Source organism: Conger conger, chromosome 7 (genome assembly GCF_963514075.1).
Source record: "Conger conger chromosome 7, fConCon1.1, whole genome shotgun sequence".
In the NCBI taxonomy this organism is placed as follows: Eukaryota; Metazoa; Chordata; class Actinopteri; order Anguilliformes; family Congridae; genus Conger; species Conger conger.
The window spans coordinates 15,303,017-15,366,546 of NC_083766.1; the positions used below are offsets into that span (position 1 = coordinate 15,303,017).

Consider the following 63,530-nt stretch of genomic DNA (forward strand, 5'->3'; position numbering starts at 1 on the left):
TGAAAAAAATTGCCGTTGTCCAGAGGGGCTGTCAAGGAGAAGCAGCATGCGTCTAGGAAGTCACTCGGAATGTCAGCCTTGTCTACGTTTCCTCAGCATTCCCGGTGGATAAGATGTTGGGCATTGTTTGAATCCTTTCAAGTCTGCCACTGATATCAATTACCTGTAGAATTTGTTCACACTGGGATTGTTTACCATAGTTTCTCCTTTATTTTGACCTGTCAAATGCTTGGCCTTATCTACATCCGAGGTGGGGGCATTTCCCTCATATAGGCTTCAGTTGGCCCTCTTGTATAGTGCAACTACATCCTCCATGGGCTCAAGCATGCTGATTCCTAAATTAATAACATGGAGGCCTGTAATACTTTCATATCTAAGACCAGTCTTAGCACGCAGAAATAAAGTACACCACTGCACATAAATCTACCTGCAGGATTATTATGTGAGTGAGACAAGGATATTGGCTTCATCACTGGCAGCAATTATGGAAATGGTACCTTTTTAAGCACAACTTACCTGTGAGGCTCTCCAGGACCTGTTGAATCTTGTTTGCAAGTTTAATATGCCTTTGTCTCATTTTGATGTTGCTGCAGGAAATTCCTTGCTGTACTGAATCATTATAATTTATAAGACGTCCTTATCTTTTCATAAGAAATAACATGCAGGTCCTGTCTTTTTGTTGTATGTGTTAGTGAGTGACTGGTGGTGAATGTGTGAAGCAATGCCTGTATAGATGCAGTTCTCAAACCTCAAGGTTAAATCCAGTGTGATAGGGCTTAATCTATCCTAACATTCAGTATTTACAGGACCAAAGTCAGATTCACTATGTCCTCAGCAGACAGGAGAGTGTTAACAGCTTTACAGGAAGGGTACTGAACGGTGAGATGTATAATAAGGAAATTCTTGTTGATGTTCTCCACAAAAGCCTCAGTTTCCTCTTTTTTAAATATAATTATTTTGGACATTTTCCAAGGATAATTTAGAGTAATGAACAGAAACAAAATAGTTAATGCAGAAGGTACATCCTCACACAAATGCATTCTGACAGTTGATGTTTAGAGATGTAAAACGCTTTGCGTAGACTAACAGAGACCTCCAAATGGTGAGCTTGGCTAAATATACTTTGGAGCTATATTTTCTAATTAACACTCCTCACCCATGGGTAATTATCTTGAAATTGGCTGGATGGCTAAGGGGGTCTAGGCAGCTGTTCCTTGTGAAAATTTCCATCATCCTCAATCAGCATGCATCATGCTCTCTGAGAATCACAGCAGGGCTGATGCAGTAATATGCCATTCGCACCATCGTTCACATTAACTCTGCAGCCTCTCCAGGGTGTCTGATTGGTCACAATGCTAATGTTTCTTTGGAAGTCAAGCTTACCCTCCGGTTACCACTTTAGAAATGCTGTCTCTATCATTTGACACAAGACAATGGGCAATTAGTCTTGCTGCTGCCACCAAACTAGTCATACCTTAGCCATGTGGAGCTAGAGTCTGGCATGTCTGCGATGACTTGTTGCATTTTTGCATGAGGTTACGGATGACAACTGAATGACAGCCAAGAGCTACGGCATCATGGTCTAACGTCGTAGATGTTTGGTAAGGGGGTGCTGAAAGCGGATAGCGCAGCATTAAAGGGTGCCAGGGATCTAGTCATCTAAAAATAGCATCGCTGCAAGAGCAGGGGTAGGAAGGTATTTCCACGGGTCAGGGCGGGCAGCATGTTTGATATGCAGGGCGTGCGTGCTGCTCGCCGCGTTTTCTTTTTTCCACTGTGCAGCAGGAGCATGCCTATGAAAGCACAACACACCACACATGGACATTAGGAGTGTGTTGTCATTGCTCACATGGTAGTTTCCATCCCAAATCAGTGTTTAATCAGTCCTTTCCTCTCCTGTGACCATCACCTTCCAGGGTCTCATTTTATAGCTGAGTAAGTTCCATGTGAACATTAACATTTGTACATATTTGACAGGACTGTCCAACTGCAAACATTTTTTCAGTTATTCTCCTTGGGTGTTCTAATTCTGGTTTTTTTTTTTTCATCTTTTACTCATATTGATGTTACATTTGGTGTTATGTTCATTCAGCTGACATCCAGTTTATTCTGACATATTACCTGACCTAATTCCACTTTTTTTGCCTGCTGACATACTGTATAATCCCAGTACCTGAGGAAAGCAGGTGTTATAGCTTGCATAGTTTCATAGTTCATTGGGCCAGTCTGACACCAACTTGATCTACCTTTCACCCAGGACATTTTGGTTGTATACTTTGGAAGGAACATTTTGGGGCTCAGGGTAGAATATTATCCAGCATGATGACATGTTATGTGTTCTCAGCCTCTAAAACTGAGTGGGTGGGTTCTACTTGGCTCTAGGGGACCCTGTTAGAGACAAAAAATAAAAATGGGGGAAACGGGGAATTTGACCAAGAGCCGAATGAGAGCAGGTTGGGTACAGGGTTGCCCTTATTGTGCAAGGGCAAACTGGGTCATGACTCTAATGCTGCCCTTGAAGGATGTCAGAGGAGAAAAGAATAACTTCCCAGCTTAGTCAGCAGCTCACTTATAGCAAAAGCTCCAGAGCTGTATTGTCGAAGGCTATCAGGTCAGATTAAGTTGCATGTAAATCCCCAGCCAAGCCTATTACAGGTCCTTGAATGCATAGATGGAAGCTGTCCAATGCCACTAGTCTGATGCCTAACATACTCTGGTTTATGCAGTATGCAGATTCCCTCTGGCATCAAACATTAAAATGGCATCAAACTGTTCTTCGGCTAACTTTCTTTTGCATATGATATTTATTTATTTTCACATATAATCACTTCCATTTAAACAATGCATTAACATTACCAATATCCATCCAGGTTCTACTTGTCTGTGAATTAATCAATTATCCTGGATTAGGATTTATGGAAGCACGGGGAATTAATGTCCAACTCAACAACATTCACCTCTAATGAATCTCAGGGAGTCCCCTTAGCCATCAGAGGAGATCTACATGATTAGTCACACGACAAAGTGCGTGGATTTGGGTTTGAACAGCTGACCGTTGACAGAGGCCAGGGGGATGGCAGTGGAATTCCTCAGCGACAAGTAACATCCTATACCACTAATGCGTAAAAGGAATTCCAGAAAATTCCAAATTAAGAAGCCCAAAAATAGCCAACCGTGGACAAACAAAGAGCCACATGCGCTCACCAGGAGACAGGATGCCACTGTAGATCAGTGATGACAAAACAATTAGAGCAAGTCCCCAGTCAGGGAAACGGAGCAGGCAGATAGGAAACAGGGGATTGCACACAGGAGTGTGGCCCTGTCCCTATGCAGCAAGCCCCTGCACTCAAACCCCCCTTTACTCCAGGTATTTTCCTGTTTCCCAACTTCCTCTCTCTCCAGTCTGGATGCTTTTCTTCGCTCCCCTTACCCAATATCCTCCTGGCAGGCTTGCTTTCGGATGTTTGCCTGCCTTAAACCCTCTTTTTTTTGAGGTCCGGATGCCATTTAAAAAAGCAGTCCGCTCATACTCCCGGGAAGTGGGACGGGGCTGAGCTCAGCTTTGCATTGTTGTGACACTACTGCGTCTTCGCGCCCTGCTATTTTGGGAGCCCTCGTTATTCTCCCTTGCTGGGGCTCCGCTCAGCTGCGTAAGGCGGTTATTTTACGCCCACATCTGCGATTCAAAACAAAACAATGGCACTTCCAATGACCACTCCGTGAATAGCCTAAATTTCCTTTTCCTAATGGCCGCTCACCGTCTGGCACGTTATAACAGCATTGGATTTGAATTCGACCTTGAATTAGAATTCCAATTTGAATTATTGACCTTGGTTTCCATGTGGGAAATGAACATGCTATAATAATTGGCAAGGCATAAAAGGCTTTCAAGTGGGATTTTGAGTGGGAAATATTAAACAATACAGTTTTTCACAGAAAATAAATGGCAGAACTTCAAGTTGGGCAACTGGGAGCTTTACTTTACGTTTCTGATCTAACTTTGAATAATGTATTGTGCAGGCAGCCACCCAGGCGCAACAGGACCTTCTCACATCCGCTCTGCCTCCAGACAAGGCTCTGAAATGCCCTGGTCAAAGCTTGGCCTTCAGTATTGCAGGAACTCAGCACAGTCCAGTCTGTTCCACAACCAGGGTGAAACTCACCTTACTATCAGGCCCCATGGCTTGCTACCAGCCTTATCTCACTATCGCACTGAAACAGAGTGTTGAGAGGTGCTTGTGCTCCTTGATCCCAGGTAACTAAAACAAGTCTAGCCAGCTCATGTCCTCACACCACCTCCCTGTTGACTTGAAGGGTATACCAGCTGTGCATTGATCTTGATCGGCTTGCCCTAATGGCTGCAGAAAGAATGGTTTGATCTGTATAATGTAGAGGAAGCAGCCAAGCCTTGTGAGTGCTTGTCACTCTCACCCAGCAGATAGTGTAGTGATGTTTGTGCCTATAGGATCTTCAGAGTGGGTGTACCTGTCAAAACCCATGCATGTTACTGACACATACAGTACTGTCACAAAGGAGGGAAACACTGTGTTTTAGAAGTTTAGTACTCTGAACTTTTATCTGTGCCCTTTTGTTTGTTGTTTCTCAGAGCCTTTAACATTGTATTGGAAACTGTTATATTCGCGACCATGAGTGGCAATGGCATTATGTGACCTATTGAAAATGGGGAAGACGGGATGATTGTAACACTTTTTGCTCCACTGCTACATGTAGTATAACTCAAGTGTTTATGCTATAGCACTCAAACATTGACATAAACTTTCCATATTTGTCTTCTACAAATACCACTGAACACCGAAGACACCTATATCATATGGCTGAAAGCCATTAAAAGATCCAATTGGATGAGGATTGGATCAGAAATTATAGTGAGCACTCACTATATGTTTGTGTTGGTTCGCACTTCAATTCAAAACAGCACATTTTGAACCTCTATATCTCAATATCCTGTTTCAAAAGCAATCTCTATGCCATTTCGCAGGGCTATTACAATGGCAACGGGCCCACCAACTACCGATTTTGGTATTGTTCCCCCATTTCTGTGTTATTGATACCCTTTGAAAAATAGCATAAAACATTACGATTCTTTGCTCAAGAAAAACTCTATTTAAATCCAACAGATCCCAACACAAGGTCACTCATTCTGTGGGAAATTCAGAAAAATACATGCTTTTTCTCATTTCATGACTGTACATTTTATGAAATTGAATTCTAAATTTTGACCCATCGACTTAACATAGGAAAGACGCAAACGCAAATTAAGCGACGTGAACATTCTATTATTAAACAGACATGAGAATCAGTATTGCGAGCCGGCAGTAGATGACACCGACATTAGGCTAGTACTGACCAATTTAGACAGTCTCACAGATTGTAGCTCTAGTGTAAAGTTACCTAAATGTATGATGTTTTACCTAGCTCCAACATTAGCTATACAGACTCTGCCAGTTTACAGACTGACACTCTATGCTACCACTTTCTGTACAAATTAGCTAACTAGCTGACTGGCTGATGTGGGACATTTCTCATTAACTTTACACATGAGAGAATATACAATCTCCCTAGGAAAGGTAACTTAATATGCAAATATCATGTTGATAGCAGACATTTGGCTTCTCCTTACCATTTGAAGAAATGCATTTCAGACTGCAGAATTATCGTTGAAATTGAAAAGAATGCCTCTAACTATAATATACTTTTAAATCATGTATCTCTATGGTTCATGGGAGCCATGCTTCATTTCTTCAGCCCTCCAGCCAGTGATAAGGTATTCTTCCAGCTGTGGCAGCATTGGAGGAATGGCTACATTTTCTGTGTCCTCTCTCAAGCAAATACACTGGAGCGAGTTATAGGACAGTGACATTTTTATACAACTAAATGCTGGCTTTCACACACCTTTACGCTTGTGTGTGTTTGTCCCTTAATTACATGGAAGGCTTTTCAAGTGCTGTAACTGAGAGATTTTTTCTCCAGTCTATTCTGACTTTGAGATCAATAGAGCAAAGTTACCCATGCTAATGCTCTATAAACAGCCATGTCAAATCACATGTGGGCGTGTGAGAGATTTCTATAAGCTGTCAGATATGATTGCCGGGTACATGTCTGGAGCGTGGGGTTGGCTCAACACCACTGCCCTACTGACCCCCAGGAGATCTGACTGGTGGGTGTTCCACCTGCTCCAACAGTCTAACGGCTGATGCTAATGTATAGGCTCTTTTGCCTTTGGAGTCTATCTGGTTTTAATACTGCACCAGCTGTCTTGTGACAGGCCCTCTCTCAGGGCTTTTGAAAGGGTCATTACCTTTTCCAATGAATCATCTGAACTTGTCCATTGTATGCAGGAGGAAAGAGGGATATGAATTCATTTCTGTTCGGGAATCGGTGCTGTGCGCTGTAATGCCTTCAAGATGTCAGAATTAGGTGTACGAGTTATAGTGGATGAAAAGCAAATGCAGTAATTGCTTTATTTTTTCCGCCAATGCTCCACAGTCCAAGCCGTCCAGACCTGAATCGGATCAAACGAATAGTGCGAGGAAATGAATGTGTACGGTTGTATAGTGTGCATTGTGCGTTTATTATGCCGTTCATTTATATTTTATTTTGATTTTGAGTGGCAAAATAATTTTAATAAGCCAATTAAATATTAGAATTGTTCATATGATATAAAAACGCAACAGGATTCAACAGCAGAATGGGTGACGTTTCATTCGGGTAATCCTGATTAATTAATGCTTAAGTGGTGTGTAATATAAATTACATAAAACACGTTAAAAGTTTGCTATAAATAGGGCGTAGCCTACAAGTCTAAAAGTTTGCTATAAATAGGGCGTAACCTGCTTAGACCGTTCATGTCTTGCCTCTCTTAACATTACATGTAAATGTATTGCTTTAGCCTATTAGAAGATTTGGGGCATGGCGTAGCCTACTTCGGAAAGAGTGCATATTCAAAGAGTGAGCCAATTTCTTTGGTGATGCTTACAGAAGAAACAACGAACAATAACGGCAAATTCAAGGTCAAACATCATAGTATAGAGGTTGTATGGCATATGGCTGATGAAGTGCTCGGTGAGTGTTTGTTTGCCAGATTTTAAGGTGAGTAAGCCATTCCACCATTTTCTGATTGCCTGTTCTGTGTCCTGACCTGTTTCGTCTACCTCGACCTCCGCTTTTTGGATTTCGACCACCCTTGTCTCTGATTGGATTTTCTGTTACTCTTGCGAAATGCTTACTGTATCATATTCTGTACCTTCACCTATTCGGATTGTCTAGCTGTGTTTGAACCTTTGCCAGTGAGCACAACCAGGTTTTGGATTGTCCCTGCTGTGACTAGTGACCCTGACTGCAATTGTGATTATCCTTTCTGTATCTGTCTGTCAATGATTGATCCCTGCCTGTCTGACTTCGCTAAATAGAGTACCTAGTATAGTCTGACGTGAAAACCACACCCCCTGGGTCAAATACATTTTCCCATTCAAAAATCCCATTGATTTTTTAAATTCATTTAATATAAGAACTGTGTCCAAAAGAAAAGAAAAGAAAATGTCAGGGAGGTGGCTCTGTATCATTTTTTAAAAAATTATATTTGATATTTAGTTATATTTGATACAGTCTGCAATTTCAGAAAATGTAATTGAATGGACAAATCATGCATGGTGTGTGCAATACAGAATTATCATTAAGCTCTTGTTCTAACAAATTGTACTTCCTTCAACATAAATGAAACTGGAAAATACACCAATTTATGCTACTGAGGCAGTTAGAATATCCTTTTGAATCAACAAAAACGAAACTTGCAGAAGTGGTAGAACATATTTGTCGGATTTATATTTGTTTTCTAGGCTAAATGATTTGTCCTCGATCATAGCATACAAATGAATTTAACATGGAACACACAGTACTTTGTGTATCTTTGAAACATGTAAAGTGAGAACCAATGTAAAATATAGATGCATTTCAGTTTTGAGAGTCAAACTATAGAATGGTCTTTCATTCATTCATTCATTCATTCATTCATTATCCTGACCCGCTTATCCTGAACAGGGTCGCAGGGGGGCTGGAGCCTATCCCAGCATACATTGGGCGAAAGGCAGGAATACACCCTGGACAGGTCGCCAGTCCATCGCAGGGCACACACCATTCACTCACAAACTCATACCTATGGGCAATTTAGACTCTCCAATCAGCCTAACCTGCATGTATTTGGACTGTGGGAGGAAACCGGAGTACCCGGAGGAAACCCACGCAGACACGGGGAGAACATGCAAACTCCGCACAGAGAGGCCCCGGCAGACAGGGATTTGAACTCAGGACCTCCTTGCTGTGAGGCGGCAGTGCTAACCACGGCAGTGCTAACCACTGAAAAATAATTAAGGATTACAATTTAGAGTAATTTGTTTTTGTACTACTGATATTCTGGGTTATTTTATGGATTGTTAAGCCTTTGGCTTCAGCCTATTCCTTTTTTCGGTCACTGATTGTGTGAACTTTATTGTGTGTAATGGAATGCTGAAAACATGTATGATGATATTGTTGTCTGTTGTATATTCACAGTTTGTTAAGTTTGTTCCTATAAAGTTTGACCAAAATAAACCATTCATTAATTTATACTTGGAATCTCATGACTAGTTCCAGGATGTCGTTGAAAAAATGACACGTACTTCTTGAGTAACATCATGTTTCGGGAATGAGCGAAAGACTTGCAGAGATACTTCAAGATATTCTTACCGCTACGACATGCGTCGGGAAACCCCAGTACAGTCATAGGGAGGGTCATCACTGTATTTACTGCTGGGTGATTTGTGTATTATCACTTAATTCAGTATTCAAGACTCTCATTGTTAGTTGGTCACTTTTGGTTGCGTCGATAACAAATGATTGTTTAATTCAGTTGACTGAATGGCAGAGGAAGGCTGATGCCATCTCACCTCGCTGACCAGGGTGTGGCCTCTTACTTCTCCCCTCTGCTTGACTCGAGCCACTACAGCTCACAGCAGCTCTGTTGCCAGGGCTACCATTTATTCACTTCCATCCCTAATTTGGATGGATACAGCTCTGATTGTGTCTGTGGAAAAAGCTCACTGTGACATAAAATCTACCACAACTAGATGGAACACACTCTGTACTCCAGGTCCCTTTTGCTGTGTGCATGTGTGTGCCTGTGTGTTTGTGTGCGTGCATGGGTAGGGCAGAGACTGTGTATGTGTTTCTATGTGTGCAATGCACATACATTCATATGCGCATGTGTGAGTTTATGTTTATGTTGAAAAGAGAGTGCATGTGTATATGAGTATTATTTGCGTATGTGTATGTACGTATATACACATATTGTGTGATAGCTTGTGCCATGTATAAATAAGGGAGGAATTGGAAGTGCATTTTTGTGTGCACGTGTGTGCACACTATGTTTGTGCGTGTGTACGTGTGTGTGTGTGTGTGTGCACACGCACATGTTTATGCAATTGTATGTATTACAGCTAATGGCATCTGGCAGGATTTGACATTAAAAGACAATGAAGATTGGTGTCACTATGGCAGCTACAGCCTCTGTTATAATATCTTGTGTGGTGGCTCCCTCTCTTGTTTCGGTGTACACATTACAGTTTCTAACATTTTACATTTTTGTCATTGTTTGATGCAAAGAAAGCTAAAAGCATATATATTTCGTATTCTACATAAAAATGCACAATATTAAAAATAACAGGATGACTAATAGTTGTAATTAAAACAGCAATTCCTCCAGTTATAGTTTGTTATAGTACAGTTACATAGAAGCCAAAACACCATGACCTCACCAATCTAAGGGCTTCCTGCACTGTCCAAATATTGTAGGAGATGAGCAAAGCAGCTTCAAACTCTCATCTCATCCCTCATACGCTCAGCAACTACTTTAATAGGTATTTATTATACTTATTTCTTTTGACTTATTGGTCTTCTGCTGCTATAGCCCATCCACTTCAAGGTTTGACATGTTGTGTATTCAGACATGCCCTTCTGCGTATTGTAGTCCTGTTGTATTGGTCATTTGAGTTTTTTTTCACCTTCCTGTCAGCTTGAACCAGTCTGGACATTCTCCTCTCACCTCTCTCATTAACAAGGAGTTTTTGCCCACAGAACTGCTGCTCACTGGATGTTTATTGTTTTTCACACCATTCTCTGTAAGCTTTAGAGATTGTTGTGCATGAAAATTACAAGAGATCAACAGTGTCTGCGATACGCAATCCACCCAGCCTGGGGCCATCATTCCACAGTCGAATTTGAAGACTTCCAAGTTTGGAGCTACTTCACTCGTCTCCTCTAATACTGGAACAGAGGAGAGAGGGAAGACACAAAAATCAGTTTCTGAGGCATGGAGGAGATGAGGTGGCGTAGTCAAAAAATGCGTCTATGCGCTCTCCAGTTGTGTCCTCCCCCCATCGTTCCAGAAAGGAGGATACATTTTTCAACTATTGGGACGCACCCCAGGAGTGCTGCTGGTTTTAATTCCTGGAATACTTCTGGCCTCAAGTGCTAGTTTTGAGAATCTCAGCGCGACAGAAAAGTCCATGTGCTAAAACGCAGCCCCATTCCAACCATAAGAGGGCAGTCTTTACCTCTTATCCCCAATACTCTGTTTCTTCATAACGATGTTCCAGTTTGTTTTTTTCGGTAAGCCTAATGTTTGGCCTATGTCTCTGACTGTTTTATGTTGTTGTTGTTGTTGTTGTGTTTTTTTTTTCATATTTCTTTCATATAAGTCTGGCCCACATATAGACAAGCACCAATAACAGGCTCCAAGGGCAATCAAAAGCCTAGAATCAAGATACTGAATGCTTTCATTTTAGCTATAAGAGCTGTAGTAAGGAAGCAAATATTGATGTAAATGCCCTGAAATTAAAGGTGACAAGCTGCACTTTAACCTCACATTCATTGTTTCATTTAAATGTGCTGGAATACAGACCCGATGTCCAGATACTTACAGACTGCACTGTATATGCCACCTATGATTATTGTTAACATCTAATATCATGTAATATTGTAATATTCTAATATGGTAATATCATGTTAAAGATGTTCCAATAGATACAATAATTGCAAGTGACACCTGTATTTGTATTAATCATAATGACAGCTGATGTGATTAGCTGGGCAGCAGGTGCTAATGATTGTTGTTGGACTGATTAATGATCCCCTCCCACGAGGGATAGTTGTTGCTTATGGCCCAATAAGTCAAAAAAAGTTAAATGACCTCTTGTTGACCACATCCCTTTGCCTGGTTGATGCAAACTATATATTTAATCTCTCAACAACCACCATTACACACTTACACAGAACAGGCATATCTGTGACCTGTAGGGACTTTCCAATTCATTGGTGTAATGAAGTCTTTTATATATATGTGCAATCTTTCTTCAATAACTCTGGTGCTCTTGTGATTCTTTCATGTGTGGAAAAAAAAACCCTTCCAGGAAGTGACAAGGCTGCCAGTAGTTCTCACTTTAGACTAAAGCTATTTTTTCAGTTGCTGACTTCTTTATCTGGTTTTGTTTGTAATTTCTTTAAATCCAGCTTGTCCATTGATCTACTGACCATCCTATTTTTGCAGCTAACTAGTGGTTTGCATCTTGCAGTGTTGTTCCTTTCCTGAAGATAATGGATGGATGGATGTTATCATTGGGCTTGCGCTTATGAATTTCCCTCTTCAGTTCATTGCATTACATTACATTGCATTAATGGCAGGAGACAATCCTCCCCTGGAGCAATGGCCCAACGGCTGTGCGGATCTATTATTGTGGCTACACCAGGGATCAAACCACCGACCTTGCGGGTCCCATTCATGTACTTTAACCACCACGCTACAGGCCGCCCTGTTCAGACCCCCGGTTTTTGAAGGGATTTAAATTCGGCCATTGCAGAACATGGATGTTGTTTTTACTTAACCCTTTCCGCGTGGATTTTGAAGTATGCTGGGGGTCCTTCTTTTTCCAGTTATGCCCAATATCATGATAATTTCAAGTTTATGAATCTCAATGTTTTTGTGAAATTTTGGCTATGGTCATGGTCAAATCTGGTCGTGCAACCTATTTATGCATGAGGCCCCTGGTGTTTTATTCCCTGCTTACACGCTAGTCTGGGAATGTATTTCTCATATTGATCAGGCAAAATTGGCGAATGCAGTATAAACTTGTAGAGCAACATACATTGTAAGCCTATCTGGGTAGGACCATCTGCTAAATGAAGGTAATGGCGTGAGTGGTGAAGTAAACGGCGAGGCAATTATAGCAATTATACCTCATTGCATCAAGTTGTCTACCCTTTTCCATTAAAAGCTTACTTTAACTATTTTCATATTACCAATATCAGGCGTCAAATAATGGTCACCCACCCAATGAAATTGGATGTGGCAGCAGTGTCTGGACGTGGGGGACAACATGTTTATTATTTGCTTGTGATACCTGTTTCTTTCAGAAAAAAATTGATTACATTACATTACATTACATTACATTAAATTACCTTTATCCAGAGCGATGTACAGCAAAGTGCAAAGTGCATACCCATCACCAGGAACAAGTAAACTGAAAGTACAATTTCAAGCACAACAAAGATAAGGACTAGGGCCTATTTGATTAACCTGACAATGGATTATATCTGAAACTATATCAAAAATTATTTAAATAAATGTATGCCAATAAAAAATTGCAGTAATTCTGGAGCCCACTGTTTATGATTCCCAAAAGCCAGCAGATGCTATAGCACATGACTACAGGGCTGGAGTTTTAGGCCACTGATTTAAGGAGAGAGCAGGTAAAGTCCTTGATGACACCAGGAGTAGGGGTCAGTTCCACTTTCAAGTCAGTCTTCATTAGTAATTGACAAATAATGACCACACTGTTGTTTTTCCAGTTCATTCCTTGAATTTCAGTTTGTGAATTGTGTAAATTAACTGAATTGAAAATGGAATTGACCTCAAGAAAAACAAGTGATACTTGTGTTAGTCCAGCTCACCCTTCCTGAACATGCAGAAGATAAGCTCAGACTGAAGAAACCATACCTTCTGAAGTGTGGTTGCTAGGCAACCATTTTGTCTGAAGTGCAGAGTGCTTGGTTTCACAAGTTTCCTGCTCGTCGCACGCTTTTCTCATTTCTGTCTTTTGCAAGATAGAAACCAAGGCAAGATATTACATCATAGCAAAAGGCAATACACAGAGGAAAAAAACACAAATCCCATAAACTTCTGAATCACAAACAAAATCTTGTGCTTTGTTAAAAGATATCCTTCTTAAAGTTCTCATTAAAATGTTATAAAGATTAGCAAATTCTATGATAAAAGCAGACATGGAACCTACAGTGGGAGCAATAATTATTTGATCCCTTGCTGATTTTGTAGGTTTGCCCACTTACAAAGAATGGAACTGTGTAGAATTTGAATCATAGGTACATTTTAACATTGAGAGACAGAATATCACAAAATAAACCACAATAACAACATCATATAAATTTAATAAATTTAATATCATATTTCACATGAAATAAGTATTTGATCCATAGAACAATAGGACTTAATACTTGGTGGAGAAACCTTTGTTGGTTTGTTGTAGTTTTTCCACCAGGTTTGCACAGATCTTGGGAGGGATTTTGGTCCACTCCTCTTTGCAGATCCTCTCCAAATCCTTAAGGTTCCGAGGCTGTCGCTTGGCAACTCGAAGCTTCAGCTCCCTCCACAGATTTGATGGGATTTAGGTCTGGAGACTGCCTAGGCCACTCCAGGACCTTAATATGCTTCTTTTTGAGCCACTCCTTTGTTGCCTTGGCCGTATGTTTTGGGTCATTGTCATGTTGGAAGACCCATCCACGACCCATTTTCAGTGCTCTCACTGAGGGAAGGAGGTTGTCGCCCGAAAATCTCCTGGTAAATGGCCCTATTCATCCTCCCCTCGATACGGTGAATTCGTCCTGTCCCCTTAGCTGAGAAACACCCCCAAAGCAAGGTTTCCACCTCCATGCTTCACAGTGGGGATGGTGTTCTTGGGGTTGTACTCAGCATTTCTCTTCCTCTAAACACGGCGAGTCAAGTTGATGCCAAATAGCTCCATTTTGGTCTCATCTGACCACATCACCTTCTCCCAAGCCTCCTCTGGATCATCCAGGTGTTCTTTGGCAAACTTCAGACAGGACTGTACATGTGCCTTCTTCAGCAGAGGAACCTTACGCACGCAGCAGGATTTTAATCCTTCACGGTGTAGTGTGTTACTGATGGTTCTCTTCATGACTGTGGTCCCAACTGCCTTCAGGTCATTAACAAGCTCCTCCTATGAGGGCGAGGATGAGCGGAGAGCCAGACATGATTTTGTGAAAAAAACCCTATACGCGAACACGCGGGTGTGTACGCTATCAGACCCCGGAAGGGAAAGACACGGGGATGTACAAATACAGAGGGGAATGAACAGAAACTAACCCGAAGGCGATATTTTGAATGGAACAGAAAATAAGCCCAAAACCGCTGTAGGAAAATAAATCAACCCTATGAAAAACAGGGCGAAACACCAAACCCAAAATAAGTGCTTAGAGGCGAGCACTGGGACTTACAATTAGAGAAATCAGAAATAAAAATACAACCTAGCGCAAAACTTCTAGGCACAAAACAAAACCCATGAGATCCAGCTCAGGAAAAAGACACAAACAAAAATACAGTACCGGGGACAACGTTCCTCTACCACCGGCTCACACGAGCCCCAAATAAAAAGAAAGAAAAGAAAACCCTTCAGGAAGGCGTCGGTGAACAAACACCACAACCTAACGCCTTCCTTACCTATTTTTCTTAAATTCCGAGAGTTCAGATAAACACACCAACACCGTACCTGTCTCTACCAGCACAGAGTCTACCTGGTGTATTACCGGCTTTGTGCTAGAGCGAACAGTAGACACAAAAGCACTGAAAGGTAGTCAGTACTGGCCTTAAGTACTCTTAGGGGAAGGAAATTCCCCTGGTGCTAACGAGGAACAGGTGTAACCAATGATCCTTGGCCCTCTCGCAATCACAGCGGGAATTACCTCCCACCATGACAGGACCCCCCTACTAAGGAGCGGCCCCAGACGCTCCTTCAGCCCCCCGCCTGTGGAACTCACGAATCAGCTCCGGGTCCAAAATGTCCCTCGAGGGGACCCAACAGCGCTCCTCTGGGCCGAAACCCTCCCAATCTATGAGATGCTGTCTACCCCTGCCCACGCGGCGCTCTGCCAGGATGCGGCGCACGGTGTAGACTGGACCCCCGTCAACTAGCCGTGGAGGTGGTGGAGGAACCTCCACAGGGGCCAGCGCACTTGTCAGCACCGGTTTGAGGCGGGAGACGTGGAAAGTAGGGTGGATTCTCATAGCTCAGGGCAACTGGAGGCGCACCGTGACCGGGTTGATCTTTCTGATTATCTTAAACGGTCCCACGTATCGGGGCAGGCGCCACCATAATGGCAGGTCACGCGTGGATAGCCACACCCGTTGCCCCACTTTATAGGATGACACCGACCAGCGATGCCTGTCAGCCAGCCTCTTTTGGTTGGCCGTGGCCTTTATGAGAGCACCTCGCACCTTCTTCCACACGGCCCGGCAGCGCCGAACAAAAGTCTCGGCAGAAGGCACTTCGCCCCCTCTCTCCGGTTCGGGAAACGGTGGCGGCGGATACCCGAACTGTGCCTCGAAAGGCGAGAGACCAGTGGACGCATTCTGCAGCGTGTTGTGGGCGTACTCCGCCCATGTGGCGACTCCAAGAGGAGGGGTTGACCGCTGCCAGGCAACGGAGCGTATTTTTTAGAGTCTGGTTGGTGCGTTCTGTTTGACCATTAGTCTCCGGGTGAAACCCAGACGAGAGACTTACTGAGGCCCCCAACAGAGAACAGAACGCCCGCCAGAACCGAGAGGCATTACTAAGTACTCATAATGGCCCGAGTGTGTATTAAAAGCGGTTTTCCACCAGATTGTACGCATTCCGGAGGTCCAATTTAGTGAAAACCGATGCCGTTTGCAGACGCTCAAAAGCGGAGTTCATTAGTGGCAGGGGGTATCTATTTTTTACAGTAATAGCATTAAGCCCTCTGTAATCGATACATGGCTACCGTCTTTCTTTTTTACAAAAAAGAATCCTGCTCCTGCCAGAGATGCAGAGGGCCTGATGAACCCGCTAACTAGGGCATCGTGAATGTATTCCCTCATGGCTTTGCTTTCCGGCACAGACAGCAAATAGAGTGACCCCCGAGGCAGAACGGTACCCGGATGCAAGTCGATCGCACAATCGTACGACTGGTGCGGGGGCAACGAGGTCGCTTGCTGTTTGCTGAAAACCTCAGCCAACTCGCCATATACCTTTGGGACGTTCGTTGGCAGCGGGAACTCGATAGCCCCTACCATCTGATCCTCACACCCACTGCCTGTAGTTTGAAACAGGGTCCCGGCGTCCTCGTCAACGTCCTCACTGCCCTCACTCTCATCAATAGGACGATTCCAATCAAAATCAGAGTCCCACTCCAAACTCCCCTCGTGCGCCTCCTCCTCCGACACCCTGACATTAGGATCAAGGGGCTCCCTAGCCTCCTCCTCGTCCATTTCGGACCCTATGTCAGTGTCAATGGGAGGGATTGAGGAAGGATAACCCTGATGTGAATGGGCAGCGCATTGCGGACCCCACCGAGACACTGGTTGGATCCGGTTACCCCAGTTTATTTGTGGCTGATGTTTCATAAGCCAGACATGACCTAAAACCACTGGATAAGCCGGGGACTCCACCAGATAAAAATATATACACTCCCGGTGACCCCCTAACAGGACGCGCATAATAACCCGTTCTGTCTTGTGGCGGACCACCCCGGATCCCAAGGGGCGACCGTCGAGCGCCGTAATAGATTGGGGCTGAGGCATGGCCCGAACCGGCAGTTTGTTTTATTCAACCCACTGACGGTCAATAAAATTATCAACCGCCCCTGAATCGATAAATGCCTCTGCTCTCACTACGACCCCCTTCCATGACAGCTCTACGGACAGAGTTGTGCGAAAGCTAATACCCTTGACCGGTCCCACTAGCGACTGAGCTTTTACTTTTAGGTTAGGACAGTTCTTTACCAGGTGCCCTGGCCGCTTACAAAAGTAACACAACCCCTCTCCCCCGGACCGCCTCCTAGGGTGCGCCAGTGTAGCACTGTCCAATTGCATAGGCTCTTCACCTTTATGTACACTCAGCCTCCCCTCTGTCTCCATGGTTCTACCTAAAGGAGGCCGAAACCGGCCACTGAAACCCGCCTATTTTGCCGGTTCTCTCTCTCTCTCGCTCACGAACCCGATTGTCGATTCGGATCGCCGTGGAAATCAGTGACCCTAAATCCCCTAGCGGCTCTAAAGTAGCCAGCGCGTCTCTGACCGGGTCAGACAATGCCCGTAAACAGGGTCATTAGCGGTTCGTCAAACCATCCCGTCTCCCCTGCCAGAGCCTGGAATGCCACAGAGAATTCCGCGACACTCTGGGTTCCCTACCTCATCCAAGTTAATCGGACCGCTGCCTCTTTGCCCGAGACATTCTGGTCAATGATTAGTGGAGACTGTGACCGAATCAGAGGGTCTGCGCAGGCCAGCGCATTCCTGGTCAATAATGAGAGGATAAACGCCACCCGGGAGTCCTCGGTAGAGAACCGCGAAGGCTGAGCTTTAAAATAAATTAGGCACTGGGAGAGGAACCCCCTACATTTGCCCACCTCTCCCCCATACCGTAGCGGCAACTGTAGTTTTGGCTCCCTGACCCCTGGGGTAATAGGCTCGTAAGTGGACATGGCCGAGTGAGAAGGAGTAGGTGTTGTCGGTGGATTGTCAGGGGATGGTGTTTGTACCTGCGCTGCACGAAATTCACTCGCCAAGTGCCGAAAACTATCAGCGAGCCCCAGCAGCACATCCTGCTGCCTCCCTAACCTGGCCAAGATCTCATCCTGACGCTGGTACACTAATGTCTGCTGCTCATTGGTGGCCGCCTGCTGCACCTGCAGCGCCTGCAGCGCCTGCAGCTGCTGTTCCTGCCTCTCTAGAGCAGCCTGCTGGGCGGCTATCATCGCTTCCATTGGGGAATTTCCCACCTCCATGACGGACTAGTCGCTGGTCTCTCCAAGATGGCTTTTGTGTTCTATGAGGGCAAGGATGAGCGGAGAGCCAGACGCGACCGTGAGAAAAAAACCCTATATGCGAACACGCGGCGTGTACGCTATCAGATCCCGGAAGGGAAAGACACGGGGATGTAAAAATACAGAGGGGAATGAACAGAAACTAACCCGAAGGCGATATTTAGAATGGAACAGAAAATAAGCCCAAAACGACTGTAGGAAAATAAATCAACCCTCTGAAAAACAGGGCGAAACACCAAATCCAAAATAAGTGCTTCCATTTTCTAATAATTACTCCAACAGTTGTTAACTTCTCACCAAGCTGCTTGCTTATTTCCTTGTAGCCCATCCCAGCCTTGTGCAGGTCTACAATTTTGTCCCTGATGTCCTTAGACAGCTCCTTTGTCTTGCCCATGGTGGAAACGTTGGAATCTGATTGATTGTGTGGACAGGTGTCTTTTATACAGCTACATAACGATGTAACGAGTTGACACAGGTGTTTTGGGTAATGAGTTGAGATTAGGAGTGCTTCTTAATAGAAAACGAACTGGTCTGTGGGAGCCAGAATTATTGCTGATTGGTAGGGGATCAAATACTTATTTCATGCAAAAATATGATAATACATTTATAAAATTTATATGATGTTGTTATTGTGGATTATTTTGTGATATTCTGTCTCTCAATGTTAAAATGTACCTATGATTAAAATTTTACACAGTTCCATTCTTTGTAAGTGGGCAAACCTACAAAATCAGCAAGGGATCAAATAATTATTGCTCCCACTGTATTTGGGCTCCATGTCTAAAAAAGCCCCAAAAATATACATTTTAATACCTGTAAATGCATGTTTTGTTCGCATGTGAGTTAGATGGGAAGAAAACAACTTTAACCAGAAAGAAAGCTTACAAAGCAGACGGAAGAGAAAATAGGATGTTGTAATCTATGAGATCATCCTCCATGATTCTTCCAAAAAGAAAAAAGGACTGGCTGGAAGAAGCTTGCTCAATCGCTATCCTTCTACCCTCCACCCTTCTAAAGCACCCCTCTAAACACTACTTGCCCTTGCTGACACTTGTGTATCCTAAATAATACTAATTATAAACATGTGAATGTTTTTGTGTATGTGATGTCTATACAATGTTGGGAATTTAGTCATCACATTTATTAATCCAATCCAAAGCAAATAAAAAGCCATATTTTGACACTGTTCTTTCACTACGTGAGATGCTTCATGTCTATATGCTGCACTGGTAATGCATTGAATTGCTGTAACTGGTTACACTGGGCAGTTAAAAACAGGAAGCTTCTTTTCAAATGACAGTAAAGCGAAAGTGGGTCACTCTCACATACACAGGTGGTGAGCAAATACTGGTGGGTTAACCACTGGGACTTATTTACCTGGCCACAGACACACCTGCACACACACATTTATCTGAATTATGGAGATATTATTGAAACAATAAACAAGGGTAGAAGTGCAGACCCTCACCTTTAATTTGAGGGTATGTACATCCATATCGGCTGATCCATGCAGGAATCCCATTTTACACATACTCCCTATATTTTGAGGGACTGAAAGTAATTGCGCAGTTGGCTTATCTGCTGTTAGGTGCATTCAATCGCTCCCTTAGTGCTGGTATAAGAAAGCTTTCAGTATCTAGTCTTGAGTATAGGAGTTTGATTGCCTTTAGAGTCTGTTATTGGTGTCTGCCGGCATGAGTTGTGCCAATGACAGTCAAGAAGGCCATTATGATTCATATGAAAAAATGGGAAATAATCTGATCTGTCGGACAGGTGTTTGGGGTTTTTCTTAATTATGGTGTGAATTCTTTAGTCACCAACTGTAGAGGACTTCTTCGCCTGTAGGCTACAGCATGTTGATACAAAATAGTTCATGTTATTGTAACATAATGAAACAATTAACTTCCTCATTTGAGTTTTCACTTGTGTGATTAAGCTGTTCTTGTAAAAACTGTTAAAAAATGTTCAGAATGAGAACAATTTGCAATGGTTTGTGATTCTATGTTTGTCAATTTATTTACATACATCTATGTTTTGCTGTCTAATATATTCAATCTGTTGTTCAGAGTTGTAGACATGCCTTTTGTAAGAAGAATGTAAGAAGTTTGAAACCACCAGGACTCTGGTCCAGCCAAACTGAGTAATGGGGCAAGAAGAGCCCTGGTCAGGGAGGTGACCAAGAATGGTCACTCTAACAGAACTTCGGAAGAACCTGCTGGAAGGGTGACCATCTCAGCAGCATTCCATCAATCCAGCCTTTATGGTAGTGTGGCTTGACAGAAGCCACTCTTAAGTAAAAGACATATGCCAAACAGCATTTAAAGGACTCTTTGAGCACGAGGAAAAAAATGATCCCACCTGATGAGACAAAAATGTTACTCTTTGGACAGAACTCCAAGCATTGTAAAAACGATAGGATGGTTGTAAGGGAACCTATTGATAGTTGCATAGTTCATGTTATTGTAACATAATGAAACAATGAACTTCCTCACTTGTGTGATTAAGCTGTTCTTGTAAAAACTGTGTTCAGAATGAGAACAATTTGCAGTGGTTTGTGATTCCATGTTTGTTAATTTATTTACATATATCTATGTTGTGCTGTTTAATATATTCAATCTGTTGTTCAGAGTTGTATATATGCCTTTTATTGAATCCCTTTGGTTTAAAGAGAGGGTCCGTTCTTTGAGTTGCAGGTTTCTCTCTATTGTGTGCCTATAAAGAGAAGCTGAAATGAAATGTATATTACATTATCCTCCATCTGCCCACTAAAGCATCTCGCCATCTAGGGTAATTTTAATGAATTGATTGATTTATACTTCGTTCAAGAAGGGAATGCTCTCAAGAAATGTTGAGATGATGATGTGATATGAAGTTTAAGTAAATTATGTTCGTGGAAGCATTTGTATTATGTACTACCAACATCAGGCGTCAAGTAAGCTAATTGGGACAACATGTTTACTGTTTTCTTGTTTTTCATACAAACCATATCCATTTTATTCAGCCTCCAAGGTTACGATTGTTGTTAACTATATACAAAAACATTTATTTTAATATTGGCAGTGCTTTGTCTTTCCTTTGTAATTATGGAGGTTGGGGGTGAGTACTGGTGTGTTTCTGTGTGCCTGCCTGTGTGTGCTGTGCATGTGCACCCCAGTATGACGCCCCACAATGGCCACCTGCCGTCACTGGTCATAACCAGTATAACAGGATATGCAAACTGATGACTATGTCAAAACATAAAGAACAATGTCAATTTGACATCTAAAGTGGCATAATGACCATTTATGACAGCTGACACCAAATGCAACAGATATTTATGAATTGTTACAGCGGCTTCAGAAGGTATTCAGACCCCTTCACTTTTTGCACTCTTTCTTGGGTTGCAAATTTAATGCATTTTTTGAATTTAATGAATTTATTCAAAATCTAAAATTTACATTATTATTCAGACCATTTGCTGTGGCACTCCAAATTGTGGTCAGGTGCATTCTGTTTGCTTTAATTATCATTGAGATGTGTCAAGAACTTGATTAGTCCACATGTGGCAAATTTAATTGATTGGACATAGTTAAGAAAGACACACACCTGTGCATATATGGTCCAGAATTCACACAGCATGCCGGGATAAAATCAAAGCCATGAAGTCCAAGGAACTCTCTGTAGGCCTCTGTGATAAACTTGTGGAGAGGCATGGATAGGGACAAGGGTATAAAGGGGCAGCCTGTAGCGTAGTGGTTAAGGTACATGACTGGGACCCGCATTGCTCCAGGGGGGATTGTCTCCTGCTTAGTCTAATCAAATGTAAGTCGCTTCGGATAAAAGCATCAGGCAAATGACATGTAATGTAATGTAAAAAACAATTTCCAAAACTTTGAGTGTTCCCTGGAGCACATTAGCCTCAATAATTGGGAAATATACTGTGGACTGTGGTCCGGCCAAACTGAGTAATCGGGCAAGAAGAGCCTTGGTCAGGGAGGTGACCAAGAACCCAACGGTCACTCTAAAAGAGCTTCGGAAGAACATGCTGGAAGGGTGACCATCTCAACAGCATTCCATCAATCTGGCCTCTATGGTAGAGTTGTTAGACGGAAGCCACTCTTGAGTAAAAGATATATGCCAAACAGCATTTAAATGAGCATGAGGAAAACAATTATCTTGATGAGACAAAAGTTTTACTCTTTGGACAGAACTCCAAGCACTATGTCTGGTGAAATCCAGGCACTGTTCATCACTTGGGTAATACCATCCCTACAGTGAAGCATGGTGGTGGCAGCATCATGCTATTCACAGACACTTCCCGTCCTATATGACGGAGCTTGAGAGGATCTGCTGGGAAGAATGGGATAAACTGTCCAAATCCAGATGTGCAAAGCTTGTAGAGACTTACCCAAGAAGAATCGGGGCAACATTGGCTCAGGCGGTAAAAGCAGTTGTCTGGAAGTCAGAGGGTTGCCAGTTCAATCCCCCCCGCAGTCTGTGTCAAGTGTCCCTGAGCAAGATACCTAACCCCTAAATGCTCCTGACAAGCTGGTTGGTGCCTTGCATGGGAGCCAATCGCCGTTGGAGTGTGAATGGGTGAATGAGAAACATCAATTGTACAGCACTTTGGATAAAGGAGCTATATAAATCAAAGCTGTAATTGCTGTCAAAGGGGCTGTACTGAATTGACAGCGGTCTGAATACTCATATAAATGAGAGATTTCAGTTTTAGATTTTGAATCTTTAACTTTATCAAAACATGTTTTCACTTTACCATTATGGACTATTGAGTGTATCATTGAAACAATAAACAAGGGTAGAAGTGCAGACCCTCACCTTTAATTTGAGAGTATGTACATCCATATCGGCTGATCCATGCAGGAATCCCATTTTACACATACTCCCTACATTTTGAGGGACTGAAAGTAATTGCGCAGTTGGCTTATCTGCTGTTAGGTGCATTCAATCGCTCCCTTAGTGCTGGTATAAGAAAGCTTTCAGTATCTAGTCTTGAGTATAGGAGTTTGACTGCCTTTGGAGTCTGTTATTGGTGTCTGCCAGCATGAGTTGTGCCAATGACAGTCAAGAAGGCCATTATGATTCATATGAAAAAATGGGAAATAATCTGATCTGTCGGACAGGTGTTTGGGGTTTTTCTTAATTATGGTGTGAATTTTTTAGTCACCAACTGTAGAGGACTTCTTCGCCTGTAGGCTACAGCATATTGATACAAAATAGTTCATGTTATTGTAACATAATGAAACAATTAACTTTCTCATTTGAGTTTTCACTTGTGTGATTAAGCTGTAATTGCTGTCAAAGGGGCTGTACTGAATTGACAGCGGTCTGAATACTCACATAAATGAGAGATTTCAATTTTAGATTTTGAATCTTTAACTTTATCAAAACATGTTTTCACTTTACCATTATGAACTATTGAGTGTAGGTTCATGAACAAAAATGGCAAATTTATACATTTAAAATTAAATCTAAAAAAAGTTATGGGGTCTGACTTTTGAATGTAGATTTAAATCTGTACCATAGTAAAGAGTTTCAACTGAAATTGAAAATTGTAACATTGACCAACATTTGCGTTTCACTTTGCATTTCATATGTTAATAGCAGCAGTTAAACCCTAGCCCTGCACACTTCCCGCAGCAACAGATTTATACTTTTTACCAGAATGCCATATTTAATACAGGACTTCCTGTGTAGTCATGTCACTTCCTCACCTACTTTTGTTTCACTCAGCGTAACCATTTTTTTGCGTGTCAGTCTCATTTTGTCTGTAACTGATCACAACTCTAGATTGACAGGACATTCAGTGTCCCTTGAATTGAAATTCCCTAGTAGCACGGCTGTGGAGAAGACACCCCTCTGTGTAGGATGCTTCGACGGAAACTCTCCAATGCCTCTGAGAAGGAGCAGGGGCAGAAAAAGAAGGTGAGATGTTGCGGGCTGCTGTTTAGGGATCTGGAGAGAAGGGTTCATGGTGAATGTAACTTTCAGGCACCTAGAAATGCCTAAATGGGGCATACTGCTCTTGAGGAAGATGAGACAAAGAGCAAAACCCACTGTAGTGTTCACATGCTGCTAAAATAAATATATTATAAATAAATATATTCATCTTGAAGTGGCAGGTCAGGATTGTCATTGTTGGAATGCACCAGTGTGTATTCGGTGAGTAATTATGTTCTTAATAATTAAAACTTACATTTCTCTGCTGTCTTCTCACTGTCAAATGCCCTTCAGATAAAACGTGACATTGTTCTGTGCTATTTTAAAAAAAAAAATCCCTACAATAACATTGTGATCATTTTGGAAACATGGATACTTATGGTTTCACTGGTTAATCAGCCATCTGAAAGTTTATTGGCATATTCAATTAAATAAAAAAGCTCAATACATGCATGTGTCTTCACAGAAAAAGTATTTATACACCTACACATTAAGTCAAAAGCTGCAATGTTACATCAGCCAAGCTTTGGGTTAAGGGACTTGACCTAGAAGCCTAATTTTGTACAATGCTTGGCATTAGAGTTATATGCACGACTTCACTATATATTGCATCTCAGAACCTTTTGCACTCTTGAACAGAGCTGCTAATTAAACACTGTTATTTAGGGACAAGCCATTAGTCTTGTTGGCGTGCCAACAGGAATGACTTAAAAGCTAAATTTAGAATACATTTCATTTAGATCTAATACATTTAAATGTGATAATAGATACTAATTACCATAACAACAGCATTTGATTTGTGTCCACTGAAGTACACTTAAATGCTTAATAATGGTACCACTTGAGAGAACTTCATAATGAAGAAACTAAGCTTTTTAATGGCACTTTATTGACTTTTTCTAACAGGATGCAACTGTAATGCTGAATATCCATATCACTATCAGGAGTATTTTTCTTTTGTCAGTCTGTACTGTAAAAAAAGAAGTTAGAAAAGATGCTTGAACAAGCAGTTTGAAAAAGTTAAATGCTATGAGTGCAGTTTTTTCAGTTTCACAGTTCATTCTTTCCCCACCCCCACTTGATTTTTTTCGGTGGTTGATGATAACAGTCTGTACACCATTTCAGATTAATAGTGTTTTAAGAAGTCAGGGCTAATTTGCGAGTAAATAAAATAACAAAAACGTAGCTGATGCTTGTCAAGGGCTTCCTGTCTAGATACTAGACACAGTTGGCTGAGAGCTGCAGTTATAACACACCCACAGCTTGTGGTTTACGCTGAAGCATGAAGAATGGTCCAGATAAAGGTGTGCACACCACAGTGTGACTCAAAATATGATAACCGAGTGTCTCAAACAGAAACCTCAACTTTCCATCTAACTGCTTTGCAGATTGAGCAAAAGCAACTTTTACAGTTGAGGCAAAAGTATGCAGCTGGTGACTCCTAAATAACCTTAGATGCTAGTGGCTTAATTAAATTCCCAAAGCTATACATTTACACTGTATGGTCATACAGTTGTATTCATTAATGGCAACACAGAAAAGCTAATGTTTACAAAGGTTTGTTTCTTGATGTGCATGTTTTTGTGTTCATAGTGCACATACACATGCTCTAAAAATGAATGACAGTGACCATGCATTCCAAAATCATTGATTTATAATATTTCAGTAATAGCCCCCCTCTGTACTTACAGTAATAGTTTATATAATACTTTGTAGACCTGCTTCTTGTGGTCTGTGTTGACATTACAGTTGACATCACAGAAACCAAGATGCAAGATGCCCTTTTACGTTCATACTTAGAACGTGATTTGAATTTCCAGTAACCATGCAAAGTCAAACCATTGAAAGGGTCAGCAAATAAAGGACCTGTAAGAACTGTGCTTGCAAGGTGCCATTTTCTCCCTGTACGCTCCACTTTGGCATTTAATGAACCAGATTTAATGAAGGGTTTCTATATGGCTGCCGTGACCTTTGCGGCTACTCTGAGGTGATGTCTTAAGTGCTCTACCTAATGGCGCTTCTGGGAAGGAAGCCAGCATGCAGATTTCTTGTAATCAGCGCTTTTCGCTGATGTGTACTTTCTTCACTGGGCCCCGGCCAATTGATTTCTCTGTCTGGAAGTGCTGAGCACCTTCCTCTCACCTTCACCAGAGATCGGAGCGCCAAATCAGCATCGCAGAGCCTAATGCCTCACTGACACATGCAGTAGTGACAAAGACTAATGTCTCACTGTCACATGCGGTTTTGGGTGTTGTGAGAATAGCCAGAATAGACAGGGTTATGACTGAATCAGCCAGCTTGAGGCCCTATGTATTTCTTCTTCTTCTTTTTACTGTGAACTACTGTGACTTCTCCAAAACCACTCTTCATCACTTTGAATCTGCTTGATAATACTCTACCAATGCATATAAAAGTGCATTGAGCTCTTGCATTGAAGTGCTTGATAAAAAAATCAAAAAATGACCCCTGTCCTTGGCACACAGCAGTCCCTGGAGTGGTAGAGTCTTTTCCATTGCAATGGGGTACATGGATTGGGGGGAGTCTCTGTGTGGCAGCAGCTTCCTCTATGACTCTCAGAGTCATCCAACCATGTCTTCATTTGCCTGAGCAGCAGACACAAGCATCCTATTAGACCCAGATAGAGTTACCCCTGCTATGTTATCGACGCCATTAAAACATCATCCCACCTCGAGCACTAGAATCAGCACTCCAACGAGTGTGGGAGAATCCTCCATGATCGCTGTGTGAACCTGAGTGACTGTTGCATCCGGCCAAGCCAGACAAGTTGCGACATCCTGCCCTGAGATGTTGGGCAGTGATGTATGCTTAGAACTGGGGCAACAAGTGTGCGTGTGTGTTATTAACCAAATCATCCTCTTCCTTAAACTTGTGTAGATAGGATGGACACTTACAACACAAAAACGTCACAAATGGATATTGTGTCAACATTACACCAACATTATTCAAAGGCTCTAACCTGCTTGTGCTGGGGTGTAATTCCTCATGCATGATAATGCCTACACTCTTACGTTCATAACCGGGTAAACAATTGATATTGATTTAACCAAATGAATGTTTTCGGCATTAGGAGCTCTGTACCACTGGCTTCTGGTGATGGTCTTCTCTGAGACTGCTGCTCACATTCTGTAAATGTTGTTTCTCTCAATAGCTCTCTCTCCAGAGGTCCAGCAGCTTTAAGGACTTCATGAAGCCAAAGCCCTCCTCCCCCACAGTGTCGGAGAAGCCGTTTCCCCTGGAGGAGGCTGTGAGTGCTTCCACGCCTGTTTGCATGCCTGACAAATCTGTCATGTCTCTATTAGGTCAGTTAGACCAGTGGTTCCTAAACTTCTCCATGGGTACCCCCAGCCAGGTTCTTGATTAGTTGGTTCAAATGTGCTTCAGATTGAACACATCAAATACCTGGATCTGGCTGGAGGTCCTTGGGGAAGGTTTGGGGAACAACTGAATGAGACAATTACATCAGATCATTATAGTCAATTACATCATTTCCGATATGGGGCCAAATAACTGTGAACCTACATCACTTTCCCTGCATTAACAATAAAGCTAGGTGAAACAAATAGAGCATCCAAGTTCCACTGTAATTCCACAATTTATCATTTTTAATTGTGTTAGGACAGCATGTTAATCAAACAAATGTTTGGCATAGGTTGGCAAAGCACTCTCATAGTGGGTGTACATTTCTGAAGGCATACTTTAAAACAAATTCTTCTGAAAGGAGTAGATTAACTGTCAACCACAGCCAAAAACAACCTTTTATATTGAATTGAAACTGAATGAAAACATCTCATTTTCAGCCATTAACAAGACAACATTAATTTACATTCCCCTATAATTGAAACACATCAACCATTTATTGAAAATAAGATTAATGTTGAAACTATACTCACTTAGCACTTTATTAGGAACACTTGTACACCTACTTATTCATGCGATTATCTAAATCAGCCATCGTGTGGCAGCAGTGAAATGCATAAATTCACGCAGATACAGGTCAGGAGCTTCAGTTAATGTTCACATCAACCATTGGAATGGGGAAAAATGGGATCTCAGTGACCGTGGCATGTTTGTTGGTGGCAGGCTGGTTTGAGTTTACTCAGAGTGGTGTGAAAAACAAATAACATCTAGTGAGCAGCAGTTCTGCAGGCAGAAACTTGTTGTTAATGAGAGAGGTCAGAGGAGAAGGGCCAGACTGATTGATTGGTATGCAGAAGAACATCTCTGAACATACAACACATCAAACTTCTAAGTTGATAGGCTACAGCAGTAATAATAAATACCTAATAAAGTGATCATTGAATGTATCTGCATTCATTTTTAAGCAAGGAAGAAGTACTTGTGGGTTTAACTTCCGTCTCTGAGCAGCCAAAAAAAGAATTGTGCAAATATTGCCATGGAAAGGAGAACTCATCTTTTTTGCACTTCCTCTGAATCTAAGTCATGCAAATCAACAGTCGCAGATTAAAGTAAATATATTGCCATAAAACCGCAACAGTGAGGAGGAAGCGTAGTTAAGCAAAAAAGATAAAACCTGAAAAACTTGAACTTTCTCTTTGGCTCTGAAATGCATCGAGTTGGACAAAGATATACGGTATAGACAGGATGTCCTCCTGCTAGTCACCCAAGCAAGAAACCTCTGAAGTGCAGTCTGAAAGATTAAGATTGTGTGTAGAGCATGCACTCACACCTGCTGAAAGGGCCTTTGTAGCTCTCGGCATGTTTTCCTCTCAGTGGTGGTTAGACGTGCAGCGCCACTGACAACATTCAGGCTGCAGTCACAGAAGGAGGGGCCGCAAGCCACCATGGTGACAGCGCACTGTGCGCCCCCCCTTGAGGCCCGCTGGTGACACAGCAAGCGCCACAAGCCCACAGAGCTTACCAGAGCTGCCTGCCAACAGACACCTCCTTATGCCTCCAGCACCCTAAGCGGTGCTTTCCGCCACCAACCGTGCGGGATTCTGGGTTTGGTGTACAGGAACCTGACCTTTAGAACGCAATCAGGGCACTGTTTCTACACGATGTCGCACCAGCATCCAGACACCCACCGTTCATGCTCGAGAAGCCATCCAAACAGATTCCATTTCCAGCTACTTTTATTTAACATTTTAAGATAGTAAGATGGTGGTGAGATAGATCACCTGAACTGCTGTGGCTCTTCTCCTTATGATACAGGAGGTCTCAGAGGACGCTGAGAAGCACACGGGTAAACTAGGGAAGAAGTGGCGGGCCGTCATCTCACGCACCATGACCCGCAAGACCTCCAAGATAGTCCAGAAAGCCCTGGCAGAGGAAGGGGTGAGTCCTGGCCCCCAGCACCTATCCCCCTGTAGCACTGACATATTGTCTCTTTGATTAAAATGACCTTGAGCATAAATAATGACCTTCTCACCATGCCACATCGAATCAAATGGCATATTCTGCTGACGCACTGAATCTACCCAACCTCATATTTTCACATCTCACTTTAACGTGGTTGTGGATGACTCATTCTCAGAGAATATCTGTTATTACAAAGTCTAGCATGAGGCAAGTAGCTCCCTCTGCTGGATGAAACCACATAATAAGGGAAAAAAGAACTTCACCTAAATGCTGCACTGTAAAATGTCTGTCTCACTTAATTAATGAAGCAGACTTAACTTGGAATACAAAATGGAATGCATCATTATAGTTTATTTTAAAAGTATTTTTTTTTTAAATACAAAGTTTTCATTTAAAGTTCAGTGAATACTTAATATTAAGTTTCCCTATGCAAACGGTTCAAGGCAACAGGTTTCCATCAACCATGTAAAAAAACAGCAGAACGATGCAATACATGCGTAATTTAAGTGCCTAGTGCTATGCACAGCTGTAGCTGACTGTTGAAATGGTGTGTATGTGACAGATGGAGAGTGCTGAAGAAGGTTCCATGTCCCCCTTGTCTTTCGACGGGATTCCTGACCTGCGTGCAGGACAGCGGAGCTCTGTGTGCTCCACCGGGTCAGAAGACAGACTGTACAGTCCCCTGCAGCGTCAAATCTCCGGGTGTAAGTCTCTCCCATTTATAACTGCCAATCCCTAACCCCTTTCAGAGTTAGGGATCGGCAATCATGCCTCTTGAGTTTCCAACTGTGCCCCCCTTACCGGCAGTCCTGGAGCACTATCAATGAAAATACTCTGCACTCTTCTGATGCAAGGCTATAGGTCCAGACATGCACTTGTAGCAAGCACCTTTTGCAACTAACCTCAGTTATTAATCCCAATGCCTGGATACATGTACCAGCATTGCTTGTGTTGGCTCTTTCCTATCACCTGTTGCTCTGTTACACAGGTGGAGACAGGCACAGTCTAGACAGTGGCTACAGTCAGAGAGACAGCATGAGGCTGGAAGACGTCCCCTACAATGGCCCCTTCTGTGGCCGTGCGCTTGTCCACACGGACTTCACTCCCAGCCCCTATGAATTGGAGACCCTCAAACTCCAGGTGAGGTTTGCACCTCTCACAGTTTTGAACCACTCTTGCACTCAATTTAAGGTTAGCTGCTGTCCCTGTTGTTTGCCTTGTCTGGCTGTGAAACCTTGGAAAAGCTTCTGAAGAATGACCTTCCGATTAACTTTCTCATTCCTGTAGAAAGGTGACATCATTGAGATCATTGAAAAGCCCCCCGCGGGCACCTGGACAGGGAAGCTCAACAACAAAGTGGGCTCCTTCAAGTTCATCTACGTCACTGTTCTACCCAATGAGGCAACACCTCCCAGGCGGAGGACGCGAAACAACCACAGTAAGAGCTCTAAACCCAAACCCCAATCCGTGGAGGAGGTACTGGAGAGGATCAGCCTGACAGTAAGTAGTACCCTGCTGAAAGCTGAAGCTTGCATGCTAATTTCTGTCTTTTCTGTCAGCCATGACTCATGACTAGTCCAACAAAGTGCTCTTCAAGTTTAAATTTGGGAAACAATCACAACATCGTAACAACATCTAAAATGAATGTGGGTAAACTGTAGGCACAACACATTAGCTTTGTGTCTCGCTACTTATTTTCCACATCTAAAAAAGCAGGGAAGAATTACCAAAAAGGTAGCACCAGAAACATTTCACCCCAGCTGTTGTAAAGAGGAATATATTTGTGCTCAACAATCAGGATTGACATTTCAATGCATTGCTCAATGTCAAAACAATTGACACAGAGGAAGACATCATAGATGTTGAAATGTCAGCCTTGTCTTGTACTCTTCAATAAATGTCAAATGTGCTAGCTACAAAGCTTGAGGGCTCTTTGTTCTCAAGCTCTCTCAATTCTTCAAGCTTTTTTTGTTTTTAATTTGATTACTAGTGACACTTTGAAGCCACACATCAATTTGATATGGCTTGCTGAGTAGTTCATTACTCAGTATGTGAATGTTGGAGAGAACTTTGAGGAGGGCCAGTGAGGTACAGTCTAGTCTGGTCAGCCTCAGCTCTAGTCCTCAAGGTGCATCTCTGTCTGTCTGTCCATAGGAACTTGGATCTCTTCTGTCCTTCCACGGCTTTCAGAGGGTTGAGGACTTCAGGGGACTGAAGGACTCGCATCTTAACGAGCTCAACATCACAGATCCTGAGCAGCGTGTTAAACTCCTGAATGCTGCTGAGCTCCTGCTCGACGGTGACTGTACGTGCACTTCATGCTGCACCACTCAAGGGGACGTGCTGCCATTGTACAGTCTGCTAGTTTATCCCTCATTGTTGCTCTGTTACAAACTACTAGATTGCTGCCTCTCAGTGTCAGTAGACGGTCCCTCATTGTTACACTGTTACACAATGCTGGACTAGCCAAGAGTTTTTCGGTGTGAGCCCATCTACAGTATGTAAAAAAGGACACTTTAGTGAATTTGTTAGTACATTTGTTAGGGATATGTTGTTTAGTTGCAAAGAAAGGAATATTACTATTCTGCACACTGAGCTGTGGCTGTACTCCTGTGGAAACGTTGTAGCACTTATTTTCCTGTTGAACGAAAAACCAGTTAACACCACAGAAGGGCTTCGATGTGTCCAGTCCCCCCAGAGCCACATTATTGCATGAACAGATACATTGTATGCATGTGTCTCCTTGCACCTCATGTACAGCTCAGCTGTGTAGTTTGGCCCCACACCCTGAGGGCAGCTTCATCAGCCTGTTCTGCCCTGCTAATGGCACCAGATCTGCTACAGTCCACAAGACACTAATAAGCTGCAATTACTACTGGTGCATGAACACACACCAACCAACTATACAAAGGCAGGAACCATGTGAGGCCTTGGCAGGCATGTTTGTATAACTTAGTTAGTGTTCAATAGGGTATTTGAAATGTTGTCAATCAAGCTTCTATATCCTGTACTTATTGTCTCTTTTGGGACAACACTTCCCCTTCTAGAGAACTACTGCAATTCAATCTCTGATATTTGTAACCTCAGAGCAACTGCTAACTGCCAGTAATGCAATGACAGAGAACATTTATTGCCATGATAAATCCCAGGTTACACCTATCTCCTCATTCAACATTGTGGGGAAAAAGTCCTTGGGATGCACCTTTACAATAATGTTATCTGATAAGAGAGGGCAACTGTAGGGATCTGAAGCATATATATAGAGGGAAGCTCAAAGGCAGTACTGGCACATTCCTGGTGATAATGACCAACTTCTACTTCACAGCTGAGGATGAAGATGAGGTGGCGGAGGAGGGTGGGGCGGAGGAAGAAGCCGATGTGCCCCGGGACTCAGGCTGCTTTGAAGGCACTGAAAACTTGGAAAATGGTCGTGAGGATCCACACACGGATCCACAAACACAGAAGGAGTCAGAGTCCACACTCAGCGGGATTCAGGAAGAGTTGGAGGCCCTGTCCGTAGAGGACTAGCCTACCTGACACCTCATACGGAACCTTGCTTTATTTTTCCTGGCTGAAGAGGAAATACAATTGACTGAAGGACAAGTGTGTCCTGAGAAGGGACTGCATACTTCCAATATTGAACCAATGGTATTGTGAATTTTATGTTTATTCAAGTGTTACTTGTGAAATTATCTTTATGTGTAGAGGAACAGCATACCCTTTTGGTCTCTTGAATGCGTCTGCATCATAAGGTGGGAAAACCTTTGCTTTGTTTTTCTGAAGAATATTTTTTGTTCCTCTAATAGTTACATAAGAGGCATTGTGCATTTTTACTTGCACAACCTAGTATAGTCTGTAATTGTAATTATGCTGTCATTTTGTGGATTGCAATTTTTTAATTGTTGAAGAGATAAGAGGAGTAACATAAAAAGTATGCCCAAAGGTACCTGGAAAACAATCAAGGCTTTCAAATATTTCTAATTCTTTTAGAGGGCTCAAGTAAAATTTTGGACCAATAGTTATCTTCAATATCTTCGTATGTTTACAGATTATAAATGTATATATTTTTATGTTATTCATGTTTCAATTTTCCTAGTGATATATTCTATTAAAAAAATTCAAAAAGTGTCATTTTTTGTAAAGTAATGCTTTCATGAGTAATAATGTTTTTCTGTATGAACGTAGACAGGCTTGACAAATTTTAAGGTTTAATAATGTAATTTTTTTTCCTTCTGAATGTAAAGCCATTCACCAAGATAAGAGAAGAGCTCATACATTAACCTTTTTTTAGGTCCTTTTCATAACAATAATAGCTTTTGTCAATCTAAACCAAACCAAACTTCATTGCACTATCAAACGTGCTCCAAGGGAAATTCATCACACAGTACAATGTTTTAAGACAAGTCACTTTAATTAACACACACTGAATCTTAATTTTAAAAAAGTGTGAGAAGTAAAGAAAATGAAAAGTAATCACATAATCACAGTGTTATTACAAAGTAAAGTGAACACCTATCAAATGCCATCAATAATCAATAATACCTGCATTATAATACACTAGGATGTATATACCACACTTTCATATCTCCAGGTCACTCATTTGGCGTTGATGCCATAAACCACACATACCTTTGCTGTTTTGCATTGACTCGTAAATGTGAAAATCTGATTTTGACCACCAGCTGGTGGACCCAGCATGTTGTGTAATGATGAAAGGGAGCTGTAAGCAGCCACATTCACTTTCACAGGCTATTTGTGATACTTCCAATTGCTTTCAGGTCCACAAGAAATATTTTCATTTCCCTATTCCTGTCTTTAATGAAACTGAGCTCCTTTACTGGTTGCCAAATTACTGACAGGACTGTAGTGCACTGCATTGCCACTGCACTACTAACTCCTGACTTTCATGTGGTTGAAAAAATGTAGACTCTCTTTGGTAGGTAATCTAATTGAATTGCTGTACTGCGGACATATATACTTTATAAGCTAGCAGTGTTTTAAGAGTGAGAAGAGAACAGGCGTGGAAGTGGGTTAATGATCTCAAACTGAAAGAATGGATGCCTGTGTGTGCTACTCCCAGCTGCATGCTAAGTAACAATTGGGTGGCCAGTCTGTTCAGGATCCACCCTTATGGAATACATCTTCTATGTTCTAAGCACTTTTTACACTGGTAAACAGGAATTGGGTTTGACAATTATGTAAATTTACAAGAGTCTTGGAGTAAACTTGGCATAGCAGTTTCACTACCTTGTGCAGTACTTATGAAGTATAACTCTTGTATACTGCATTTTAACATTGAACTGCACTGTAAGCGAAACTACAGTATAACCTTGCAGTGGCTGCAGTCATTTTTGTAAGGGATGTAGTAGATTCTGCTGATGTGTTTGTCAGTCATACAGAAATTTGTCAAAATGGTTCCTCTTTTTTTAACATACAACACAAGAGTAAATTCCCAGTGAATATCAGACTTCAGGTCAGGTTTTCTTTGTGTGGGACATAAGCTCTGCAAATTGCAGAACCCAGAAAAATCCTTATTCCACCAAAGTGCCTTTCTCATTGCTGAAAGTCTCATGAATTTAGATTTGCTTTGAATGTGCGCCAAATGCAACTGGCAAGCGGTCAGAGTATAAGCAATCCAGTGTTCAGTTTAGTGTGAAATTAACAGATACAAGCAAAAAGGAATGAGTAAAACACCCCCCTTTTCTCAATGGGCCTCATTCACAAAACGTTTCTTCGATTTATTCTTAAAAGTTCCTACGAAAAACTAACGTGAGATTCGTGAAACATGTGTTGGGTTTGGCTGAGCGCTTGTGTGTCTTTGTATAATTGTACTTATCAATCTCTTTTATTGATAAATGAATGAATTACTATGTGTTCCAAATAAACGTATCATACTATTATACCAAACAACAGTAAACGATCACAAGGACAAAAACTAGGTGTGAAAAAACATTCATGATAAACATTAATAAAAATAGAAACTATTGTTTTTGAAAAACTAAACTAAAACTATCAAACCTTCACTTAAAACTAATGAAAACTAAAGTTGAAATCAAAACTAAACACTAAATAACAACTAGTGAAACACTATTCAGACAGGATAGTAAATGTTAAATCAATATGATATTTTTCATTAATATATTACAATATTTATATCATTTACATGTTTTAAGAAACTTTTTGTTCATCTGTAACTACTTAAACTGACTTTGCATAAATAGTAAATTATTCTAAATATAAACATCTCTGATGCATATGACTTTAAGTTTTCAATCACACATAAATTTGGATTGTACCAAAGAACAAATTCAGATAAGAAAAAAATTATGAATGTCCACATTTGTAAGCACAGCTAACAATCAAATCTGGTTGTAGGCATGTTTCGTGAATGAGGCCCAATTATATTATTTTTCGAGTGTAATACACCTGTAAAATAGTTTATGTGTGCTTGGTAGCCTTGAGCTACCAATGTCTTTTTCCTCAAGAAAAGAGAGAAAAGAATTGCAGATAAATAAAGTATATAAAAGAGACAGGGACAAGAAGACAGAAGGGGAATGCTGAAATTCTGGAATGAGCCATGGTATCATTTTGCTGAAAGAGGAGGCTGTAAAGACTTGGCAAAAGGTAAATGAAGAATGCTGAAAGAGAGACGACATGCAGCGAAGCATTTTCCCCCCAAAGACTCTTATTCTTTTATACATTCATCCCACGCCTATCTACACGTTGGCCTTTACAAATAATGGCTTTTCCTTTTTTTGCTCTTCTTTGTCATTTCTTCATTTATAAAAGGTCACATTTCTCACTTACTGTAATACTCCACACATACACAGCATTATATTCTCTCTCAGGAATGTTTTACAACCATCCATAATTGAAGCCAATTGGTTGCTTTGCAGATGACCTCAACTGCTTAGAAAGAGTAGTTCTGAGATAAGGCACAGTTTCTGACTGCCTGCAGCAAATATGACCGTTCCCTTCGCACGCGGCCCGGACAGGCGTGGGACAGAAACTGTCCTCAGTGGAAGAGGGACTGGTGTTTCAGGACTTGAGGCTGGCTTTTGGATCTCAGAACACCATTTTGGCTCTCTTCCGGCTCATGAACTTGAAGCAGAAAGAGACCACGTTCATACTCTAAATAGAACGTGGACTAAGCCAATGCCTGACTGAGAGCAAATTGCAGCATGTTTTAGGGTTTCAGTACCGGTTCTTTTTATGATGTCACATTATTGGGAAGGGGAAATAACAACATCATTCAATGGTGAAACACTCCCTCCTATTCCATTCAACAGATCGCAGGTCTGTTTCATGGACTGAATAGTCATCATAGTTACTGAAAAATAACAGAGGTGAGTTTCAGTTTTTTTGCAAACTGATGTCAGGCCACAGCCAAACCACCAAAGCTCCACCCAGCCAAACAGTCACATAATCTATTGTGCCATTCTTCCTATAAATTGCATAGGTGCTGCTTGGTATTGCAGAAGCTAAAAGGTTTTTCATATTGTTATTTAGTAGAGATACATATGACCAGGATATATTGTCCATGTCAAAGACAGGCAGTCCATGGGGTAGGTTTACACTGGCCATTAACATATAGAGGTCATAGAAATACAAAAAAAGAAAAAACCTAGCGATCAATACAAGCCCCAAGTAGTGGTAAACAATGGACTCCTAGGTAACTGGATTGCATTTTAAGATTTCCCAGTCCCATGTTCCTAGAAAGATGTCCCATGCAAAGTTTGGGTATAAAGAACCAACCATGTCTCAAGGAAGAATGTCATTGGTATGTCACACTAATACAGGCTGGTGTTCTGTAGTGTCATGATCCTCAGTCAGTTTTGGTGGATGATGGGAAAGCCCCCCCCCCCCCACCACCACCACTACATGCCTAATACTGCAAACTAGAGCATCCTCAGTAGTTTCATACAGTGTTTTTGCTTGGATCCAATACAATGCTGGGAAGGACCTCCTGATCCAGCTAGTAGGTGTTCTCTTTGTCTTGGTTAGAGTTTGTGTTGTCGCTTGGTGACTGAGGGGGCAGGTCCTTGGGAGTGGGTGACTCCACCTCCTTCTCAGAGGAGGCAGGGCTTTTCTCAAGACTGGTGATGCCCGCCGTCGAAGGAGTGATGTCATGTTTGGTGAAACCAGGGGCATGTTCCTCAGGAGAGTGCTCTGCTTTGGTTTTCTGCCAAGCAAGAATTAACAGCATGCAGACTCAAAATTCTGTTGGAAGCACGTATTTTATGCAAAAACATGCAGTATATTGCAATCAAAATGATCTTTTTAAATAGGTATATTATTAATAAAAATCAAATAATTTGTTTTAAATTGAGTTAAAATTTAATTGGGACAGCAACATTGTTATTATACTGCCCGCAATTTGGCAATATTATGTTCCTAACAAAGCATTTTACATTTTAACTAATCAGTGGTCAAAGCATTTAGTGGCCTGACAATCAGAAGTGAATTTAAAGTGAATATTTCATACCATTCAACACCAAGCTTAACTAAAACTTAATACAATGCCCTGATGATATAATGTTAGTTTTGTGACAGTGCTACTTTCTGGCTTTCCTAAGGAAGAGGTAGGAATATTATAATGCAATAAGGTTTTTAGAGCTTCAGCAGTGATTTTACATAATGGAAGTGAGACAAAAGTTCAATCACAGAGACGTAGGATAGCAACGCATTGCATAATCGGCCAATCATCAGCATTTATACATAGAGTATAAAAATGCCCATTATCTGCTTCTATCGGCGTTTCAGAAACTCACATCACAGTGCTACTCACATCATGGGCTTTTGGCTAGGCTACCGGTTTGGGACCATCACATTACCAATTAGAGCATTCTTTGGCCGTCTCCAACATGTTTGTCTGTGCGGTCCAGCTGTGAGCGGGGAGCATGACCGGGCTTACCATGGGCTGCACCTCAGGGTTTTTGTTCTTGCTGACGTGCTTTATAGCAGCCGTGGGATTGGCTGAGCCTGACAACCCCTCAAGTGTCAGCCCCCTTCTGTCCAGAACACTGGGAAAAGCAGAGAGGTTAAGAAGCACCACTACAGAACCATTATGGTCAGGGAACAGGGGAAGGGTAGAGAGAGAATTAGCAGAGAAAGAGGGGCGACATTGGCTCAGGCAGTAAGAGCAGTTGTCTGGCAGTCGGAGGGTTGCCAGTTCGATCCCCCCACCCCCCCCTCCCCTCCCTGGTTGTGTCGAAGTGTCCCTGAGCAAGACACCTAACCCCTAAATGCTCCAGACGAGCTGGGTTGTGCCTTGCATGGCAGCCAATCACCGTTGGTGTGTAAGTGTGTGTATGAATGGGTGAATGAGAAGCATCAATTGTACAGCGCTTTGGATAAAGGCACTATATAAATGCCACCATTTACCATTTAGAGGGAAGGAAGGGATGGAGACAGGGAGAGACTAAGAAAGGCAGAAGGTAGAGAAGGAAAGAAAAAAAGAACTAGGGAGCAGATACAGCCAATGAGGACCGAAATAAAGAGAAGGGCAATGATGCTGACAGGGAAAGGGAAAGAACTAACACCATCAAAGGGACAACACGCTGGTCCTACCTGGGGTGCACAGGTCCACACAGCACCTCGCAACAGTTCTTAATGAGGTTCCTGTGACTGTAGGGGTTCTGGACTCGGTTCTTTCCTGACCACGAACCTTTGATCTGCATGACAAACCCGGCCCCAGTGCCAAGGGAGAAAGCAGGTCAGCTTCAGGCCAGAAAATCCAACCTACTCAAGCACACGGCCTGTGATTTTTCCCCAGAAAGACATAGACAACAATGACAGCCTGTGCAGCTTCATTTGCTTTTATTGCTGCATTTATTGAGAATATTTCCTTGTTCTTATGTCCTGTGCCAATGGGCCAAAAGGATTTTGAACTACAAAATAGGCTTTCTATAAATACAATAATTTTACCTTTGAGTTGACTTGCAAATATACCCACTGAAATGATTGGCAGCTGTTCTGAGAATATTTTATTTCTAGAAGTATCTGAAATAGTGTTTAGAGGGATGTGCCAACCACATACCGAAGAAAAAGAAAATACCAAGATGCTTATTATGACCAACTTTCCTGAGGTTTTATTTTCTCACAGAGCAACAACCTTGGTTTCAAGAAGGCAAGAAAAGCAAGGTGACTGATTCATATCCAGCACCAGACAAAGCAATGTTGGCTAGCAACTGGCCTCAACCAATTGGCTTCGGCGTCACTGTGTCCCTTGCTTCAGTCCACAATGTGGCTTTTATAGCACATCAAAGATTTACAGTGTCCTGAGGTAGCTGGCTGCCAAACAGCAGTGAATTGGGAAGCCAGGCACAGCACAGCACTGAGCAGTCGTAGTCAGAACACAGCCACGGTCATCACGCATTTACCACGATTTTGCTGTGTATGCGAAGGTGCCCTTACACTCCATATCGGGATGCATTTGGCTGCCACATGCACCCGGCTGGTATCGATATGCCTATTTTTGGAGTAATCTGAGACAGATGTGACACGCTAGTCCCAGAAAAATATCCACTGCATGTCAAACTCATGGCTCTTTACAACAGAGAGGGACCTGGGAGCTTCGTATGAAATAAGGCATAAATGATGCATTGGTGAGAGGAGAGGGAGGAAGCACTAGCGCACTGCGGTCAAGTCTAAAGGACATTGTCTAGGACACGTTACCCGCTGCTTTGGAAATTCACCGCCTTTCATGTGCAGCAAAACACACAGGTTCAGTTTCTGGGCCATTTTCTTGTGGAGAATAGCATGCTGGGAAACTGACTCACACACATTCTGGATGTGTCTTTGTGTCCTCAGCAAGCTTAAGTCACATAATGTGATGTCACAATACGTGTATACATCACCTCAGATACAACAGCACATTAAATCAATTCCCATTCCAATGCAATGCAAGCACCAATCAGAGTGTTGAAATAGTGACAAACAACCACGGCACAGTACTGCAGTGCAGTATAGTATTGTACGTACCAAACTGAATCAAAGGCCTTAAGGTTCAGATCCCGGTATTGTTATGAACCTATGTATGCAATGTGTAATGTTTAAAATGACAGGCTATAGGAATGAAATGGGAACAGGACTCACATCTTCGTTGGTGGTCTGGTTGAGGGAGATCAGGTAGGTGTGGAATCCGGTCAGCCCCACCACCGACCATAAAGTGAAGAAACAGACCACCACCTCCACCACCGTAGCATCGGGTTAAGGGCATAGCAGGACAAACATACAGACGCAGAACCTCAAATCCTCTTCAGGCCCTCACATCATTAATTACTACAGCCTGAACTCCTGCCGCAGCCACAGATCTAATCCTTAGTTTAATATTTCATCAGATATATTCAAAATAATTTCTATTATAGCAGCCACATACATTTGCAAGCATTAAGCACATATAGATGGTTTTATGTTGTGTATTTAGTGCTTTCCAGACAAGTAATTACAATAGCGTGCTCGTGCACACACACGCACAAGCGCACACACACACACACACACACACACACACACACAGTTTCTGGGAATATTCCATAGATGTGCATCTGAAAGGATATGTTCCCGGAGTTTGCTTAAGTGCACTCACAAAACCAGAGTCCACAGAACCTGAGAGGAGGGCAAGAGAAGACATACTGTCAACATAGTATGTATACACACACACACACACACACACATATACAGCATAAAATTATTCATAAATAAAATGATGTTATCAAACACCTATATCACCCCTGCAAAAAAGTAATTGTCCCCTTAAATTTTATAACTGGTTCCACCACCTTCAGCAGAAATTATTGTAATGCTTCCTATAATTTTATATGATAAACAATCTCTGCATTCCATCACTGAGTCCAATCATCAAAAGATTGGTTTGACTGGAGTGTGTGTCTGTGCAATTTTAGTGCACATTCTCAGCTTTTATTGAAGGGTATGTTTATACACTTTCGTTTCACCATGTTGAAGTTACAACATTTTACGGAAATTCAGAAATGACTTTTTTTTAATACCTGAAGAGTGTTTCTAATCTATCAGACAGGTGTTCATTTTCATTATTATGGTGAGAATTCTTTAGTCATCAACTGTAATTGTATTCCTTGGCCTATTCCTTGCAATTACTTAAACTTAAATTAAAAGCCTAGAATCAAGAATAGATACTGAAACCTTGCTCATAACTGCACTAACGAAGCAATTGACTAATCAGAAACACCTGTGAAGTAATTTGTCTCAAATATTATGTTGCTCTGAAATGGGAGCACTATGTACAAAAAGTGCTGTAATTATGACATGGTGAAACCAAAATGTATAAAAACACACTTTAATAATAAAATCAGAGAATCAGCAATTTAATCAAATTTTTTCACGTGCATTTACGTGATGATCAGACTCAGTGATGGAATGCAGCGATCATCCCACCCTAAATTAAGATGGCAGGCCCAGAGCTAATTAAGCACACTAAAAATACACTCATCCACTGTTCTAAATGGCAAATGAGATGCTTTTTCATCTACTCTGTCTTCTCCTGCTGTCAGAGTGGGGGTAGATGAAAGGCACAGCGCATCACTTTGCCGATTACCGAGAGACGCCACAGGATTCCTAGATGAGCTTCTGCCAATTTCCGTGAATTCCATTTCTGTAAGCTGCACCACCGTGACTGCCAGTGACTCTGCTCCTCTGGAATCTATACGGTCCATGTCCAACAGACATGCTCCTCCCACCTCCCCAAACATCCTAACAGAACCTGCCCTTCTCCCTCAGGAAACACTCACGCATCACCATGTGGACAATGTCGAAGGCGAAGATAAAGATGGTCAGAAGTGAAAGCGACAAGGTGAACAGGTAGAAGTAGCGGTAGTTTCTCTTGCCCACGCAGTTCCCAACCCAGGGACAGTGGTGATCAAAGCGGTCTGTGGTGAGAGAGAGAGATTATCGTCTTTATTACTGTCTATGTCTCTATGAGGGGCAAGTCTCTTTTTAAACATACTCTTTCATGTTCTACTCTTGAGCAGTCGAAACACACCTCTCTGATGTCATCCACGGCCTGATTTTCAGAACATAATTTGCATGAGAAAATGCATGAATATGGATTGCTCTTTGCTGCAAGGAATTTTCCATGGGAATGCTCATTAATGCAAATCAGTACATGGAAAATAAAGTCACCAGCCAGAAATTGTATAATATATGACAGGAGGACAAGAAGAGTAATTTCCAAAAGCAACAATGTTCTGTTCTGTTTCTTTCTTTCAGGCTGGACAGCTGTCCTGTGCGCAAAGGGACAGAGTGTGCACTGAAACCAGGCCAGACGCAGACACAGAAACTGCAGTGTTCGCTAAATATTGACTTAGCCAACCCCATTCAGACTGGAATTGGAATGACTCCTCAATTAAATCTTGACAGCGTGGCTTGACTTCAAGTCACATTTCTCCCACCTGTTCATGTGCTGGCTGAATTGTTTTCAAACTTATTCATCTATTTTTGGATGGACCAAACATTTTGGATGGACATCTAATTAAACATTGTAAAAAGATGCATTCCTCATCGGGCAAATGAAAGAGCTGTAATCCCCAGGGATGGAGGGGTGAGGGGGCTGCCAGTGTCCCCCCGTGTGCCGCGCTCACCCACGCAGTTGTCGCAGATGCTGCAGTGGGAGGCTCGAGGAGGACGGAAGATCTTGCAGGTGTAGCAGTACTTGAGCTTCACGATCTGGTTGTTGATCTGAACGTTCCTGATGCGGGGAGGAGGCCGCTGACCTGGCGGGACATTCCCGTTAGCCGCTTCTGTGAAAGACAGAAGGGGGGGGGGCTTAAGCATGTAGAGGAGGGGATAGACACTTCTCCTCCTTAAAGGGTGTCATCAGCAGGAGGCTGCAGTGTTCCAATCAATGCAAAATGAGCTACGGTCAAGGATTATAGACACATGGAACACAGACCGTGACAGAAGAAAATGGTCTACAATGTCATAGGATGCTGTTTCAGAGAAGGGATTAGAAAGCAGGTGTAATTCACTTGGACTCGGAATCACCAGACAACCCGCAAGCCTCAAAATGTTCTACGTCTTGTATTCATGAGCATTCTTCTGTGCGATTTCAACTCGAAAACATAGTACCATGACATGTAAAGCGACTCTCAGAAGGTTTAACTTGAGAGTAGATCATGTCTACAAAGAATTAAGATGGACTTTCAACACAAACTCAGTCACCATGATCGAGAGAGAAATGAAGCCGATCTCCTGCAGAAGCCTCCTTCCCACCAACTCACCCCTCTCAAATATTAATGGCCACCTTTTAACCAAGGTGTTTAGAAACTATTTCTTAGCAACTCATTCAAAGCTACCCTGAAATCTGTAGGGAATCTCGATGGCAGTCCACATCCCTTAATGATATAAAAGTTGTATGTTTTAATTACAGCCGGGTAACAGCGATCTCCCTCGGGTGGCCTGCTGTTTATCTCCTGTCTTCATTACTTATTCCAGGAAGAAGTGCCACTGCCACCCCATTAGCATTCCTCCCAGACCACGGCGCTAACAGGCTGACATGATTTCATCACACAACTGGGGCTTCATCACCAAGACGCCCCTGGGTCAGGTGGCACGTTCAAACACTCTGGCTCCCCAGCCGGCCTCCCTTATGGTGAAACATATTGTTGCATTCGGGGAAGACAGACCCAGGGAAAAATGTGCAGTCAGACCAACCACGGGGGCAGCAGCTCCATATATCAGTCCAAGCCTGTGTCGAATTCTAAGTGCTTTGTTTTTCAGATCACTCACAGTGCAGCTCAGTCTTTAAATATGCTTATGGGCATCACATCTGGCAGTGAGGTGAAATTATAGAAGTGGTTATAGACGCAATTCACAGATAGATGATTCCTGCATTGTTTAGTTTCCACCTATGTATGTACAAAAATGAGCCAGAAGCTGACGAGGGACGTAGCTCAAGGCAGTATTCACATTAAATGGTTCAAGATGAACCATGATTAAAATATGTTTGTTTGAGATGATGATGCATGTAGAATTGCATATGTAACTAGAAGTACATGGAAAATAAATAGCCTTATTCATTACAGAGTGAGGGAGAAGGGTAATAATCTCATGAATGTTAATGCATGTGTCTCAAAACAAGAATTTAGTAAGATCCTCCTATTCACTTTTTTCAATCAATAATGCTACTCTTAAAAGAAGGTGATGTTTGGTATTAATGTTCTCTAGAGTTTCTCTCTGCCTGGTTAGTGCCCTCATCCACCGAGAAGACAAAAACACTGCTCTCTGGGGAAGGAGGAGGCAAGGAACAAGAGAACACACACCCAAGTATGCAAAGGAAAGAAAACAGCTGCACCTGTGGCCTAGGGCCTCTAACGCTTTGATATGCCTCTTCAAATTTCTAATTTCATCACAATATTCATCAACATTGATTTTTACGCCTGATATTTATTTTTAAAATATACTGTACGAAGGAGTCAGGATTGATGGCGAATTCACAGCAGTCCTCCTGCAGCAGACTTTGTAAGGGCAAGCCTCCTTCTTCGTCTCGCGAGGGGTTGACCGCTTCGATCCGCCCACACCTCATCCACAGCGAGCAGAGGAGAGGACGTCTGAAGGGCAGCGTAAATCTCAGCCGCAGACGGAAGGGGACAGGGAGGGCCCACGGTCAATGAGCACCCGTCTGCAGAGAAGCGCTCATAGCAGAGACCGGGTCACTGTGGTCGTTCTCTCCACAGAAATAGCAGCAAAGCTCTGCCTGGCCAGTTCACCCGAGGGTGAAACTGTTGAGGTCAAACACCATCAATCCCGGTACTGTACGTACAGCTGAGGATGAGGTACTCTATCAAGGAAAAATTCTCTTTCACAAAACAAGGCAATGAAAAACAGGGAGGGATATTTAGCCACAATTATAAGTCTTCACCGGGGACTCTCGTCTTTCTACTCTACTATACAGGGAAGAACAGGATTGGAGAATTAAGTTTGTGGGCAAGAAACAGGCTGCAAAAGAGCCACACCCTAAGCAGCTTACTAAATAAGGAGGGGGAAGCAGTGCAATTTGGGCAGACGAGCTGAAGAGAGCATGGATGAGGGCTTTAGACAAGCCCGACGAACATTAACATAAGAAACATTAATAAGTAAACAGAGCCGCATCATAACTGCACCGGTGGGGACACAGAACTGCCGCAGTAGTCGTGTCTTTATATCTGCCTACACTTCACCTGGCCTAAATTTGTGCAGCAGCAAACGAAGCATCAAATGTATTTAAATGTGTGGCAGTCGGGGCAAGGTGACTCACCCTTGCTGAAAACCCCAGGACTGGGTCTGATTCCAAGTTGTATGCTTCCTTCCTGACATTCCCTTCCCTTGCTTCAAGGGGGGAATCCCCAGAATGGCAGGATGAAATATTGAGGCCACAGCAAGTGGGGTTCCGAATTATGAAAAGGGAGGGAGCATTTATATTCTGTAGCTCGTGTTTTTGAATGACATTAAGAAATGAAAATGTGCCAGGATGGTTGTTATGAATTATTGACAAACATTCCAATGTCATCCAACGGAAAAAGGGAATACTTGCACACAGAGCCGGGTATATATAGGGTAGCACTAAAGGTTGCGAGGACCATTCAGTTCCATTTTGGTTTGTTCACCGTCTATCCTCCCTTGCAGAGCACCTGTTAAGTTTGCTTGTACGTCACAAATTGTAGTCACAAAATACCTCCCCTGAGGGAAGACGTCAAGTGAAGGGAATGTGTTAAAGTGGAATCAAACCCAGCTTTCACCCTGACCCCTGGCCTGAGGAAGAACTCACCAATCTCCATCTCAATGAAGGTGGCCTCTTCTGGCAGAGCTCGGGGAAGCACACCGGGATCGCTGAAGCTAGTCCTGAACAACATGGCCACCACAAACAGGAATAGCACGGCTCCAACTGCAGGGATGGCAGGGGACAGGTTGACAGCCAGGTATGGGCACCTGCAAGGGACAAAAGAAAAAAGGCACAACTAAAATGTAAAAATAAGTATGGGTTGCATTTGTCATTCAGTATAATAAATGGTTTCCTTAAAATAGTACCTGCCAAAGTAGAGATTATTCTCCAAAAATAATAACCCCATAGAATGCCTGACATTGAATGGCTGCTTGAAATAAGCATTTTTTACAATCCAACTGAGAACCTAATTTTAACCCTAAATAAATGTGGGATAATGTGTCTTTTCAGCAAATTGATCCATTAAAGCTTACACAGCTTGATTGAAAATAGACCCGAATGAAAATGTCTATGTACCCTTGAAAGTGGCCTTCAGCACAGCTGCAGTGAGCAGTGGCACGTTCTGCCTCTGGCCCTGGGTACCTGTCGGCCGTGCCAATGAATAAATTACAGCCAGGGGCAACATTTACTGAGCCAAGAAGAAGTGAAAAGATGCCGCAACCTATTAGCATTGGCATAAAGACACAGCGAATGACTGCTGCTGCAGCACAGAAGTCTGAGAGCACTTTGTTGCGAGGGCGGCAAATCCTGCAATGCTGCACGCATCAGCAGCCTGCCAAAGGCCACACCGATACAGTGTGGAGAACTCTGAAATCAATAGAGACTTTCACTACTGCTTGACTGCAAGGAAGATTATCCTTTTCCAGTCTTCTTACTTTCTCCTCTTCCAGTAAAGCATCTTTTTGACAGTGTCACCATAAAGAAGAAGAAGAATGGGAAAATGAAATATAATATAACTGAAGACTATACGCAGAAACAGTAAACACACAGTCCATTTACAGAGCATAATACAGGGTGTGAACCTTTTCTTCGCAAGCTTTACCCACAGAAGCAGTAACGTAACCTGACACTGGCAACACGAGTTTGCTGAATGGAGGCAAACAAAAACAACAAAGTGTCAAAAAAGGGCCTGTTTTCTTTTACTAACAGAACCTCTCCATCTCTTTCTCAGTAACGATGACACGCTCCTCTAACTAACAAGCAACAGGAATAAAAAGACAAGCCATAGTTCAGAAAGTGTAGAATCTTATCCAAGGACGCTTCAGGATTCAGCGATAATTTTTTTTCCATAGGTTTAAAAAACTAGTTTGCGTTAGTATACTTCAAGTATACTTCCTTCTATTTTTTCACATGGGTCCATGATAGGAAAACAAAGCTGTGTCCCTCCAGGCACAGTGTGAGGACTGCACAGGTAAGTCACCATGTGCTCCAGCTTCACTGCCAGAGGGACCGGTGACGTGATCACAGCTTTGGCACAAAATCCAACTGAAGAAAATATTCTCAATTGTAAACGATACTGAAAGCTTGTTCTCCTCTTTACTGTCAGTGTGGATGCTCTTTGGGCCTCTGAATTACATTACATTAACGGCATTTGGCAGACACTCTTATCCAGAGCAATGTACAGTTATAAGCAGGAGACAATCCTCCCCTGGGTCAAGGGCCCAACGGCGGTGTGGATCTTGTTGTGGTCACACCGGGGATCGAACCACCGACCTTGCAGGTCCCAGTCATGTCCATTAACCACTACGCTACAGGCTGCCCCTTTGGTAATGATACCACAACCTGTGATGACCAGTAGGTGCACTTTATTATCCACACCCATCAAAACGGTATGCTTCCTGACAGACCATGATTAGTTTGGTTTCCTGAGCAGGGAGAGACTCTGGTGCCACACTTATTAGGGGGCACAGGATAGCAGGTCCAAATTTAAAGTGCAATTTCTGTTTCATTCCACGAGGAAGGCCCTGATTAAAACTGCAATCTATCACGGTCATGCAACACACCCCTATCTGTTTCCAAGCACAGGTTCCCAGCCCACATGCCAAATCCTCTGGGTTTTATTTCCTGTTAACTTCAGTCACTGACATCTTGTTAAAAATGTATGGCACCGTGTGAGGTGTGTGTGGGTTCAAAAAATGTTGTGTTTTCCTTTGTGACACAAGACTGCATGAAAACCTGCTTCCTGCCCCCAATTAATTTAGTAACCCAAAGGCTTTGATTTAAAATTCTAATATTCCTCCTCAGCTTTCAAGTGCCCTATAATTGTGAGTGTGAATAATTAAACTGGCTCCATAATGATTTATTTTCATACTTGGTGGAGTGATATCAGTCCTGGATTAATGATTAATTGGTAACCAAGCAGACGGTTTTACAAGCCTCTTCCTCACATACAGTGTGGGATTAAACCTGCCTGGCAGCATCATGTACAGCACACTATTCCCGTGCCACTGTGCATTCAACAGAAAACTGTGCATAAATTATAAAGAAAATAATAAATATAAAGTCCATCCATGACACTTCAGACAGACAGACAAAAGGGAAATACATAACTTCCACTACTCCTGTGATCGGTGGCAAAAGGTTAAAAAAAAAAATGCTTCAATCCATACCAAGGAGAGGGGAAGTCTAAGGAAACCAATGCAAGCAAATGCATGTTTGGTGTATAGATGCAGCGACCAACCCCAGGGACATACGGTTCCCCTCCTTTCACTTTCACAGTCCTCTCACTATGCACAGCCAGCCTCCACTGGGATATTAACACACTACCCTCCTCAGAGATAAAGGCTAATAAAAACTGTGCTAATCAGGTCTGAAAAGCTTTGATTCTCTCCAGGGTGTTCTCTTAATCAGTGTGGCCATGCTGGCTGGATACACTACGGCCTCTTTGCAGTCTGCAACACATGGAAATGGATGTCTGGTTTAGAGGTTGAAGATGTAATGGCTTTTCAGTGTTTATTTTGTTTTTGCTGTTGTTTACCTGGACAAGTTCTCTATATACATAAAAGGCTGCAGGCTTGCTGCATGGTGCTGTCAGGGAAATTGCTTTGGATTCTGCTTTGTGTAATATACTCAAAGGTCAGGTCTGGCTGGCTAATATTTAATCCCTTTATCAAAGCAGCTCAGTTAAACCAGTCCTTTTGTAGCAATGATGAATGTGCATGATGTAGGTACAATTCCAGACTGTGTCGCATCCTCAAAATGAATCATTGAGCTCTACAACATGGTATTTCTTTGCAACTGTCACATTTGTTAAATAAAACCGTAGCAGCCTCCCTGATTCCTAAACATCCCAGGTAATCCCAGGTAAATGGGGTGACATTGGCTCAGGCAGTCATCTGGCAGTCGGAGGGTTGCCGGTTCGATCCCACCCTGGGTGTGTCCCTGAACAAGACACCTAACCCCCAAATGCTCCTGACATGCTGGTTGGTGCCTTGCATAGCAGCTAAGTGTGCATGATTGGGTGAATGAGAAGCATCAATTGTACAGTGCTTTGGCACATATAGGCACTATATAAATGCCAACCATTTACCATCATGAGGCAATGAATTCCTCTATCACATGGTTAAAGAAAACATGGCATCCACTGGAAAGCAGGAGATGGGACACTACAACCAATAAACAAATAAACACAAGAAACTGTAAATGCAGCACACACGTCTATGCTGCAGACCTCTCCATGGGGCGAACCCACACTGCTGGTGTCACCACTGATATCGCAGAGGCACCATTTCTCTCAGGCATCCCACATCTGTTTTTTTCTTTTCACAGTGGTGGCCCCTTGAACGAGAGTGTATGAAGGAAAGATAGCAGCAAGGGAAGGAAATATTGGGCTTTAAGAGCTCTGATCTTTTCCCTGGGACTGACGACCCCATCAGCAGCCTATCATACCCACTGCGGAGGCGTGACATCTGCATTTAGGCTGCTCTGCCTGAGCCTGGAGAAGCTGCTGATGGTGTGTGGATGATGATGATGAAGCCATTCAACCGTGAGGCACCCCCCCTCCACTACACACCGTCACTCCAAAGGTAATGTGGCCTTCACCACTGAAGACCCATTTCATGCCCTGCTATTATAAATACTTTATTTGGACTTCACGTTATAAGCGATGTTGCACAAGAATGTTGCCACATGCGTTCAGATGCAAATAAAGAGGTGTGAAAGAAAATCAATGGCGCTTTCCATCTTCACCATCAGCTAGAAGACGAGGTGAGAGGGAAGAGAGATGAAACGTTGCGCTAGACGTCACCAGGGGATCCGACTAGTGCTTGTAGCCAACCCCACCGCCATCCCTGGCAGTTCTTTGATTTCTCTTTGATTCAGGAAGCAGCTGGTACCTCTCTTTCCAAATGCACTTCTGAGAGACTCCCGGAAAATGAAAAGATTCAAACCAGCTACGTTTCTGACCTACTGCCTTCCTGAGTCCTCTGAACCCATGTCTGTATGAAGCCAGTTAGTAAGCATCATTCAATCAATTAAAAATCATTGCAATGAATATCATCCTAAGAGCCTATAAATATCGAGACATGACGATGTCCCTACTGGCCACATTTGGGTTCATTCTTCCTCCACTGGGAAATGGCAACACTGCTTATTTTATGAAATAAAAAGTCCAGTTATTTTGCCGTTCATTTAATTTATAACCAGTTTTTCATGGGCAGATGCAGCATCAAGATAATGTAGCTTAACTCCATACAGCATTCAGCATCTTTTACATTACATTACATTACATTATTGGCATGTGGCAGACGCTCTTATCCAGAGCGACGTACAACATCTTCCAGTGAAGCATTTGCATTGACAAATATGGTAACATATAATATTGTGTAATATCATTACTGATAACATTTAGCTACCCCAACCAGCAAGCATAAGAAAATTAACTGCAATAGATGAATGTATTAAAGCATCAGCACTTCAGTCTGTTATTACTTTTTCTGAGACAAAAGGGGCACTGTATTCAATGAATATTTGCAGCCCATGCTGGATTTCTCAATACACTGTGGTGGTAATGCTCTAATTATTAGTCCATATTCAGCCAAGTATGGTAGATTGTGGATGAATTAAAAGGCAATGTGTAAAGTGATGAGTGCCGACAATGCTAATGCTAGCAACTGCTCATCCTTCAGATATGTTTACTTTAGCATTAAAATAAAATGGATTGTTTTCTTTCCTGCACTGATGAAGTTAGGTGAGTTCCTATTGTTCCAACACATTGGCAGTCCACCACCCTGGTGCACCCTGTGCACATGCCAACTAGTATAGTTGCTGTAATGATAAGAAATGCCAAAACTTATTATATTAAAGGATAGCCAGGAGGCCATATCACCAGACTCACTGTGTCAAAACAGTGCTAAACACAAGCTAGATGTTCAGCCACAAACTGCCAAAAGGACCTTTACTTGTTTTCCCATGTTTATTCATTTCTTGGCAGTACCAAGAAAAGGCCTTCCATTACAATCAGATTACATGATGACCTCATTTTTGTTCCTCACGTCACAATGGCAGGGCACTGGAATTGGTCTACTATGAAGTACTATTTCCCCTTATGGAATAAAATGGAAATTAACTGGAAATAATTACTTCCAGTTTTCTGCCTACGAGGTTGTGGTTGAAATGCAAATCACTGTTTAGAATGAGCTCCCAATGTCGGTCAGGTAGCTTCGGGTATTTTTCAGACTATGGATGGTTTTACACCAATCCCATCACCTTCTGAGATAAATAAGACCTATAGCAGTGCAGTACACAATTTTTTCACTGTTAAGGCATCAAAAGGTGTCTGTGTACAGACATGTTGCTTATCCCTGCCACTTTGGAGAGTTGTAACTTCTACGTTTAGAAAGTTGACCAGGACAGGATAGTTTTCCAAATAAACAAATAAATAAGAACAATCCAACCCCCATTATTTCTGAACCATGATCAGTTGGAATGAGGCACAGTGTCTTTCCCACCTCCTGCTCTCTTTTTAAACAGGCTAAACCAGCAGAAATCCGCACATTCCTCCTGTCTTCTGTTCTGCTGACTCAAAGACCACTTACCAGTTGGAATTTCACACATAACGTAAACCACCTCAATGAGACATAATTAATTGCCATTTGAATATGATTTCACACTGATACATATAAACCCATTGAGCTACATTATAGCATGCAGACTGCATTATATGATTTTCTTAGCAGACAGCGTTCAGCACTCAGGAAGCTACATCTGTTAGTACTGTAGTATAGTATAGTATAGCAAAACAGTTAGTACTGTTATATAAAAATATGAACAATCAGAAGGAAGTAGAAATAGTGGAGCCCTACACAGATGTCTGAGTTCTCCAACAATCCCTATGTACTTAACTAAGCCTGTCAAAACCAGTTTTTCTACATAGCTTCAACACTGTTATATCATGTAGTCCCCCAGCTCTTTCCTAGGTTTCTGGATCAATGATGTCAAAATGGGGGAGGGGATGGTCAATAACCTTATCTAAATAACCACATGCAATTCCTTCCCTCCAAATAATCCAAGCCACAGATAATTTTAGCATACAAGCACTACAGAGGCCTGGTTTGAATTTCTGAATTTCCAATATTATCACATGATGTGAAATGAGAGGTTTACACCTCAGCTCAGCTTTATTTTTTGTCTTTTTTTCTGGCAATACATATGTCTGTGATACTTGGTTGCATCCTCCCAACATTCAGACAATGCGCTCTGAATTCAAAACCAGGCCTTCACTGATTGAAGACATTTACCTCCAATAAGAACTTCATCCATGATACATTTCGGAAGAGGCACCATGCATTTTATTTCTAAGATCAGATGGCTTTTGCCCTGTCTCAGCCTTTTGATTCATCAACACAGGATTCCTCAGATGTGCTTCCCTACAGCACATCTGCAGCTTTTCCGATCCTTCATCTTGACATCAGAAAAATACCTAATGGCACTATGACGGGAATTTCTAAATTATTCCCATTTTCAATTTCTACGTAAATACACCTCCTCCATGAGGAATAATGGATCACTGTAACATTAAAATAGTGCTTCCAACTCTCAGCCATTAGCCTCTGCTGGGCTGGGCTCTTCTCTACTGCAGAGATCTGTCTTGGAACAGTATGTTGGTTAAAATTAACAGGAAATAGAGCTAATGGATCTAATGCAGAGAAGTCAGGACTGCTGGACTGCTCTCCAGCCTGCTGCAGTGGCAAGTCAATTACAGCCCCCAGGGTACCAAATCAAAGCTTAAAAATGGACCTCACAGGGATAGAGCCACGGCCACTGCTGGTACAGCGCCCAGTGGTTTCAGGCCTAATTAAGTCAATCACAGCAAAAATAATTAAACAAGGAAAATAGCAATGCATCCCACACACAAAACCTCTGTTTAAATGAGAAACACCAGCTTTATTTATGGATATAAAACATATAGAGCATGGTTGCCGTCATCATTCTTGGGATCTTTCATGGTTAGAAGGAATAAAGACATCTCTGGCACAGTAGGGATTCCTATTCATGGGTGTAATTGGAACCTGTTTAAGTTCACTTCCAAGCAGTTTCCTGTCTGAACAAGTGGCTTCCCATTATCTCCACAGGGAGAAAGGGGCTGATAGCAGAGGAGGAATTTGTATTGTCACTAGTATGAAGTGACCAGTTGTGATGTCATGATTAAGATGCTGCCGCCAAGATGGTTCAGTGCAGGGAGGTAATAAAAGCACATTCCATTTCTCATGCACGTTGCTTCCTAGCAACAATGAAAGCTGAGCTCTAGTTCAACAAAAATATGTGCAACAATGCAACAAAAGAAAATGAAGATATTCTAAGTATAAAACCATGTTCTTCTGTATGTGAGTGTGCACATGCATGCCTGTGTGTGTATTGCATATAAACAGTGTTAAAATGCATGCTCTATGCCACGTTCACAAAACAGACACACAAAAAAGAATACAATTATGTAAAGCACAGACCACTACATTACATTATTGGCATTTGGCAGACACTCTTATCCAGAGCGACGTACAGTTCATTAGACAATCCTCCCCTGGATCCTCCCCTTCCCAGGGTTAAGGGCCTTGCTCAAGGGCCCAATGGCTGTAGGGATCTTACAGGCTACATCGGGATTAGAACCATGGACCTTGCGTGTCCCAGTCATTTACCTTAACCACTACGCTACAGGCCGCCCACTATCAATGAAACAATTACCCTGATTGGTTAAATAGTCAACCATAGTGTTATGGAAAACCTCAAATAAATTAGGTTAAAAAGTATTACCGGTCACACAAATTACTGAATGGTAGTTCACACAATTTAAGAAAAAAAAAAAAAAAAAAAAACTCAACCATGAAGAGCAAGACACTTTCAAAACAGCCAAGAAACAAAACAGCAAACTGCTCAGAAGACGGATTAAATAAAGTCAAAGGCGCTGAATATCTCTCTGTCGATCATGAAAGGGGGCTTGGTGTATCATACCACCTCGGCACTGCCTATATCAGTTTCCTCCTCACAAATGAGTAGCTGCTCAAAGAACACTGGTCAAGGGGATTGGTGTGTGGCCAATTGAAACTTTAGAAGAGTTACAGTACATTTCACTCCACAGAATTGGCCTGCCAGTGCACTGAATGTAACGCTTAATTTATCCCAACTGATCAAAATTCATCATTCTTTTGCTGTAAATTCCATCAAAAAAATGTTTGTTTTTTTTTCAGTAATGGTTCGCTTCTTCCTATTGTCGTACAGGCCTGATTTGTGTTCAGAAAATTGCAGTATGTCACTTACAAAGAGACTGAATACTTAATCAGAATTTCAGTTTTTAAAAGACACAACAAAATGTTTTCTGTTTGATCGACTCTGAGAGAGGATGGGTTACTCTTGATCCCATCAGTTTGTTCAATTTACACTAACACTTGCTGTGTAATTATTTATTAACTATATCAATCTTTTTTCTGCAGAGAGTAGGTTGTGTAGTCTTTAGCCCTGGCAGCCTTGGCCTCCCCAGGTCACCCTTCACACTATCTGCCAATGAGAGGACTAAACACCACAATTCAGCTGTAATCCACTACCAGTACAGGATCACAGAAAATCAGACATCACCCATTAAGCACTGGTACTCAGTGGACATTCAAAAACCAAGCAGTTCAGAGAAAGCTTAAAATAACTCAATTTAAGGGAACTCAATACAGGTGCCTGCATCTTTCTGTTATTGGTTTTTAGTACCAAGACCTACTACACCATCTTAGCACTTGAACCCATAGACCAATAGAATGCTGTAATTTCTTTAGAAGACATGCAGACCCTAGCGTCAATATGTATTAAGCGGACGCTCTTGTTAGTGAATTTGTGTAAATTCCTACCATCTCATGAAATATATTGGCTTTAATTCAAGCAGGCCTAGGCCAACACCATATATATATATATATATATATTTTTTTTTTAAGAGTATCTTCCTGCGTTGCAAACGTATTTTAAAAAAGGGTTATTTTGAGTTACGTATGTTAGTTATATTCGGTATTTGGTTAAATAAACAATCACCTTTCCGTCATGCAATTTTGAAAGATGGGCGTACTTACTCGAATACAAAAAACAGAGCGCAGGTCCCGACTATTAAAAATAAGGTCAGATAGAAGACGCCTTTCTGCCTTGCCATCATCACACGTCCATCGCAGCAGAAAGTGTTCTTGCCCGGGAGATTTTCCCATTTTCGTCTTGCCTTTTTTGCCACCATTACTGTCGACATTCTTAACGTTTGTCGTCGTCCAATCAAACTTAAAGATTCATTCAACAGAACGGGAAGAAACACGCGTATTTTGTTACGATTCCGATGTTCACAATATTTATGTTACGAGTCAAATAACGTGGTTCTTCCAACCAAGTCTTAAATTACATTTGAATGACAGCGCTGCCACAATCAGTACACATGGTTTCTGTAAGATTCTAGAAATATGCATTACTATTCAGTCAATTTGACGTGCCATGGCATTGTAGTCTTCACATCGATGCTCTTCCCATATAATATGAATATGTAGCCTACCAATAGCAATCCAGGCGCAATATTTTGTACCTCGTTAGTGTGTGGTAATTATTAGTATATCGTTCTAATGTCATGCGTTGGTTTCCCAGCAAACAATGTATCACAACACTTGCTATAGCCACATTTCTAACAAGGCAAGTTTCCTCGTTTCAATGCGATTCCACAGAATCCCTGTCCTGTGTCCATGTCTTCATTTTATCTCCAGGATAAACTGACGCACTGCTTTTCAATCGACCATTGAATAAAGTATCATGTTCGCTTTTTATCCAAATGGTTAAGAAATCCTCACGATCCCTTAAAAAAAATCCATAGAGCTTCATATGCGCTTCAACGTATGACTCGTGAAAGATATACATTCGGGTTATTGAAACCATCTGTAATCTATCGTCATTGATTGATGGTTCCTTTTCCTATTTGCTCACACAATTTCCATTCTTTGTTCGTATTTCTTACACCGTGGCGTTCGATCTGCAGTTGCGGAGGTGAAGCAGACCAGTGCTGAGAATTTGCGACAAACTGCGAGGAGTATTTTGTTCGCTGTGCGATGAGGGTGCCCGGCTCCTTCATTTCTGATCAATGGGAGCAGGAAACACGCCTAGTATTAAAACCCTTGTGTTAAAGGAACAGCACTGTATACCTACTGTTATGACAATATCCACCACGATTCAAATAATGATGACAAATAATGGCATAGGCTAGTCATAGCCTACATGGAAGTATACAAAAGGTAATAGTGAAAACGTTATACTCGTTGAACAATATAATTCAAAGAAAGTGCTTATTTAATTCCGCGTATCCCATTCGTGACACTGGGAGAAAACTATTACAGTTTAGACGAGCAACATTACGGTTAATGTTAGGCCTATATCTAGTTCCATATTTATATTTTCTAATTACAACCTGAATATGTTGCGATCCGTCGATATTTGCATTATTTATCCCAGTTAAACGTCATAAAATGACCTTGATGTAGGCGACAACGCAAAAATATGTAGGGGAGACCGGGGCACAAACCAACACAGGGCATGTTTAAACATGGCGATTTCATAGTTGCATTTGCGCAAGAATGATGAGTTTGTTTTCACTTGTGTTATAGCAACCTGCTTCTCGTGTATGAGTGGCACGGCGATTTGAAAACTTCAAGAGTTATTAATAAATCTGTGTTTTTGCACCCTGAAAGCTTTATTTTTTGTTTTTTATTTTTCGATTAATTGAGGATGCGTGAACGCCACATACTCCAAATATACGACATTTAAATCACTGTCTTGTGGGTTTATAACCAACATTTTATAAGCAGTATAGTTTTGACACATTTCACTAGCAAGCAGAGACTGTGAGCCATGCAGGAGTACTAGTACAGACGGGGCATGTTGGAACACTATTCCAACTATTATAAATGCATGCGCCACAATAATTTAATGTAACCATGTGTACCATGCACTTATTGGGTCCTATTTAGCACTCGCTCTGATCCATTTATTCACAGGCATTCATTACATATTAATGTTGCTATATGCGGTTAGTCTACACAAAATATAGACCTTTTCTACAGGACGATTATCGGATGAAAAATGCAAACCTTTGGCTTTTATTAAAACAAGGCAAGTTGTAAATATAGCTTTTGAACATACTTACAAAATTTTATCATTTAACTCTCTGTTCATTAGGAAATATACCAGTTTAAAAAGTACCAAGACTCGATGAAATCAAATTAAGTAAAAGAATGATGTTTTCTGTCATGAAACAGGATGAAAGGTATGAAGACGGATGATTGTGGCGGATGTATTAGTCTGCCAGATTACTAAAATTGCTAACAGTAACAACATAAGGCCAGGTTTAGTACATACTTATACAGCAAGTATAAGTGCTAATATCTTTGGTGGTTGTTTCCTTCCAAAGACTTTTAATTAATTACAGCAGCCGCAGGAGGAGGAAATAGAGAACAAAATAAATTAATATTTACTATAGATATTTATATATACATTTAGACAAAGGGTGCCAAGTAGCTTTTTCCCTCTCAGTCAAAATCTCCAGTTTTACTTCAATTAAAACAGAGTAGCCTACATGTGAGTCCCACTGACTCTGTGATTTAACACTGAACATTCAACTGTGTACATGGACTCAGAGCCATTCTGCATCATCACCAGGGATTCTATTTAAATCTGCACTGGGTGGCCATGGGTTATTTATGACCTGTCAGAGCTTGCCAAGGCTGAGCTATAAAACTGCAGGCCTTCGGTTTGATTCCACATCCTCAAAAACTTGTACTCAGTGTACAATACTACAGTGTTTAGATATCAGGGATATGGGACAGAAGCTTCTTTTGGAATGCATTATGCTGGCCTATGTTACCAGAAGCATCTCTATCTTTTTCCAATTATGTTGTTAGACCAATTGACAGCAAAATACTGTTGTAATTTAAATTGGAATTGTATGGAGCCATAATCTTTGTTCACACTGGTCGATGCTGTGATGATCGAAAACAAGTTGTAAATCTGTTCCTTCACTGTGTCGCAGCTGGTACATATTTCGATATTATGAACTGGTCAAATTTTGTCCTCATTTTTGTTATTTTCTCTGCAGGTTTCTGATTTATCTTTCCAGTTCATCCCAATTTATCTTTTAGAGGAAGTTTTTTTTCCTCTGCAGCATTCAAAGAGGATATCCTTGCCATTGTCACCTCTCCCTTGCTTTGTGGGGGTTTAGACCAGGGTATGCAGTGCAGCATATTGTGACAAGTTATTTGCAAAATGTGCTATATGAGTACAAATGGATTCATTTGGATTTATTTCAAATATGTGCACAGAGTAATCAGACAAGAGTAGTTTTATGACATGACATGACCAGCCGAGAGGCTTTTAGCAACAATATTTCCATCATGTTAAACAAGTAGGCCTATCTGAAGAAATAACATCCCCATCCCCCCATCTGTTTGTGTAAAACCTCTGATAGACAACACTCATGCATCAATGTTACATCTGAAGGACATCTGAAGCATGAACTCGTTTAGTTGTTTTGCAGCAAATGATGACAGTTTATTTCAGAATTACACATCTTGGATACCAGTGATAATTATGCTATTGCTTATACTTGGATATAATTGGATACTATGAAGGCACCAGAGTGGCAACATAACTAAAATACACTACGTGGATAAAGTAAAAGAGTATTTCTAATAGGGTTAGTAACTATTTTTTCTATAGGAGCTAAGCTGAATGATAAGACCTTTTATCTTCAGTATAATACAAATCTTACATGGACAAAATAAAAAATATTCTTCATTACATAATTGTTTAAAAAACACTATATCCATAAATAACAATGAACATTTGGATGTTGCTGGGATTTAATAATGTAGATTAAAATAGCTAACAGTTGACTGTAGGTTTTAAATTGTCTTTACTAGAAACTAGTTTTTTTTTCTTGGTTTGTCTGTTGTTCAGCAACAGTAGTGGTTATTTATAAGCTTTTGAATCCTTTTCCCCTTGCAATGGAGCGATACAGTGCCAGATCATCAATCTAAAAACAGACAGTGGCTCAAAGCCAATGTTTACCAATTCAACATTCCTGACTAAGTAGGTATAATTAGATGTTGGGTGTGTTGTATTATGCCTTGAGATTTGGGACAGGATATTCTCAAAATGATTTGTTTGAACCTTTGTTGGCACTAAAGCAAGTAGAAGGGACATATATGATAACTTATACATCTCAATGGGCTACTTACATGAGTTTCACTGATACATGAAATCAATGCGCTACATAATGTGTACATGCCCAATTTAATGTAGGAGGTACTTCAATGTGTATGGCAGCAGATGATCAGATGATGTGTACCAGTGGGCAGAAATTGTACTAAATTCTTCCAAATTCTGTTGGAGGAGAGGGTTTAAGGCTCCCTGATTTCTATATATCCCACCTATTTCTTCTTATATTGTTGTACCAGGGGTTATAATAACCCAGACACTAATTCACATTCCATGTGACAATTCTTCATTAGAATGTACATTAGAAAAAACAAGTGTTCAATCAATTAAAATGAAGTGAGCAAAACGGTTAAGGCCAGCTTTTGTGTCCTATAGTTGAATTAAAAAAGAATTGTAATGCATCTTATTGGGGATATTACCTTGGCCTTGACCTTTGAAATTCATCAATTAATAAAATACAAATAATAAAATATGATGCACTTCATATAATTCAGCATTATACGGCAAACTAGTATCATATGCATTGAATTGGAGTCAGTTTTGTATCTCAGAAAAAGAGCAAGATGACATGTTTGTACTACTGCTGAAAAACTGGCAAAGGGCTGCTAATTCTTCTCAATACACAATACACTAGGAGGCTACATCACAACCATATTCCTTCAATGAAGAGTAATGTTTTCTTACGGAAATTGAACCTTATTTGTTCTGACCTGGGGCTAAATAGACACCAAAGAAGGAAGAATGCAATCTTGATTGAGTATGATGAATTTAAAAATGCCTTCCTCTCTGCCCGGTGCTCAATGTGCAGCAGTGAACTGAAATAACAAGTAAAATATGATTAAGTATTATATACAGTGTTAATACAACATTTGTTATTGGCGACACAATTAGATTTGAATAATATGCAATGTGCTGCCATGTATGTACACTGATTATGGTTTAATGGAACTTGATCTGATTAGCAAGGAACACAATTCCTTGCAGATCATTGAACATATTGATTACAGTTGTAAAATGTGTTTTATTTTATTACTGTGTCTGTAATGGAAATATGCAGAGGAGGGTTTTTTCTCCAAAATAATTTAATATAGGCAATTTAGTCTTCTGAGTCACATTACAATGATTTGCATCATGAACAATAAAGCAGCTGAAAGTTTACAACTCTGTTTTGCCTGTGGCACATTAAATGAGTCTGCTTCTGTATGCATGCAAAATAGATTTCATTTCGCTGTCATTTAATATATTTATTTATATGAATAGATTTGAATTAGTGTGCGTGTGTGATATATACAGCGAAATGAAATCTATTTTGCATGCATACAGAAGCAGACTCATTTAATGTGCCACAGGCAAAACAGAGTTGTAAACTTTCAGCTGCTTTATTGTTCATGATGCAAATCATTGTATATATATATATATATATATATATATATATATATATATATATATATATATATAGCCACAATCTGTAGCCACAATCTGCACAGCTGTTGGGCCCGTGAGCAAGGCCCCACATTGCCCCTAGGGCACTGCACAGTGGCTGCCCACTATCCTTAAGCAACTAGGATGGATCAAATTACCCCACAGGGTTCAGCAAAGTATATCATATCATATTCTTGAATAAATTAATATTTATTTAGAAGGTCACTAAATATAGCCTACTGTATATACGCAAAACCTAGATTTAGAATCTAGCACCAGCTAGATGTGATTCCCCTGAATTTACTTCAAGAAATAAGTAGACATTATTAAATAAATAAATAATTTGATGAAGAGATGCATAAACCAATAAAACAATCTTAAAATAAATTGTCTAGCCTGCAAGTGATAAAAGTCTGCATTAGTCTCTCTGTATTGGCATGAGAGAGAAAAGGCCACACTGTCAATGTTCCAGGAGTTTAAACTTCTAGACCACTGCTACTGAACTCCACATCCTGCAGGCCGCAGTGTATGCAGGTATTTGCTCCTACTGTGCGCTACACCACCTGATTTCACTAATTATTTAACCTGCTTGGTTCAAATACCTGCTAATTAGTGAAAACAGGTGGTGCAGTGCACGGTTGAAGCAAATGCATACAGACACAGGACGTGGAGTTCAGTAGCGCTGCTCTAGACCACAGGTCTGCATTTCAACTGGAATAGCTAAATCTTAGGCCACAGCTTTAGATATCTGCTCCAGTTGAAATGCCAATCTGTGGTCTAGAGCAGCGCTACTCAACTCCATGTCCTGCGAGCCACAGTGTCTGCAGGTATTTTCACCTGCCATGCACTACACCACCTGATTTCACTGATAATTTTACCAGCTTGGTTCAGATAAGCTGATAAGTCAAATCAGGTGGTGTAGCCAAAGGTATGAGCAAATGCCTGCAGATACTGTGGCCTGCAGGATGTGGAGTTGAATAATGCTGGTCTTGAGGTTTAAACTCCAGTTACTCTGCAATTGACCCATCCAGACAACCATATGTTATCACTAAATCTGTAACTGGGTTCTGTCTGATAGATGGCTCCATAGGATCAATATTAAGAGGAGCGTAATCTACCACATAACACTATCGGCACCTGATTGGATAGTACTGCATATGTTTGTTTTTGCAAAACAGAACAATTTGGCAGACCATTTATTAACTTTTTCTTATTCCTCCTAAACAATCCAGTAAAATAAGCAATAGCTACACTTGCTAAATCTTGATTCATAGTTTCTCTGCAGCGCCTAGGTTTGATCCTGGTTTTGTGAGGTAGGCGAACTGGGTTGGATGCAATTCATTTGCATGGGCAGATGACTAATGCAAATGGAGAACCGTCAAACGTGCACAGCACTCGCCTGACCGCGAACATCACGCACCGCAAGGCTCCATAGAAAATTAATGGAGTGCGAGTACGTTTAGAAGACAACATTATTCAGATTTGGACGCAGCCACTGAATGTGGGTTTTTGTTGTTGTCAAGCATTAAAAACACCTGATTTAACATACCGTGATTGACGCCCTTACTTAATTGAAGCAGGTGTTTTACTGCTGAGCTTGAAAATAAATAACTAAATAAATAAAAAGCCTGTATCGAATACATCAGCCTACATAATCAGACAAAACGTGAGCAGATTGGGGCTTATTGGTTTTGACAATCAGACAAAAATCGTGACGGGAATCTATTACAGCCGGCCTTAACTATGCATCATGCTAACGGTGTGTATTTCCGCCAGTCTAAAAATCGGTGCTGCATCCGTCCATGCAGGTGAAATAGTACGACGGTAAATATGTGTCTGCGCCTGCTCAATCGACCTGTAAGAACGTGCGTAGGCTAAAACGTCCCACTATCATATGGGAGGAGTATATGGGGCCACTGGCTACATATTAAAACCCGTCGATTCAGAGAAGCTATAAGGGAAATCAAGTGGAAGGCTGGATGCAGTTCATCAATAGTGAAGGGCAAATCGTCATTTTAAACTGCCGCGTGATTTTGACGGTTTAGTGGTGAGTTCGTTTCCGACATTGTCATAGTAGTATCCTTTTGTAGTGATGTGTGTGATTATTGGTTTATTTTCTCCACTTTCCAGTAATGATGAGCTTGCAGTTTGGCTTAGTGGAGACATTAGAGCTTGTATCCCGGTTTGGAAAGTTATATAACAATGTTCTAAACAACTCTGGTTACTACCAGCACATTTGTCTTAA

At 41.6% G+C, this 63,530-nt stretch overlaps 2 protein-coding genes across 2 annotated transcripts; one reads left to right on the forward strand and one right to left on the reverse strand.

Annotated features, from left to right (window-relative positions):
- The first annotated feature begins 23,869 nt into the window (after positions 1-23,869).
- On the forward strand, positions 23,870-33,552 carry LOC133133046 (SAM and SH3 domain-containing protein 3-like). The gene is made up of 8 exons (XM_061249004.1): positions 23,870-24,066; positions 27,251-27,346; positions 29,275-29,397; positions 29,984-30,125; positions 30,410-30,561; positions 30,709-30,921; positions 31,576-31,726; positions 32,747-33,552. Exons 1-8 carry the CDS (start codon positions 24,010-24,012, stop codon positions 32,947-32,949), a joined length of 1,137 nt encoding a protein of 378 aa, XP_061104988.1. The 5' UTR covers positions 23,870-24,009; the 3' UTR covers positions 32,950-33,552.
- A 261-nt stretch (positions 33,553-33,813) lies between these two features.
- On the reverse strand, positions 33,814-56,683 carry LOC133133047 (palmitoyltransferase ZDHHC9-like). The gene is made up of 9 exons (XM_061249005.1): positions 55,699-56,683; positions 46,202-46,362; positions 43,038-43,196; positions 42,189-42,326; positions 40,980-41,028; positions 40,519-40,621; positions 38,992-39,095; positions 38,336-38,444; positions 33,814-37,603 (listed from the first exon to the last, which is right to left on the reverse strand). Exons 1-9 carry the CDS (start codon positions 55,863-55,865, stop codon positions 37,397-37,399), a joined length of 1,197 nt encoding a protein of 398 aa, XP_061104989.1. The 5' UTR covers positions 55,866-56,683; the 3' UTR covers positions 33,814-37,396.
- Positions 56,684-63,530: the final 6,847 nt, after the last annotated feature.

What these genes read in the sequence shown, in the direction of transcription:
- LOC133133046 (XM_061249004.1), top strand. Translation starts at nt 24,010, where the DNA reads ATGCTTCGACGGAAACTCTCCAATGCCTCTGAGAAGGAGCAGGGGCAG. An exon ending in AAGCCCTGGCAGAGGAAGGG is followed by an intron (nt 29,398 to 29,983) that starts GTGAGTCCTGGC and finishes TGTATGTGACAG; the next exon opens with ATGGAGAGTGCTGAAGAAGG. An exon ending in TGGAGACCCTCAAACTCCAG is followed by an intron (nt 30,562 to 30,708) that starts GTGAGGTTTGCA and finishes TCATTCCTGTAG; the next exon opens with AAAGGTGACATCATTGAGAT.
- LOC133133047 (XM_061249005.1), bottom strand. Translation starts at nt 55,865, where the DNA reads ATGTCGACAGTAATGGTGGCAAAAAAGGCAAGACGAAAATGGGAAAAT. An exon ending in CTTAAGCAAACTCCGGGAAC is followed by an intron (nt 40,622 to 40,979) that starts ATATCCTTTCAG and finishes ACCCGATGCTAC; the next exon opens with GGTGGTGGAGGTGGTGGTCT. An exon ending in ACCAGACCACCAACGAAGAT is followed by an intron (nt 39,096 to 40,518) that starts GTGAGTCCTGTT and finishes TTTGTCATGCAG; the next exon opens with ATCAAAGGTTCGTGGTCAGG.